At 27.3% G+C, this 72,089-nt stretch overlaps 4 protein-coding genes and 2 pseudogenes across 19 annotated transcripts in view; 2 read left to right on the top strand and 4 right to left on the bottom strand.

Annotated features, from left to right (window-relative positions):
- Positions 1–7,630, top strand: part of LOC111295985 (putative disease resistance protein At4g27220) — a 14,650-nt gene extending 7,020 nt beyond the window's left edge. For 2 of the 6 annotated variants that reach the window (XM_089768999.1, XM_089769000.1), the window contains 7 exons: positions 1,965–2,477; positions 4,257–5,111; positions 5,268–5,333; positions 5,960–6,019; positions 6,152–6,780; positions 6,888–7,125; positions 7,239–7,630. In XM_089768999.1, the coding sequence (XP_089625125.1) occupies positions 1,965–2,477; positions 4,257–5,111; positions 5,268–5,282 (1,383 nt within the window). In that variant the 3' untranslated portion in view covers positions 5,283–5,333; positions 5,960–6,019; positions 6,152–6,780; positions 6,888–7,125; positions 7,239–7,630. The other 4 variants (XM_089769002.1, XM_089769001.1, XM_089769003.1 and 1 more) reach the window with 4 other exon arrangements.
- Positions 7,631–8,310: 680 nt separating this feature from the next.
- On the bottom strand, positions 8,311–10,402 carry LOC149515575 (uncharacterized; annotated as a pseudogene). Its single transcript, XR_016326314.1, has 3 exons — positions 9,577–10,402; positions 9,374–9,490; positions 8,311–9,278 (listed from the first exon to the last, which is right to left on the bottom strand). The product of XR_016326314.1 is annotated as an uncharacterized LOC149515575 (transcript).
- On the bottom strand, positions 8,311–12,981 carry LOC149515574 (non-canonical heme oxygenase HOZ, chloroplastic-like). The gene is made up of 6 exons (XM_089769051.1): positions 12,776–12,981; positions 12,391–12,519; positions 12,223–12,273; positions 11,982–12,046; positions 11,570–11,880; positions 8,311–10,421 (listed from the first exon to the last, which is right to left on the bottom strand). Exons 1-3 carry the CDS (start codon positions 12,840–12,842, stop codon positions 12,242–12,244), a joined length of 228 nt encoding a protein of 75 aa, XP_089625177.1. The 5' UTR covers positions 12,843–12,981; the 3' UTR covers positions 8,311–10,421; positions 11,570–11,880; positions 11,982–12,046; positions 12,223–12,241.
- Positions 12,982–35,798: 22,817 nt separating this feature from the next.
- On the top strand, positions 35,799–51,263 carry LOC111296922 (uncharacterized). 8 transcript variants are annotated; one of them, XM_089768989.1, is made up of 12 exons: positions 35,799–36,076; positions 36,190–39,102; positions 39,941–40,453; positions 43,532–43,960; positions 45,521–46,033; positions 47,810–48,664; positions 48,821–48,886; positions 49,514–49,573; positions 49,706–49,778; positions 50,168–50,335; positions 50,443–50,680; positions 50,794–51,263. In XM_089768989.1, exons 2-8 carry the CDS (start codon positions 36,271–36,273, stop codon positions 49,520–49,522), a joined length of 5,217 nt encoding a protein of 1,738 aa, XP_089625115.1. In that variant the 5' UTR covers positions 35,799–36,076; positions 36,190–36,270; the 3' UTR covers positions 49,523–49,573; positions 49,706–49,778; positions 50,168–50,335; positions 50,443–50,680; positions 50,794–51,263. The 8 variants fall into 8 exon arrangements, with proteins under 8 accessions (XP_089625115.1, XP_089625116.1, XP_089625114.1 ...); XM_089768990.1 differs by having other exon boundaries at positions 35,859–39,102; positions 50,192–50,335; XM_089768988.1 differs by having other exon boundaries at positions 35,859–39,102.
- A 626-nt stretch (positions 51,264–51,889) lies between these two features.
- Positions 51,890–55,357, bottom strand: LOC111277052 (uncharacterized; annotated as a pseudogene). Its single transcript, XR_016326313.1, has 4 exons — positions 55,318–55,357; positions 53,130–53,943; positions 52,927–53,043; positions 51,890–52,831 (listed from the first exon to the last, which is right to left on the bottom strand). The product of XR_016326313.1 is annotated as an uncharacterized LOC111277052 (transcript).
- LOC111277817 (disease resistance protein At4g27190-like) lies at positions 51,890–57,118 on the bottom strand. Of its 2 annotated transcripts, XM_089769050.1 has the most exons (6): positions 56,652–57,118; positions 56,396–56,486; positions 55,836–56,119; positions 55,595–55,659; positions 55,123–55,493; positions 51,890–53,975 (listed from the first exon to the last, which is right to left on the bottom strand). In XM_089769050.1, the coding sequence occupies exon 1, from the start codon at positions 57,070–57,072 to the stop codon at positions 56,686–56,688; it is 387 nt and encodes a 128-aa protein (XP_089625176.1). In that variant the 5' UTR covers positions 57,073–57,118; the 3' UTR covers positions 51,890–53,975; positions 55,123–55,493; positions 55,595–55,659; positions 55,836–56,119; positions 56,396–56,486; positions 56,652–56,685. The 2 variants fall into 2 exon arrangements, with proteins under 2 accessions (XP_089625176.1, XP_089625174.1); XM_089769048.1 differs by having other exon boundaries at positions 56,396–57,118.
- Positions 57,119–72,089: the final 14,971 nt, after the last annotated feature.

Genomic DNA, 72,089 nt, shown 5'->3' with positions numbered 1-72,089 from the left:
TTTTTTTTTTTTAAATCGAGATCTGATTGAATGTGGTTTTAAAGCTTTCTATCATATCTTAAATATATATAAAATTATTTTTTATTATTAATTTAATTTTATATTTATATGTTTATTATATTAGTAAAATTATTATTTAATAGCTTAATTTAATAAATTTATGTCACTTTTATTTGATTTTTTTTCTTTTTTTGTCATTGACCTTTTTCTTATTTTTTTTTTTACTTTTTCAATCAAAAAAATTTTGTTAAAAGAAAAAGTTAATGGAGGTAGGGATGAGAAAACAAACATAATAAATTTTGATTTGTCTTGATGCAATAGGTACTTTATATTTTTAAAATTTGAGATTGAGTCAATGTTTTTTCTCTAAATCAGATAATGGTGAGACTCATCCTTATTATATAAAAAATATATATTTGATTATTTATTTATTATATTAATAAAATTATTATTTAATATTTTATTTTAATATATTATTATATTTATATATAATTAAGATGTAATTTATATTAAAATAAAATTTTCATAAACATTATATTAAGTTAAAATTATGAAATTAATTTTGAAAAATTCAAATTAAATGTGAGTTATACATATATATATATATATATATATATATATATATATATATATAACAGGTCAGAATTAAGTGTCAATTAATGATAATTTGGTGTTTGATTGAAATTAAAGTGGGGTTGAATTATTAAAATTTCGAGTTAGAGTCGGGTGTAATAAAATCACCCTGACTCAACCCTTTTATATCCTTAAAAGATGGTGTCCTTGCACCCTCGTTAATTCGACTCCTTTTTTTGCTTGGACCGTGTTTTTAGTTTTAGCTTTTTTTAAAAAAAATTATATTTTAATATTTTTTACTTATGTTTTGGAAGATAAATTGATAATAGAATTATTTACGTGGCAATCCTATTTAGATTTCTTTTTTACTCCTCCATTCCCTTTGTTTTTTTTTTTTTCCATCTTTTTAAATAAAATGAATTTTACAAGAAATGGGGTTAATACATGTTAAAATAATTTATATCCAATAAGGTTTCACTTACTAATTCAATAGGATTGGTTTTTTTTTTGTTTGAAAATCAAGGTCAAGTTGGTTGGAAAGGGTTAAGTTGTTTTAATTTGCCTCGTCCCATGGTATATATATATATATTATTTATTTAATTTCACTTATATATATTTATTATATTAATAAAATTATTATTTAATATATTTATTTAATAAAATATTATATTTATATATAATTAATTGTAATTCATATTGAAAAATAATATTTTCCTAAATGTTATACTAATGAATTGATTTTTGATCAAATTAGATCATATACAAGTCATACATATATATATTTCGGGTTGATTAGGTATAAAAAATAATAATAAGATATTAAATCAAAGTCACGACAAACATAACATGCTCCTACCTATCCATTACCATCTTTTAAGTGGAAATGTATGCTTGGCATCTTCATTTGAGTCATTCTTTTTTTTTTCTTTTTTCTTGGCCCTTTTCCTCTTTTTAGTTTTAGCTTCTTTTTTTTTTTTGTTTTTTAAATTATCTATTTTAATATTTTAAATTATATTTAAAAAGATAAATTAGAAAGTATGGATTATAACAAGTTATGTAAATAAAATAAATACATTATCCATAAATTAATTGATAAATTTTCATGAATCATTATTTTTATTAAAACATTATAAACAAAATTATATTAATTGATTTATTAAATTTTTTTAATTGTAAATAAAAAAATTTAGATCTACAAAAAAGTGTGGGTATATTACTAGTATAATTAAAGATGGCAGAGTTGTAGAAATATATAGTTTGTAGAAATATATAGTCAATGGCAATTATATATTATTTCTTTGTGTCATGTCAATGTCGGAAATCATTATTAATTTTTTTTAATATTTGAATATAAGTAATTGTTGATTGTCAAACTTTATTTTTATTTGCAGGTTGTGTTCCCAGTCTTAGAGGTGTTGCATCTAAGCTCAATCGCAGTTAAAAACCTATGGCATGAGCAACTTTCGGTAACTTCTATTGGTGTTCAAAATTTAACAAGTTTGTTTGTGAACTCCTGCCATAATTTGAAGAATCTATTTACTTGCTCTATGGTTGAAAGATTTGTGCAACTGAAAGCACTTGATGTTGGAAATTGTAATGAAATTGAAGAGATAATAATAGTGACGGAAGGATTAGTAGAAGAAGAAAGGATGAGGAAAATGGTGTTTCCTAAATTAGACTACTTGGGGCTTTGGGATCTTCCCAATCTCAAAAGATTTTGCTTCGAAAATTCAATTGAATTCCCTTCTCTAACATATCTGAATATAGAAGGATGTCCTATTTTGAACACGGTTCATTCTGATTCTACAAGTGTGAGAACACTTGTTAAAAATAAAGCAGGAAAGAGTAGCATCTCAATGGAGAACCTCTGCACGAACGTCTCAAGATACCTATTCAATGAAAAGGTATTTTTTTTTATTGCCTCTCTCCATTACTCCAATGTAAACTTAAAATTATTATTTTGTTCATTGTTTATAGAGTTTTAAACGTCATAAATATGATTAAATATTATTATATATTTTTTAATATATTAATTTATTAAAATTTTGGATTTTCATATCTATAAATTATTTAAACCTTTAAAACTTTAAACTCTAAATTTTAAATCTAATAATTTAGTTAGAAAAAAAATTCTCATATGATTAAAGATTTTTGTAAAGAGTGGTATTAAACGCATCTCGTTTTCTCTTCACATCTCAAATTTTTTTTTCCAAAATTTTAAACGAAATTACTAAATTACCCTTTTCACAAATTTTCGAATATATATATATATATATATTTAATAAGTTATATAATTTTTCAAAAATTCATTTTTGAGAGGCAATATTGAAAATTAAAAAAATTACAAAAAGAGAATTTTATTAAAAAATTTTATTAATTAGTGTAATAAAAAGTTATTATTAAAAAAATCATAAAATTTAGAATTTATAAAAAACTTAGTTTTGATTTTTTTTAAATCTAAAATTCATATTTTTTTAATAAATATTTTTTTAGTAGTTCAAATTAAACTGAACTTTTTGAAAAAAAATTTTCATTTACTTATTACGATAAATTTCTTTAATTAGCATATAAGATTTTGACAAAATTGTTTAATATTTAGTATTATTACTTGTATAACTTCTAAGAGATTCAGCTTTCAGGTGTGACTTGATAGTTCTTTTATCATCTTTTGTAACATCAAAATATAAAATATTTAATTAGAGTTTCATAAAATTTTATTTTTTCTTTACAGACAAAATGGTAAAATCAACTTATTTACTATGAATTTTAAAATTTATGATTTTCAATAATAACTTTTTTCATTACACTAACTAATAATAATTTTTAATAAATTTTTTTTGTAATTTTTCTTAAATTTTTACTATCCCACCTTTGAAAATGGAATTTTGAAAAGATATATGATTTTTCAAAAATTCATTTTTGGAAAGCTATATGATTTTTTTGAAAATTTTATTTTTAAAAAATTATATAATTTATCAAATACCAATATCTGTAAAAAAAGAATTAAATAATTTCATTTAAAAAATAAAAAAAATGGGAATATGAAGAGAAAAAACTGGGTGCATTTAATACCCATCAATCCTAAATCTTAAATAGTCTTGGATCAAAATTTTAAAAAATGGATTAATGTGTTCTGAAAAAAAGATAAAATAAAAAAGTATTTAATGGCAACATAATAAATATTAAAAAGAAAATATGTAAACTATTAATATATTTATAGGAATGAAATATTCTAATTTGTTTACAAAGATAAAATATGTGATTTTAAAGTATATATTCTGATTGACCTGTAATTTAGTTAGATAGCTACTTTTAAATTTCAATAGTTAGATTCTGATTATTTTTTTAAATGCATATTTTACTAGTCTTTTAGTAAAGTTATATGCATTAGAAAATTTTTTTAGTTCTAAATTTTTGTAAAAGTTGATGTGTATCAAAAGTTGGAAATTGATTGTATCTATTTTTTTTAACAAAAAAAAACGTTAATAACAATAATAATAATGATAATAATATAATCAAATCAGCTGGTAGTATATTTGAGTCAGTAAGAAATGATAAACTTTTTATATTAAAGATATACTTTTTAAAATCTCTCTTGATATTCCACCACGTAACAATCATTCTTTTTTATCCCTTTCAACAACACATCCTCCGTCCCATTAACACTTGCATGAATTGTGCAGTTGGCATTCCCAAATCTACAACAACTTGAGCTCGGATGGAATGATGGGATGAAAGAGATATTGCATGGCCAATTACTTGCATCGGACTACTTTTGCAAACTAAAAGTTCTCCGACTTAAACGGTATCCTCAACAATTAGCCGTATGCCCATCTTTCCTGTTCCAATTACTATCCTTACCCAATCTCGAAAGTCTTGAAATAGAAGATTGTTACTTTAAAGAGTTGGTATTCCAAAGTGAAGGAGTTGGTGATGAGGAAAAGCCTGCATCTGCATCGATGGTACTCTCTCGGTTAACTGAATTACGGCTTTCTTATCTTGATGAATTGATGCATCTATGGAAGGAAAAGGAAGGATTCCAAAATCTAAGGATTTTACATGTGGAACGGTGTCCCAAATTAGAAACTAATTTAGTTCCATCCTCAGTATGTTTCCAGAATCTGATGACTCTTGAAGCACATGAATGTAATGGGATCATAAAATTAGTTACACATTCAACAGCCAAAAGCCTAGTGCAGCTCAGAGAAATGAAGATAATTGGTTGTGGAAAGATAGAAGAAATAGTAGAAGGTAGCGATGGGGATCGTGATGAAGGGAATGATGAAATCATTTTCCCCAAACTCAACCTTTTGGAACTTAGTTGGCTATCAAATCTGGAAAGCTTCTGCTCATCAGGGAATCATACCTTTGGATTCCCATCCTTAGCAACACTAGTTGTGGATTCTTGCCCAAAGATGAAGATGTTCTGTCAGGGAGGGTTAAACGCTCCAATGTTGCACAAAGTAGATATTTGGCTAGGTGATTGGATTTGGGAAGGAAGCCTTAATCGCACCATACAAAAACTGTACAAGGAAAGGGTATGTTTTTTCAAATTTCCTTGACTATTATTGACAAAGAAAATTTGTGGTTGGGGGCGTTGACTATGACTCCATTGTAAATCAAAATTAATTCATCTTTTGGCCATCATGACCAATTAACATTAATTGTTGTTGGTGATTATTATATATATGTAGAATCCCGTTGGGTAAATGCAGAATTCTATAGACGATCAAGGCAATCCTTCAACTTCTAATACACAAGTAAGCTAAATTTCACTCTATGAATCGTGATATACCATTCGTAAATAATATAGCTTTTGTTTCTTTCAACTCAAATGCTTTACCTTTTCTTCATCAATTAAGTAGGTGTTTTATGCCTCCTACCTAGTTCATATTTCTCTTATCATTAGAATATTATGTAATTTTTAAACACTTTTCCCTTTTTTTTACATCAGGTTTCTATTTAATTTACTCCTTTTAGGATTTTCTAGAGCAACCGAAATAGATCATTGGATAATGTCACATTTTCTTTTCTTTTTTTTTTTTCTATGATACAATTTGGTCATATAATTTGATTTTTCTTTTTAAAGCAACTTTTGCTTTGCAGTAATGCTGTTCTTTGTGGTTAGAGAATGTTTAAATTTATAATAAAATAAATAAGGAGAGGGATTATAGTGATGATCTTCAATTGCCATGCATGGCAGAGTAGGAAATTGTTGAAAATGTGTATTTGAGACACCATGACTCTTGTTTCTTCATTCGAAATCAGAATAGCTTTGTTTTCGTTCATTATGATACTGATTATTCAAAGAGTAACAAAAGTAATTTTTCACTAATTTTCTTCTTCGCCTTCACTAATATTTTTTCATTGTGATTTCATAATCCAGTCAATATAGTGGAGAATGCTGAAGAGGATCTGCTCAATCCTTTAACTGCCAAGAAACATAGTAAGCCAAAATTCTTTCTATGCATCTAGAGACATTATAGCTTTTGTAGTACTCATCCAATGCAAATGATTTTTCTTTCCTTGAATAAGGTAAGTTCTTCATTTGAAGGTGTTTTCTTTATCTCAAGTGCAGAAGTGCAAGGGTTCTAATTGCTATTTCCTTCACGGCTGGCATTTATGTGCCTTGGCAGAGTGAAGTAAACAATGTATGTATTTTGAGACATCATTATTGATACTTCGTCATTTGAAATCAAATGGTTATAAGATTTCCTTTATTATAGTACTGGTGTTCTTTAAATGAACTAATGGTCCTTTTTCTCATTTCACAATCGGGTTGGGTGCCTTGGATTATATTAATTTCATTTGATCGTCAATTGTCATATTACTGAAGGCCGGTACTGCCAAGCTATTCTGTCTCTAAGGACAAGTTTACTAATGTTGCATTTGATCAACCTGTAAATGGTCGCAGCTTCTTTCTTTTAGTTTTTCTATGTTTCTATGATGACTAATTATAGCTTGCAATGTATTTGATGAACCTTGGAAGTAATAACATATGTACTATGTTTCTATTTTTAATGATTTGGATGTTGAGAAGTTATGGATGACAACAATTTTGAAGTCAGAGGATGAGGAGAAATTATCTGAAGTGGCAAAATGACAAGGGTTCTGGAGTTGGGGATCACATACTTATTTTGAACTAGAGGATAAGGAGACTTATTCAATGGTGAATTTCAAGGATTGCCACTCTCCCTTTTTGAGAAGGTACAAACTATTTCATGTTGAAACTTGAAAGAAAATTCAGATTTATTTTGCAGGCTCAAATTGATGTTTTTTGTTTGGGCTGGCTGATGGTTTGTGTTTGTTTACAGGTGATTTTCTGCTGCATTGAACCAATGGCAAATTCTTGAGTCCATTGGATGCCCCGAGATGTGCCGTGGCTACAACAGCTTGTGAATGGGCAGTTTATCCATCCTGACTGTAACATGTTCCATTCTACTCGACCCTCGTGCTGAGTTCCATGCGTCCTTGCTGAATTTTTTGTAGCCCTATTATGTTTTATTAGTGGCAGAGTTCGGAAGCATGATTTGATGCATCACGGTGCACAAGGTTAGTCGTTTTCTTTGGCCTTGGGCAATTTAAGTGCTTATATGTTAATTATCACCTGATTTTTCCCCCATGATCTGTGATTGACATTTTTTATCAATGTAAATTGTGAACAGAGCATTCAACTGTCAAGGATGTTGTTGGCACGGGGAAATTGGGCAGAACGAATGCCCCTCCCAGTTTTCTGATATGGTGAGTGCTAAGGCCACCTAATCCTACTGATTGAATGGAAGAATGGGAAAGAATCCAATCGGCATTGAATGTTTACAAAGTATTTGTCTCATGTCAAGTGAAGAAGCTGGTCCTTTTCAAACTTATTAAAGTCTTGCTAGTTTCATTTTATTAATTGAAAACATATACAAGCCGAACACTTGCAGGAAGGCTCAATGATTGAGAACTCATAGAAATGGAGCAGTTTTTTCTGATTTTCATTTTGGACATTTTCTGTCAGCTTTGACATAAACAGAACAACCAAAAAAAAAAAAAAAAAAAACAGTTTTAATGCCAATTTGACGTTGCAATGAACGTGGAATTTACTAGTAGGGAGTTTTAACATATTCAAATAAAAAAGAAAATCTTCTTTTGCAAACACTAGACATCTGAAAAATATATAGTATCCTGTAGCAATGGAGTATATGTTTTGAAAAAATTCACATTGTTGTCTTAAATCAGAGAGAAATATTTTTTACACGGTTTGCGCTTGTTAAAGGATTTAGAAGGAAAAAAACAGTTCATTTTGTTTTGTGTCAGCTTATGCAGTGGATAGATCATAGGTTTGAATCTCAGTGCAGATGATACTACCTCATCAATCTGACAAGCCTTGAAAGCCAGTAGCCCAACAAAAGACCAGAGTAAATGTGGCTAAAATAATGTATTAGAAAAGAGCTAAAATATATGCTACTATTGGTGAACTATTTAAAAGAAAAAGAGTAACTCAAACCCAATACCAACAAACATATATACTACTAAAGCTGTGGCAGAACTTATTGTCAATCTTGCCAGCATATCAAAACACAATGTGGCTAAAATAATATATTAGAAAAGAGCTGAATAGATAGGTTGGCAAAGGGCTAAACCACATATTCAATCAGGTTCTCCTCCAGCCATATCCAACTAGCCTCGAAAACACTTGATTTGCAAAATGCTCTATGCTAATTATTTATGATAAACTATTTAAAAAGATGACTATTGAAGTTCAACAACTTGCATGCAAATAACAAACAAAAAGTCATTAATTGAAAAAAAAAATGACATGTCTAAAGTTAGGAATATTAAGGGAGAGATAATTAAACTGACTCTCAACAATAAGACAAACATGCACCAGCAAAAGAATACCGGGCTGAAACTGATGTAGAAGCAGCTTCAGGCTTAACATCCTGATGTCAATGCATCTGCTTGTAATCTGCTATAACATCAGAAGCATACGTGCCATGCAATCTATCCATTTGGTTGCATTCTCTCCTCAAATGGTAAGTCTTAATCAGGTGTGCCTCTCCTCTTGGACGTGGCAGGTAGGAGTCCATTGAAGCACCATAATAATGACTATAATACGGATCCCTAGTGTAGGAATCCAAAGTAGAAACAGCAGCTACAGATGTATTTGCAGTTGCTGCAGAAACTGTTGATTGTATTTCTCGTGTAGCACCCAAATCGTAAGTATGATGCTCTCCCTCAGTTAAGTAAAGAGGGTCAGAGGGAATTATATCTCCCTGCATAAGCACAGATTCCCTGTACACTTTATCTGGTTGGCAAGGAGGCTGCTCTCTATAATCTCACCGGTAAGAGCCTAATCTAGCCGCAATATTATGCTGAAAAGTCAAGTTTCTTCTCTCTCCCTGAAGACCATAAGCCATATATTCATTCTCACTAAGGTATAAATCACAATGAATGTCCTCCCTCCTAGTAGATGCCAACTCTCCATGTGCAATTTGCTGATCCCTTTCATGAGATAAAACAGGATAACTTCTAGCACTAATATTGGCATGAGGGTCTCTAGCAGATGCTACTCTGTCTGAAGGGGGTCTTGCTTCCCTTGGTTTATCAAGAGCTTCCATATTTTCAGGGTGTACAAGGATTCGGGTCACTGCCCCTGATTGAGAGTGGACAGGCTGTGCAGTTGAATGAACTGCAACTGGTTGGAAAAGTTCTGTGAGCTTCTGAACTTGAAAGGGAAATTTCAGATGTCATTAATGCTAAAATATGAAAGGAAACTATGAACAACAAACTTCCAGAAAAGAAAACTATTCCTCACTTGTCTAGCAGTAAGTTGAGTTTCGAATTTGTTATTTTCATTATAATTTTTCGTGATTGCCTTTTTGAATATGCTCTCTGCCAAAGGAAAACAATCAGCATGGACACTGAACCTCACCTGATACTTAAGTCATGGTACACCAATCTCTTAAGGTAAGGAAGAAGAGTCGTAATTAATGCAAGATGGCTTTAACAAAATGGTACCTGAGCAGGGAAAGCCCCACTAAAAGCCTTTACCTCAAGTGTCATGCCACCAGAAGAGGATGCCTTACAAATTCCATACATAAGCTTGAGATCATAATCATAGAGAAAAAGCTTAAGCCTGGTCTGATACCCAACACAAGATCTTTTTTACCTGTTGGCACCCCCATTACACGGTATTGGAAACAATCTAGCTTGGTCTTTGCATTGCACATAACTATTAGACCATCAATTTTTTCTTTCTTTTTATTTTCTTATTTCTTTCCCTTACCATCGTGCTTTTCTTTATTCTTATTATTCTTCTCTGAATTACCGTGCTTTTCCTTCTGCTTATTTTGTTTTCTCTTTTTCTTATCTTCCCACTTTTCTTCATTCTTCTGGTTTTTATTTGAAAGAACAGCCTCCTTTCCCCTTCTTCGTTTCTTGGGACTGTCATTTGACTAACTATTTTCCTTGCTACCTGACGAACATGTATTTTCTTCATTCTTTTGGATCTGCTGGCTCTTCTCTGCATGCTCCGTACTGGTGCTAGCATCCTTTTGTTGGTTTTTTCCCTTGAATTTAGCTTCTTAGCATCATTTTCAGTAGCTGCACTGCCTTCAGATAAACTCTTGTTTTTACTCTTTTGCATTCTTCTCCGAACGTCAGAAGTACCGGTGGCTTTTCTTGTCTTCAAGATATTCTCGGCTTTTGACTTTGCAATATCAGATTTGGCCTTCAATAAATTTGGGCCTTTCTTTTCAGATGATTGTGATTTTGCCAAGTCTTCTACAGCATTGCCAGCTTCATTTTTGTTATTTTCTTGTTCATACTCTACTGAACCATAGTGTTAAACGCCAATTGTGTTCCTGGTCAAATAGCAGGCAAGCAGATAAGATTCTAAACCAGGACAGGAATGTGTGTGTGTGAGAGAGAGAGAGAAAGAGCAGTTTGGAAAAGTCTAAAGCCAGTCTAGTACATTGAGTAAACTTTAAGCAAGAAAAGAACAGGTGGAATAAACAATTTTTTATTTTTTAAAGTACAGTAAATTCTTCCCAATCAAATATGTAAATTTAATGTTTTAACATCCTAATTGAGGTAAATATGCCTATGGAAACTAGAATCATTCACACAAGAAACTTTGTGGTTGTTCCTGCCATGGAACTTGATTGATCAAATTGGCCCACCTCAGACACAAAAACATAGCATGTCCCCGAACATCCGCAGTAGATTCACGTATTAGAGTCCATACGGAATCAAACCAATTTTGAATGGCTATAACTTCTTAGTCATGCATTTCTAACAATCAAAATTAAGAACCATACAATGACAATTCCTAGTTGTTGGTACAAAAGCAAAGCAATATAAATATGTAAAGTTATACGATGGACTTGAAACAGGATGAAGAAAATATCACCTGAAAGAAGAGTGTTCTCTCATTTTTCCACTACTTTGAACATAGAAGGAACTTAAATGGAAAAAATTGAAGTATCTCATGTTTCCAAGTTATGTTTAGGATCCAATAATTCAAATTTTATCCAACTCTACATTAGAAACTATGATATCATTTCAAAGTATATACAGGAATCACCAACCAGTTTCACATCTCATAATTTCAACTCTAATGGAAACAACTTGAAATGAAAGTTTATCTGGAATTGTATCTGAGGTAATTGTATCTTTATTGCCATGTTTTTTGGAATTTTATGTTGGTTCATATTCTGGAGAAGTTAGATGCAAATGTAACACGAGATCCTGCAAAATCAAGTCAATAAGCAAGAGAAGGCTCTCCAATTTTGGATATGACGGCCAGTATACAATTGCTGTTCACATAATTCATAAGATCATTTTAATAGTTTTCTATTCAGACTAAGTTTCCTTAATAATGCTGAAGCTGAGCAACGGCAATCATAAAGACATGCAGTTCTTTTTATACAAACAAATTTCTTCATTTATTGCTTAGTGAAGGCAAAAATGTGGTTGAAACAGGGATTTAAGAAACTGGAAACTTTCTCACCTCTTAGAACTCTTTTAGCAGTGTGGTCAGCTGACTTGAGACCTGGCAGCTTGGAGCATATCAACTATGAGGGTTTTTTCACATGCCTAATACATACATAAAAACCCTGATTGTTCTTCTACATGAAGCCTTTACAAGCAAGAGGAGAACCCAGATGGAAAGATGATCCTGTCATTCCTACTTAAATTACTGAACCAAAGAAGATAATGTGCCTTGTCCTCCCCACTTGTTTCTGTGGCTTTTGCCAGGATGGTATAAATTTCATTTTCATTGAGAAAAAGAAATTAAGATGAGAATCTCAGAGCAGATGCCTATATAAAAAGTTAAACCAATAATTAACAACAGATGACAATTAAAATATCAAGGAAAGTTTCCTTAGAGACTAGAAAAGCTTTGATAAAAGATATCTTACTTTCTATCTTCTGCAGGTTTAGGAAAAGGAATTCGTAGCTTGAAAGTATTTCCTTGATAACCAGCCTGCAGGGAAAAGGGAAAAAATTCATATAGCTAGAATTTGAAAACAGTAAGAATTGATTCACAAGGCAATGGTGAAGGGAATTTTCAATGGTAGTTAATTTCCAAGTATAGGCAAAATTACTTTCCATTAGCCAATAACATAAGATTTAATATAAAAGGTTAGCAGTTATCAGAACCTTGACATTGAATCCAAGACTATCCAAATCCAGCATGTAAGCATAGTTCACCTGGAGAAAGACACAAATTAGCTAGGAAAAGGAAAAAAAATCAATAACAGGATATGTTAAACTCGCTGTCAATAAAAGGTCTTCAATGTGAAAAATTCAGAAAGAGGAAATCATCACATTGAATACTAGTGATAGAAGCTTGAGAAGAAACTGATCTACAAGTCATGTTTTGAGAAGACAACAGCCGGCAAGAGAATCGAGCTATTGTATCAACTTTTGAATCCCGGTACTCCTGTTTGGTGAACTCTAAAAATATTAAAAAAATACAAAATGACACAAGACAAAATAAAAAATAAAATAAGGAGAAGATGGTGAGAAATAGCACCACGTACAAATCCATAAGAGCTGCTGAAAATAATAAATGAAATGGGTGAAAGGCAGCAGCAAAAGCACCACTAGTGCCATGTCTTAAATGAGGTAGGCAACATTAATATTCTTCAAAAAGATTATAGGGTGGAAGAAATGTAGGATATGATACAGAAAAGTAAATCAGAGCACAAACCTCCTGACCCTAGCAAAGCTGTAGCAACACCTGATACATATCTCACAACCTTAGGTTCAACGCGCATAAATTGGAAGTCACCGAAGTCAACCTTCACGATGGAAGTATACGCTGAGTTCTCTATCTAAACAGATTAGTGACAACATTTATCTAAAGGGACATAACATGCAGGGGGAGGAGAGACACAAATACCCATAGCCAAATAAGCAGTTTGAACAACCGCTTGATCTTTTTTGGATACCTATATAATTGATCAATACATCATTTCAAATACTTCAGAACACCAAATAATCTAGGAACACCAAATATACATCAGCTGGTATCCCTTCGAAGTTTCTTTCAGAAGGCCTTCTTAGATCTTGCAAAGCATTCCTCCATTCAAACAAATTCTTATTTTTTCATAGCCTTCCCAACTGTTACAATGGCAATCGGCAATCTAGCACATTTTTTGGCCAATTCAATTGCCGTAGCATGAAAGTCGGGGCTTAGAACAATATCACCAGCCATCTTCTTAAACAGGCTCCACGCTTCTTCTTCTTCTAGTAAGTCAATTGCAAGGTTTTTCTGAGAATCCATCGAAGATAAAGCATTGAGCTCTCTAGACGTCAACAAGATCTTGCATCCTTGGGTTTCACCTCCATAAGGAATTCCTAGAGCCTCCATATCCAATTTCACCCAAGTATCATCTAACAAGAACCTTTTTGTATTTCTTTAGTCTTTTATTATATTTTAAAATTATTTTTCAAATTTTTTACTTTAAAAAAAAACAAAGTGTAAAAACATGTAAAAATTAGAAAAGAAATTAAAATCATGAAAAAGATTAAATTTTGTTCATAAATTAAAAAAATCTAAATTTAAGTTAAATTATTATTTTTGAAAAAATATAAAAATATTCAAAAATAAAATATCTTAATCTTTTAGTTTTTATTTCAAATTTTTTATATTTTTTATTTCAAAATCAACATTTTAACTAAGAAAATATTTTTTGATTTTTTCAAAAATAAAATTTTCACATAAAATATATTTTTTTTAAAATCCATATTTTATGTGAAAATTTTATTAAAAAAACAAATATTTTTCAATTTTTATGAAGACAAATATTTTTTCATTGTTTTATTTTCCAAATTTTTAATTCTTTAAATTAAAAAAATAAGAACAAATATTTATTGATTTTTTAAAAAATAAAATTTTAACATAAAACTTAGATTTTTTTAATTAATAAAAATTTTTAATCTCTTTCTTCATTTGCTTTTTTTTTATTTTGTAATTTGTTGCATTTAATTTTTTTTCTTCTTGATTTTTTTTTTGAAAACAAAAAATTTCAAAAATAATTTTAAAACATAATAAAAGATCGATAACTTATATCTATTTTGTATAAAAATTGAGGGTATATTTACATAATTAACCTTTTTTCAATTAAAATGACATATCATCAAACTAACCTGTTTTCAAATATCAATAGCTTATATCTACTTTTTCATTTTGCATGTTATCATCTATGTAAGATGCCTGCCTTGCAATACAAATAACAGTTAGTCTAGAATAGGAGTGTAATCGAGTCGAGTCGAGCCGAATAGTGAGAAGCTCGAGCTCGAGTTCGACTCACAACTTGGAGCTCGATATTCGGCTCGAGTTTTATTTTTTAAGCTCGAACTCGATTCGTGATCGAATCGAGCTACTCGAGCTCGCTCGATTAAGCTCGATTAATATGTAAAAATAAACTCGATTCGTATACTCGACAAGAGTTTGATTATTCATGCTTAAACTCAAACTCGAACTCGGACTCGAAATATTTTATTAATTAAAATAATAAAAATATATTTAAATATAAAAGCTCGATTAGGCTCATGAGCTATTCGAGTCGGATATAAAAATACTCAAATTCGGCTCAATCAATAAGTCGAGCTACTCGAGCTCGAGCTCGACTCGATAATAATCGAACCGAATTCGAGTTTTCTTCGAATCGAATCCGAGTAGCTTGCGAGTACTAATGTATCATTTACACCCCTAGTCTAGAGTCTAGACCTGTCAATTGGACTGGTTGGACTGAGTTTGGGTTGGGCCAATGCAGTTCGAGTCATTTTGGGACTTAAAAAAATAAGATGTATTATCATTTCAATTTTGGATTCGGGCCATTTTGAGTGCAAACCATTTCTGTTCTAATCATTTCAGATCAGGAATTTTAGGTTTTAACACCGGATTGGATTCAAGTCGTTCAGGTTCAATTTATTAATTTTTAGAATCAAATTAGATTATATTTAATTAGATTATTTAACTAAATTCGAGTCATATTTTATTGTAATCTTATTAAAAGATAAAAAAAAGTAAAAAAAATAATATTTCAAAATAAATATAAATATCGTAATTTGTATGCTTTAAATTGAAGTTAATTTTTATATAAATGAAACAATATGTGATTTTATTAGATTTAACAGATTTAAATACAATATCATAATATTATATTAAAATGATATGAAAAAATCATATGAATTTTTAAAAAAATATATTTCATATTTAATCATGTCAACACAAATTTTAAAAAACACAAAATATAAAGAGTATGTTTAATTAAACCATATCATACGAGTACATTAGACACAAAAAACATGTTTGTCGAATATAACATGTTTAATAAGTTTTTATATTTATTTTAATTTAATATAAATATATAAAAAGTATTTTAAACTTTTAATTGTAATACACACAATTATATATTTAATATAATCATATAAAATTTTTAAATATTTATTTATAATAAACATTTAATAGGTGATTTTTTTATATTAATATAACTATAATATAATTAATCATTTTAGTATAATTGTAACTTATTATTTAATAACTTATTATTTTGAATTTTAGTATAATTGTAACTCATTATATAATTTATTTTAAATTGCATGATTAAAATTTAATAATATAATTATAACATAAACATAATATATATATACACAAATTAATGACTTGTTTAATATATTTTATTCTAAATTACATGATAGTTGATTTTACGTAAAATTATAAGAGATTGTATAATTTATTTTAAATGATACATAGATATGTATGTATACACATGATAATTAAAAATATATAAGTTATTTTAAATCAAATTATAAAATATAAGAAGTTTTATAAGTAACATAACATATATAATTTATACTAGTTTGATATTAAAAATATATACTAATTTGATATTTTCTATAATTTTAATGAGTTATCATTTGTGTTATATATTTTTTTGTTTGTATTATATTTATTATTTTATTAGATTAATATTCTTAAATAAATTATACTTAATTTAATGTTAGCCTTTTAGTTATTTCAAGTTAATTTTTTGATCTTTTCAATTTTGAGCTATTCCAAATTTAAGCCAATTTGAATTCATGTTGATTTGGATTTTGATTAATATGGGTTTGATTTGTTTTTAGTTTTGAGCTGAGTCAGATTTGAGTGGATTTGATAAGTTTTTCAATTTTAAGTTAGAATTAATAGATCTAAATTAATTTCATTTAATGAAATTAAGCTTAATTATATAATTTAGAAAGTTTATGTTTATTTACAATAAAATAAAAAATTATAAACTTACTTGCATGGAATTAAAGATTGAGGGTATATAAAAGATTAAGTGCATATTTAGGTATTAAGTCAAAAAAAAAAAAAGATGCTGCTTTGGTTATTGCTCGTTAATCCATAAAAGGGACATTTTTGGCATAACATAAATTGCATGTGATGCACCTGCCCATTATAACTCGAATCCTAACGGGACATTGAAGCGGGGATCTATTTGTAATATGGCAGCGTCAGAACTTTGGAGATGATGTAAATTTTTCATACTAATGGGGTGACGATATATTAATGTTAAATGTCAAGGACTTTGGTGTAATTAACCAAAAATACTTTTCCAACAGGAACCATGTGCCACAGTCTGTAAGCACAATGTTCGAGACGCAGGCCGCGCGATAGTGAGTGGCGGGCAGTGCTTTTGAATTATTTAATAGTCTTTGGCTTTTCTTGCTCTATTGCAGACGACACACATTATTTGGTTTTGATTCTCTGTTCTCTCAACTACCATTGCTCTAACTCATTCTACTGCTCAATTCCTAGGGGCACTTGCTCCATCCTATATAAAAAGTCACATTTAATCTTTTTCGATAACATTTTCTTTCTTGACTTCTAACTTTTTAATATTTTAAATAATTAAATTATATAAAATATATTTAAAAACTACTTCATTCAAAGTTTTTAGATTATGCCTTTTAATATTTTTATCAAGTATAAATATAAAATAACTAGATTATTATCCGTTCCGTATATGAATTAATTTTATTTATTTAAATATATATGATAGACATAAATTGGCTTTCTTTCCAAAATTATATCAAAGTCTTCAAATTTTATAATATATATAACATTTACATATCCAACTAATATATTATAAGAAAATTAAATTTTTTGAAAAAAATAAAAAATTCAAAATATATAATAGATAATATTATTTATAAAGAAGAAAATGATAAAATAAATAAAAGTTTTTATTGAGTAAAATTAAATTTCAACCATTATCATATGTAGTAATATTTATATATTTATAAGTTTATATCAAATAAAGATAAATTATTTGTATTTGAAAGAAACTATAAATTGCCTTTCCTATCTCCTTTTGCTTAGTTCTTCTTCATACAAAAAATCTTAATAAAGAGATAATTTAAAAATTGATCAACAACTTAAAATTGATATATAATTTTCAATTTAGCAACTCTATCTTTTTATTTTTAATCATTTTCTTTTGCACATTAATTGTAAAAAAATCTATATTTTTTATTTTTAGATTTAACATACTTTTGAGTGGAAACTAATTACTTGGTTAATATGTCTTTTATTATTACATTATTTATAAAGATTTGTGTCAATTTAATTTTATGTAAAAAATTTATAAAAAGTATTTGAAATGATAATTAAATAAGCGTAATTTATATAAATTTGTCAAAGGTTTGGATAATTGAATAATTGTTAAATAATACTATTTGATAAACTCATATTTTAATATGTATCAATATCATATAAATATCTGATTAATTACACAATAAGTTTTCCGACGATTGTAATTGACAAATGTATATAAAAGATGCAATGGAAATATAATCTAACATTAAAATATCAAATGCTTTAAGCTTTACTCTTTAATTATTTTTAAAATCATGAGTAAAGCATGCAGGCCACACTCGTATCGTGCATGTCGATGGATCAACATAAAGACAGATTTAGCAAATGTTGGCCCAAAGTAAGCACGAGCTTTGAGCACTCCCCAAAATCTTTTTAGATTCACTTCAAGTCTTGAAAAGCTTATGTTGAATCGATTACAATTTTTTAAGATTTTTAGTCACTTGCATCGGTGTTTAGTCAAGACTTAATTGAATGATTTAGAATGAGATGCAATTGTTATTATTATTGTAATTTATAACCATTGAAATGAACTAACGAAATAAAAATATCATATCTTCATTATATATGATAAGAAATCAAAATTTTATATTTTTAAAAAATAAGTCAAAATGTGAGAAGTTAACACGAATAGAGGCAGTATAATTTTTTTACAAAATTAATTTTGAAAATTTTTGGGATAAAATTTTTTTTAAGAAATTATAAAAAAAATAACGATAAAAAGTAAATATATTTTACATCCGAACAATTAATTTTGTGATTGATGCATATTTTTTTATACATAATTAACAAAATTTGAATCTTTCACTTTTTACATAAAACAAGATTTTTTAAATAAATATATTCATATTTTATGTAATGAATTAATTTTAAAAAATAAATGAAATAAAACCGATTAAGAGGAATTCTATATCTAATGGAAAGACCAATACTACATGAAGGGTATTTTTATGTTAATAAAAACTTTTGAGATAAAGCCAACTGCATATTACTTTGAGCCATACCGTACACTAATAAAAAGATGAGAAATACATAAACATTAAGCAGCCGATTTTGAGTTTAAAAAGTGAGGTCACTTGGCTGTTTATGGCCTCAAAGGCGGTGACTAGAGAGAGCAATTGCCTCTAGCATTCCCCTCGTGGATTTCAAATACAGCTTTATTATTTGTTTTGCTTCATATCATTAATTTCGTCATAATTTTAAAAAAAATAAGAAATATATATTAAATGATATTGGATTAATTTGATGAGCTTGCAGATAAATTTTTATAAGTTTATAGATTTGTAAATTCATAAATTTCAATCCAAATTTCAAAATTACAAGTTTCAATTAAATTTAAGGTTTATTTTTTGTTAAATTTTGATTAAATAAAATTTTATTTATTAAATTTTTTATATAATCATGAATGATAAAAATGTTTCTTCATCAATTTAAAAAATTTATAAATATTCAAATCCAAAAATGTTTACAATCTTATGAATTTATAAATTTGAAAAACCCATGAATTTATGAATTTGTTAAAAGTTAATAGTTGTTAGATTTAAAAAAAAAAAAAATAGGTGCATAGAAAGTTTTTAAATGTAAATAGAAACTCCTAATTCCAATTCCAATAGAAAATTGATGTAATTTGTGAGGGTGTATCTGTCATATCATAACTAAAACGTTGGAGGACGATGCGTATTTTTTTATATAAAGATTGGACTGTTGTTTGCCAATTAATTTTTTATGCGAAGTTGCAGGGCAATTTCGACTCTTTCCACCCTGTGGCTACCATCCTCAGTTACCCAACAAAGGCCCCAATTGTGAGTCCAAAACATGCTTTTGTCTATTCCTTTAACTCTGGCCAATTAAAAATACTTCACACTGCCTCTTTTTGATATGTTTCACGTGATCGTCAATGAGTTTATCAAAAGCTGCTTCTTTCCATTTCACGTGAAGCGTCTACTGAGTGGGGACAGAATTGAATTGAAGTTTGTAAACTATAATGCAAGAATGTGAATAGAATCAAGGGAATCATAAGAATCATAGGAGGAATTGTTTACTCCATATTAATTGTATCTAATAAAGATGACTGATAATGACATTCTTTTGGGAAAAACAAGTGCCACCAGGCACACCGGTAGTAAATGCACTCTAAATCTTTTGATCTAAAATATTATTAGATTACACAATATGAAAATATAAAATAATATGATTTAGATTTTAATTATAAAGAAAATTATCATTAAAAATATTAAATTAAAATTTGTTATAATAAAATTTTTTATTCTTTCAAAAATATTTATATATATTTTTATATTAAAAATAAATATATTTAATGATAATTATTAAATTACTTATTTATTTATGTATTTATTAATATAATGACTATATAATTTATTTATTATTTTAAATAATTAAATAAATAATTAAAAAATTTAAATAAAAAAGATTAAAAAAATTTAAAAAAGGTAAAATAGAGAGAAAAATACAATGAAGGGAAGCTTTTTTTCGCTGGACCTTTAAAGTCCAGTCACCAACCATTCTTGCAGTGCAATGAAACATACAACCGTTGCTGCAGTGCAATAAAAATATACAACTATTTTTGCAGTGCAATGAAAATATACAACCATTTATACAACCATTCCTGCGGTGCAATAAAATTATACAGCCATTTTTCCAGTGCAATGAAAATATACAACCATTCCTGCAGTGCAGTAAAAATATATCTACTGCATTGCAACTTTGTTATTCAAATGTTACATAGGCGTCGATTGACAGAAATGCAGATGCTTTTGAATCCAAATGCACCATTAGTGATGGCGGAGACCTTAGCGACAGGAATGCGCTGATTGCAAATTCAAGTCACGTTTAGTTGCTTTTGTGATATTTAGGTTGAGTGCATATCTAGGTACTAACTCAAAAAGGCATGTTGCTTTTGTTATTACTTGTTAACCCTTAAAGGGTATTTTTGGCATAACATAAAAAATTGAATGTGACGCACATGCCTATTTTAACTCCAATTTTAACGGAAGCTTGATGTGGGGATCTATTTACCATTTTTCATTGTTAAAACTTTGAAGATGATGTAAATTTATCATATGATGGAATGATGTTGGGTTAGTGCTAAATGATAAGGAATTTGGTGCAATTGATTAAAAATACTTTTCCGACAGAAACCATGTGCCACCCTTGCAAACGCATAATTCGAGACCCAGGGACCAGCTGGCTGTGCTTTTCATACTCTTTTGCAGACAACAAACAATTATTTGGTTGTGATTCTCTGTTCTCTCAACAACCATTCTTCTAACTCGTTTCCTCAACCTTTATTAGTTGAGGAATGTTAGGGGCACTCGCCCCAAGCTTCACCTTTCAAACTCGAACCTACACGAAGCCACCTCACTTAACTTTCAAAGCTAAAATCCGGTAACTTGATATCACAAGTTTCCGAACTTAACAAATGAAAATCTGATTGTGAGAAGATTTTTGTAACTTTTCAAACGGAAGCCATAGATCAAACTTCATCTGTCATTTGTCAATAAAAGAAAATAGCAATATTTCATGCTATTTTACTTTTTAGGCTTTTGTGGTGGTTCTTGATTTGTTCTATTTTTTATGCTTTTTATTTGTAAAAAAAAATGCATTTGACTAAAATCAATCAATATTTTTAACATTATAAAATCTGTAAGTTATTTAGCAAATAAAGTGATGATTATACCTTTTATAATTACTTACATTATAAATTGGTATACATTTTAATTACATGTCTATTTTAATCAATTATATTTTACATTTTACACTATTCTTTGACTTGAATGTAATTTTTGAAGAAGCAAAAAAGTAAAAACCAAAAAAAAAAAAAAAATCAAACCCAACTTTAATTTTTTAGTTCTACTCTTAATATATTTATACAGTTTTTATTTATTTATATATTTATATAGCTTCGTGTATGAATTTGCTTACAATGTAACACTTTTAGATCTACATCTACTTAAACTGTAAAATTGATATATAATTTTCAATTTAGCAACTTTATCTTTTTGTTTTTAATCATTTTCTTTTGCACATTAATTGCAAAAAAATCTATATTTTTTATTTTTAAATTTATCATGTTTTTAAGTGAAAAATAATTATTTAGTTAATATGTCTTTTACTATTCTTTTATTTACATAGATTTGTGTCAAATTAATTTCACATAAAAAATTTATAAAATGTATTTGAAATGATAATTAAATAAGCGTAATTTATATAAATTTGTGAAAGGTTTGGATAATTGAATAATTGTTAAATAATACTATTTGATAAATCAATATTTTAATAAATATCAATATCATATAAATATCTGATTAAGTACACAATAAGCTTCCTGACGATTGTAATTGACAAATGTATATAAAAATATCTTTATAATTTATTTTTTTATTTAAAAGATTGTTGACCTAAAATAATTTAATTATTTATTAATTTTATAAATGTTAAATAATTTAAATTTTTTGTTATATATTATTTTTAATTTAATATTTTTAATTATTATTTTATTATTTTATTATAATTTATCTCATTGTTATTTTTATTTTTATATTAAATATATATTTTATTATTAATTTTAATCATATCATTATAATAATTAATCTTATATTTATATTTATTTTTTATTTTTACCATTTAATCAAATAGACCTCACGACAACAAACAGATATTGATTCCAATTGTCATACATAAGATGGTTTAACGAAGGATGAAAGGAGAGCCAAGATGCTTAAGACGGAGACGGACCAAGTTAAGTCATTTTTTAAAAGATTTAATATATAAATATACGCTCAAATTTTTGTACAAATTATAGAAAATAGATGTAAACTCCTAACCTTTTATTGTATGTAAATATGTTTACAATTTTTTTATTTTGTTGAAAATAAACTCATTAACTTTTAAAATTATGTAATTAAGTCTAAACTTGTTAAATGAGACTAATAGTTATTTGTACACAACTAGCATTACACGTGAATGATAACTTGCAAAATGATATCTAGGTGAATTAATGACATGTCATTTCAATTGAAAAAAGTTTAATTATGTAAATATACTCTCAACATTTTATATAAGATGAATATAAACTCTTGACTTTTTAATGCATTTTAAAATTAATTTTCAAATTTTTTTGTTTTGAAGAAAAAACCAAAAAGTAAAAAATTTTAAAAATAAGAAAACAAAAAAGAAGAAAAGAAAATCATGAAAGAGATTAAATTTTTTTTTCATAAATTTTAAGCTAAAATTTTATTTTTGAAAATTTAAAAATATAAAAAATTTATTATTTGTTATTTTTTGTTTCGAATTTTTTTATTTTTTTATTTCACAATAAAAAATTTTGGGTAGAAAATATTTGTTGATTTTTTTTTCAAAAATAAAATTTAACACAAAATAGATTTTTTAATACAAATCTATATTTTATGTGAAAATTTTGTTTTTGATAAAAAGTATTCTTTACCTTTTATGAAACAAATATTTTTTTCAATTTTTTTATTTTCTGATTTTGTAATTTTTTAAATTTCAAAAAATAAGAAAAAAAATTTTTTGATTTTCTTTTCAAAAAGAAAATTTTAATATAAAACTTGGATTTTTATAATTTGTGAAAAAAATTTAATATCTTTCTCAATTTTCTTTTGTTTGTTTTTATTTTTTCTGATTTTTGTTAAAATTTTGACACATTTTTAATGTTCTTCTTTTTCATTTCATTCAAACATAAAAATTTTCAAAAATGATTTTAAAATATAAATAAAGATTGAGAGCTTGTATTTATTTTGTACAGAAAATTGATGACATATTTGCATAATTAAGCTTTCTTCAATCAAAATGACATGTAATCAGCCCATTTACATATCATTTTACATCTTATCATCCAAGTAGTATGTTATGTAATATAAAAGGTAGTTAGTCTAGATTTATTGATTAGCCAAGTTAAATTGGGTTTGAGTTTGATTAATTTAATTCAAGTTATTTTGGATCTTAAAAAAATGGATCAATTTTATGTTGAGTCATTTTGGTTTTGAATTATTTTTTGGTTCAAGTCATTTCAAGTTCAGATTATTTATGGTTTGAGTCATCTTATTTTGTATAAAAAAAATTATCTTATTATAAATAATAAAACAATTGTGTCATGTCCATTATAAAAGATAAAGCAAATAGGTCTTATCTCATTAAAAATATTAAATAGGTCAGCAAATAAGTCTCCAAAGAAAAACCATCAGCTACCCTCTAAGACCTCAAATTGAAACCCATCCCACAAACACAGAAAATGAAAAAAAAAAACTTTTAAATTAATTGAGACCCACAACCCTTAAAAAAAAAAATCAAATTAACACAACCCTAAAATGAACAAAAAAAAAAAACAAAAACTTAAAAAAATTAGGCAAAACTTTTGGCCAACCCTAAAAACAAAAAAATAAAATAATTATGAAAAAATATTTAGGAAATTTTGTGTGAAAAATATTTTTTTAAGATATTTGTAAAAATAAATATCATTCTACTTAAACATTTTGAATCAAAAGAAAAATGAAAAAAATTAAAAGATTTATTTTCTAAAAAATGCTAAGAAAAAAGTTGAAAATTAATTTTTTTAAAATAAAATTTTGGAAATATTTAGGAAAAAATTGAAATATCAATTTTTCCTAAATTCTTTTGGAAAAAAATAAAATGAACTTTAAAAAATCCTAAGCAAAGGTTAAAATATTAAATTTTTTCTTAGAATAAAATTTTGAAAATATTTAGAAAAAAATTGAAATATCAAATTTTTTTCTAAATTCTTTAAAAATAAAAATGAAATAAAATAAACAAAATCAACTAAGAGAAATTGAAATATCAATTTTTTCTTATAATAAATTTAAAAAAAGTTTAGGAAAAAGTTAAAATTTCAATTTTTCTTGCAAAATGAGAAATATAAAAGTTTTGTTTTGAATCTTCTAATGGAATTACTAGAAAATTGCAATAATAATTTTGATGTAAATTTCTCGGTGAGGAATCATTTTCTAAATACTACTAAAATATTAGAATATTTAAAATTTTTTTTCAATATTAAAGATTCAAATAAAAAACATTTTTGAATCTGACGATAAAGCCTTTTTAAAAGTGACAATAGATATCATGAATATTTCTAAGTTTCTGAGGTGAGGAACCTTAGAAATATTATCAAATTTTCGCTAAAGTATTAGGGTAATTTATGGATAATTTTCAATAGTAAATTCTTTTGAAAATATTCTTAAGAAATTTTGCTCAACTTAAAGTTTAACATAAAATCAATTGATGCTGTCTTCAAATAAGCATTATGGGGTGTTATAACTTTTTTCATACATAATCATATTCTAGAACCCAACTGTGGTTAGTAAACTGAAAGCTTTTTTTGTAAATCTTAATTAATTTTAAGATTTATCAAATGATAAGATTGGTGGCCAATCGGACCTAAACAAAAAAGATTGATAACGACACTTGATTTTTTACATCTAGTTATCAAGTACCCAAATCGATACATTATGATAGTTTGGTGAGTACATGAGGAATTTCGAGAGTCATGCTAGTAATTGATTTTTATTATTCCACCTTGAGCTTTTCTTTGAAAAATTCTTTTCAATTTTTTTTTTTAAAAAATCCTTTTCGATTTTTCTTCTAGATTTTGATATTTGAATTTCTTTTATTTATTGATTTTAGTTTTATCATTTAATATTATGTCATTCATCTTGCATGTGCATAATATGAGCCCTATACCCAAGTTCCATCCTTTTAGGAAAAAGTAGAGTATCTATGTTTTTGTGAGTTTCTAACGTCTCCACAGTGATTAATGAAATACTTTCACTTAAATTAAATCTTTTCTATTTGTAAACCTATCATAACTAAAGATCGAAGTAGCTGACTAGTTTAGTATGGACGATAGTGAAGAGAAATTTGAAAACCTTTTAGCTGATATTAGACTTTAAACCTTGTATATAATGCATCTTAGGAAGCAAACCTTAGGTATAGCTGTGCCAATAATTTTTATGGAATTTACCCAAATTTAGGAACCTTAGGTATAATTTGTATTTAGGAGTAATAATGATACGAGAAAAACTAAAGTTAAAAAAAAAAAGAAATAAAATTCCTTTTAATAAATTTTCTTTTGACATATTATTCTATTCGTTTCTTGTTTATACAAGATTTGCATCTTCAAATTTTTTTCAAAAATAAAAAAATAAAATATCCTTGAATTCTATTTGTATTATGTGCTTGTGTTTTTTTTTTAATTCTTATTTCTTCCTAAAAAAATAAAAAAGAAAAGAAAAAAATTTTTATCATCTATTGCATTTCATGTTATCTTTTTCTAAATGGTAGATTAATCAATCATACACAAATAATAAAGTTGTGTATACACTTCATTTCATGTAAATTTTAATAGTAGTGTTGATTTCATTAAATTTGTATATTACATCTATAACATTTCATGGAAACATATCTTCTCACGCATATATCATACTAGTGTATTTTATATAAGTATGTTTCATCAGTCATATACATCCATCTCATTATTTATAAAGTATGGCATTGTATTCCATCCATATGGATTCACGAAAGACATAATTCTATAAAAGCATGCATTGTACAAAAATGCATTTCATGTGAACTCATTTCACCACTTTGCAACTGAACATTGCATTTCTTATATACACATTTACAGGTGATGAGATTTTTATCATTTGAGCCTTATACATAGGAAAATCCATTTGTATTAAGCATCTTTGTATTTCACCACATTCTAGAGATTAGACAAACTCGACACTTTTTAAAATAATCCAAATATTGGTAATTTGATGTGTCAAGACTATGCTATAGTCTCAAATATGCTAAAACCAAAACCAATCAAAATTTATCAAATGATCTCAAACACACAGAAGTTCAATTCTCGCCCTACCATATTTCACGTCTTGAGGCCAATTGACTAGAAAAACAAAATCATTCATTATCCTAAAGATAACTTGATTTGTGCCATAACTATATTTTTTGAAGAATGATATGCATAATTTAATAGCCTAAACGAGTTCATCAGGGATAACATGCTAAAATGGAGGCATCTTCTATGAAACGTATTTTGGCAAAGTGGATCAATGTGCAAGTTGTGAAAAAAAGAGAAAAAAAAGTGGATTATGACATCATGCACTTAAGGAATTCAAATAAATTCAAATAAAAACTTGGAAAAACAAAAGCCCAATGTGAGAAAATGAAATAAAAAGTCAAGAAAAACACCATTCAAAAGAAAAAGCCTTTTTTTTAATCCATTCTCCAAACAATAATCATTTTTTTAATTTATGTGATTGTGTTTAAGAAGACAAGTGACTATTTTTCATTATCTTTTCACGAATATAAAAATTATCCACTTGCTATCTATTTGAGCCTGATGAATTCTTTTTAAATAAACATTACTTAAGGATCACCCTCTATATTAGGGGTAAAAAAAGGGCACCTTTAAAAATCATGTACAGTGAAATCCTATTTCAAGTATAAAAAAAATCCTATATGTCAAGGAATAAATGTCTAATAAAATAAGTTTTTCAGAAGTTTTGAACTCACACAATCAGAAAAGGATATATGCAAAGAAAAGTAAAAAGAAGTAAAAAAAAAATACAAGTAAAAACAAAGGAAAAAAAAGAGATGAATAATGCACTAGAATGGCAATAGAAATGACAAAATCCCCTAAAATCGAAAATGATCATCGGTTTGATTATCTTTAAATACATACTTTAGGCCTATCTATCTTTTTTTTTTTTTTTTCAAAACCTCAAACCTTGGCCTATGTTACAAGCAATGAAAAATCCATTTTGGTCAAGCATAAATACTTAAACTAAAGAGCATGTTCTTGGAGAAGTCATCATGACTAACAAAGCTTTTGCCTCTCTCTTTTTGTGAAAATTATCCTTTTAAATTATCAATCCAGTTTGGATGAATTTTGGATTCTTAAATGCATGATGAAACAATTAACAAAAAAACAAGATGTAGTTTTAGTGTGAAAACCCTCCAAAAAGAGTAGTCTAGAACAAAATTAAAAGACTTTGAAGCTGTTTCTAAGGCCAAGCAAAACAATAAAAGCCTATATGAAACAACTCAAACTTGTAAAAAATTCAAGAATATCGATGCCTTAAAAGTTTGAAACCCATTAAAATGATTGATTTTGAAAATTTAAAGATTTATTTCCCATTCTTAAATGACTTTTAAAAATTTTGAACCCATTACAGCTAATCTTGACATTGATCAAAATGCCACATTTTGAGGCTAAAAAAAAGTGTCAAACATATTTGGTTTTGAAAAGATTCATGCTTTTAGAAAAATTTATGTTTCAAAGCCTATATGAAAATGAATCCATCTCTTTTGTTTTTCAATGTTGAAGCCCTCTTGAATGAATTAAAATATCGACATGCTGAACCATTTAATCTATTTGAAAAAAAAAATTGTAATCTTTTTCATTTCTAATAGGGAACGTCAATTTTTTTTCAACTCCTAAAATCACATTTGTTTGGATATTTTATTGTCTTTGGTCAAGGAATTTAATTATGTGAGGTAATTTTATTGATACTTTTGAAAATTTCTGGATAATCAATTAAGAATTTTTGTGAAAAATGAGGAAACCATGCTTAGTTAAAAGGAAATTATCAAATCATCAGAACATTTAGACCAATTCAAATTCAAGAAAGAAAAATGTCTTTCATTGAAGAATTAATATTGTTTAAAAAAATATTTTTTATAGTAAGAATATGGTGGTTGTCTTCTTAATTTTGAAATCAAGTCCAAATACATGTTGCATATTGTATCTTGAAGGTGGAAATTAAAAGGAAAACGTGTTGAAAAAAAAAGGAAATTTAAGAAAGTTTGTTTGAAAAGCAAAAAAAGCATAAATTGGTAAAGAAACAACTAATAGATGAAGGAATAAGATAATGGCAAGTTGAAATCCTATTGGAGAGAAGTCAAAGACTTTATTTGATAAGCAAAAACAAATAAGTAAAATTAAGAAAGAAAGATTTTGAAAAAAAAGGTATATTTTGCATTTGCATATTTTGACACACATTTGCATCACCGTTTTAAACATTGATATTTACATTCATAAGAGGCATTTGTATTATGAAAAGAAATTTGCTAGTAAAAAATTATACAATTGCACTTTTGTTAGGTATATTTGTGCCATGAAAAAGAAATTCATATTTGTATCATTGTAAAGTCATCTACATAAAAAAAACATTGGCATGGACATCATTAAAAAGTCACTTTCATTTGCATTAAGTGTTTGTATCATGAAAAAGTTTCATCATGACATGGATTCTTGCATTTGCATGAAGAAATTTGCATCTTCATCATTTATTGAGAATAGACATTTGTGTCATTATTGCATTTGTCGACTTTGTAAATATTGAGAAAAAGAAAAGAGATGAGAAACATTTTTAGTTGTGAAAAAATAAAAAACAAAAGTCTTTCACAAAAGAGTTTAAAAAAAAACCAAAAAAAAGATAAGGAAGTTTATCATAAGAAAAAGAAAAAAAATAAGAAAAGAAGAAAATAGTTTGACAAGAGGCAAAAATGAAAAAATAAAGTTTGAAAAGTCGAAAAAGAATCTGGGGAAGGTTGTTGAAAAATGACTAAAAAATATGAGATATGATAACAAGTTGAGTTTTTAAAAAGATAATGTCAAGAAATTTTGAAAGAGATGCAATTTAAACCTAATGTAGTTGGTAACGCTAAAATTTAAGCTTAATTTAGCTGGCACTTATAAGATTTTAAGCTTAGTCTAGCTAACATCGATAAAATTTAAGTTTAGTTTAGTTGACACTAATGAGATTTTAAACTTAGTTTAGCTTGCACCAATGAAATTTAAACCATATTTAGCTGGCATTGATAAAATTTAAACCTAATTTAGCTAGCATTGATGAAATTTTTAAGCCTAGTTTAGTTGGCACTAATAAAATTTCAAGGCTAGTTTAGCTGACGCCCAGATTTTAAGTCAAGTTTAGCTGACATTGATAAAATATAAGTCTAATTTAGCTAGTATTAATGAAATTTTAAGCTCAATTTAGATGGCACCTATGACATTTAAATCCAACTTAGTTGGCACTGATGAGATTTTAAGTCTAGTTTAGCTGATACCAATAAAATTTAAGTCTAATTTATCTAGTACTGATGAGATTTAAGCCCAATTTAGCTATCATTGATAAGATTTAAGCTTAATTTAGCAGGCATCGATAAGATTTTAAGCGCAATCTAATTGGCACTAGATGAGATTTTTAAAGTTTCAATACTTCTATTTAAGATGAGCCCTCTTTAAATGATATTTTAGAATTGTAAAACCTCTGTTTAGATAAAGATTTATAGATATCGAAACTTTTAAGACTTTCGGGAATAATCTCAAGTTGATAAGAATGATTCATAAGTCTTTTGGGCAGAATATTTTAAATTTTAAAATTGTCTTGTCTCTATTTAGAGGAACTTTTTCAAATTTTTGAGAAGTTAACGAACTTATGTTTAGAAAGAGAAAAAAAAAGGGTTTAAATGTGTTTAAGATTGCATCATTAATACCTATTCATGAGTGCAACTATATGTATTTAAAAATCTGATCATGTTTAGTGTTTTTTTCTTTCGTATATGTTTACTTGGATAAAATTATGGTCTTTTTGTTTTATCTTATTCCTGAATCTCAATAATATGCAAAGAGAGGTAACTATAAGTACTAAATTTATCTAAGAAACTAAATGTTATGTCAAAATAAATTTGAATCAATTCTTGATTTTATTCAAGTTTGGTCGAATACTTTAGTTAGATTCATTAAGTTATTTTCGCATTGGGTCATTTTAAATTTTATTGAACTTTTAAATTTTTATTTATTTTTTAATTTCATCTTTTTATTATTATTATTATTATTTGCTTTTTTATTCACCAAAAGTCCTTGATGCATTTACTACACCACATGCCAACTACCAGCCTCCCACCACCTATTGCCACCTAATTTTGTTTCATCGAATATGTTGACTAAAAGTCATCGGTTGAATCTCAAAAGTTATCCTCAATCTCATATTTTTTAGGATTTGAGCACCTAAAAAGTTCTATAAATACAGCCTATAAACACAGACACAAAAAGAAAATAGAACAATTCTAAATAATTTTTTGGTATGCCTTTTTTGTTTTTTTGGTTCACCACCAGCCACCCTTACAAACCTTAAATCGAAACCCATCCCATAACCACATAAATAAATAAAAAAAAAAACTAAACTAATTGAGACCCACAAACCTTTAAAAAACCAAAAAAAATAAAATCAACACATCCCCGAAGGGAACTAGCAAAAAAAAAAAAAAAGAACAAACAACAAAGATTTTTAAAAAATTTAGCTGAAACTTTTAGTCAAGATCTAGGCTTTTGGGGGCTTTTTGTAAAACCACACTCAGATTTGTCATCAAGAAGCAAATAGGAGTATTTTTGGAGCTTTGGGCTTTTTTAAGGGATCGGCAATGATGGCCTATAATAGTGATCAATGGCGTGTTTCTGAGTTTTGAGAGTGGTTGATTGTTTCAGGATTACAGAGAGAATAAAAGTGTTTGGGAGAGAGATAGTGAAAAAGAAAAATGAAATCAGAATTTTTTTACTTTTATTAAAAAAACAAAACAACTTTGTTTCAAGCAAAGGATCTTAGTGCCGACTTGTGACCCAACCTAAAATTCGCCCAATCAACCTGAAAACCTATCCCCATTAAACCAAACCAGGCTAGATCGACTTGAATCACACCAAACTGCTCCATATCACTTTGAATCGCTCAAAACCGCTACAGACTGTTGAATTGCGGTGAACAAGTTGAACCATCCCTAAACCTTTGACCAGCGCTAACCAATGGCATTTTTGGTATTTTTTTATAAAATTTTATTTTTTTCATTTTTCTTACTATTTTTTATGTTTTTATTATTTTATTATTGTTTATTATTTTTTTTATTCTATTTTGAGTGAACCTTAATATGAAAAAAAAATAGTTGTGAAAAAATATTTAGGAAAATTTGAGTGAAAAAATATTTTTTTTAAAGATATTTGTAAAAATAAATATCTTTCTATTTGAATACTTTTAGAACAAAAGAAAATTCAAAAATGAAAAGTTTTATTTTCTAAAGTATCTAAGGAAAAAGTTAAACTATTAATTCTTTCTTAAAATAAAATTTTGGAAATATTTAGAAAAAAATTGAAGTATCAATTTTTCCTAAATTCTTTAAGAACAAAAATAAAATAAGATAAATAAAAATAAAAGAAACTTTAAAAAATGCTAAGGAAAAGTTAAAATATCAATTTTTTGTTAGAATAAAAATTTGAAAATATTAGGGTAATTTAAGGATAGTTTCCAATATTAAAATTTATAATATATAAAAAATTTTATATTTAATTAACTTGTCATAAAAAATAAATTATTTTAAAAAAAAGAAAAAAAATCTTCTTTTTATATTATCTTTATTCATAATAATATTTATACACATAATTTATATCAAATAAAAATAAATTACATATCTTTTTTAAAAATATATATTATTGAATAAAAAATTAAATAATAAAAAGTTATAATGATATTTTCATTTTTATAATCATGTTCAAATTGGGTACAAAATATAAAAAAAATGTTACTTGAAGCATATCAACTATGAGGGTTTTCACATCTTTAAGATATACATAAAGACTTGCATAAAAAACCAGATTGAACAAGAAAAAAAATGCATATAACACAATCAAAGATTCCAAAGTGTTCTCTCGAGCTATTGTTGTTCTACATGAAGTCTTAACCACTCAGATAAGAACCCATATGAAAAGACAATCCCGTTATTCCTACATAAATTACTAAACCAAATAAGATAATGTTCCTTGTCCTCCCCATTTATTTCAGTGGCTTTTGCCAGAATGGTATAAATTTCATTTTCATTGAGAAAAAGAAATTAAGATGAGAATCTCAGAGCAGATGCCTTACATAAAAGTAAAACCAATGATTAACAACAGATGACAAGTAAAATATCAAGAAAAGTTTCTTTAAAGACTAGAAAATCTTTGATAAAAGATGATATCATTTTCCATCTTCTGCACCTCTAGGAATAGGAATTCAAAGCTTGAAAGTATATCCTTGATAACCAGCCTGCAACGAAAAAAGGAAAAAAAATTCATATATCAAGAATTTGAATACAGTAAAAATTGATTCACAAGGCAGCGGCAAAAGGAAATTTCGATATTAGTTGATTTTCAAGTATTGGCACAAAATTTGATATTAATCATGTCAACATAAATTTTGATAAAAATAAGATACAAAAATAAATTTAATTAAATAGTCCAATATGAGTACAGGTGCATGAAAAATATCTTGGTCAAGTTTAACAATTTAATAAGTGTTTATATTTAATTTAATATAAATATATTAATAATATTTTAAACTTTTAATTATAATTCATAATTACAAATTTAATATAATTATATAAATTTTTTAAATATTTATTTATGATATATATTTAATATGTAATTTTTTTATATTAATAGTGTAACTACAATATAGATAATCATTTTAGTATAATTATAGCTCATTATTCAATAGTTTATTATTTTGAATTTTAATATAGTTGTAATTTATTATATAATTTATTCTAAATTACACGATTAAAATTTAATAATATAATTACAACATAAATGTAACATATTTATATGTATACATACAAATCAATAGCTTGTTAGATATTTTATTCTGAATCACATGATAATTGATACTACTACTATTATAACTATAAGAGATAATATAATTTATTTTAAATGATACATTGATATGCTGGTATACTCATGGTAATTAAAAATATATAATTTATTTTAAATTATATTATAAATTATAAGAAATTTTCTAAGTAACATAACATATGTAATTATACTAGTTTGATATTAAAAATATATATTAATTTGATTTTTCAATAATTTAATGAATTATAATTTATGTTATAGTTATTGTTTTTATTTATTTATATTTATTACTTTTATTAAATTAATATTATTAATTAAAATTATACTTAATTTAGTATCAGCCTCTTAGTTATTTCATATTAGTTTTTTGGATCATTTTAATTTTGAGCTATTTCAACTTCGATTCATCTCTAATTCACGTTGACTTGGGTTTGGGTTAATTTGTATTCGAATTACTTTTAACTTTGGATTGGGTTAAGTTTGGGTGAGTTGAGCAAAATTTTTAGATTCAAACTAGAATTTATATATCTAAATTATCTTATTTAACAAAATTAAATTTAATTATGTAATTTAAATAGTTTATGGGTTTATTTATAACAAAATAAAAGATTATAAATTTATTTGAATGTAATAAAAGATGGCAGGTATAAATTATTTTGTATAAAAAGTTAAGTGCATACCTGAATATTAAGTCAAAAAGAATATAAGTAAAAAAAAGGCATGTTGGTTTAGTTATTACCTGTTATCACATAGAAAGAGGGGTATTTTTGGTATAACCTAAATTACATGTGGTGCACCTCATCGTTTTAACAACAATTCTAACGGAACCTTTGATTTGGATCTATTTGTCATGTCATTTTTAGAACTTTAAAGATGATGTAAATTTATCATACTAATGAATTGATGTTGAATTAGTGCTCAAGGACTTCAATGTAATTTACTAAAAAATACTTGTCATACAGAAATCATGCGCCACACCCAGGGGCGAGCGATGGAGACCAGCCGGCCATGCTTTTCAATTATTTAATAAACTTGGCTTTTCATTCTCTTTTGCGGGCCACACACAATTATTTAGTTTTGATTTTCTATTCTCTCAACTACCATTCTTCTAACTCATTCTACTACTCAAATCCTCAAGCTTTATTGTTTTAACTTCATTTCCACCGTTTTCATTTATGATTATTTGACTAAGATAACTTCATTTTTCGGTTTTGATTATTGCTTTTTTGTTCTTTTGTGTTTTGTCAGGGAGCGTTCTTTCGTTTGTTTTACGATCACTGAACGCAGCGTTGGGCTAAAGGCGACATCCTTTTCATTATTTAAAAATCGATAAAAGATAGTTATATTTTTTATTAAAATAATAATTAATTTTTATTTAAAACAAAATTAAAAAAAAAAAGAAAAAAAAGAACAGTTTGTATATTTTAGTTTTAAAGAAAAAAAAATAAAGCAAACGTACTTTTGGATACACTTCCAGCGGTGGGAAGGAAAAATCCCATTAAACCCCCTTTCTTTTAGTGGGATTTTTGAATTGTGAGTTTCTTTTATGTAATTTTTTTTTTTGTTTAAATGCTTTGTTCAGTGAGATTAGACAAAAATAATTGTTAATCCCACCGAAATGAGGTTATGATGGATTTCAAAATCAGCTTTATTGTTTGTTTTGCTTCATATCATTACTATTGTCACAATTCAAAAAAGTTTCAAAATATATATATTTGGAATAATATTTAGATCTATTTGATGAGCTTGCAGATAAATTTTTAAAATTTTATAGATTTGTAAATTCATAAATTTCAATCTAAATTGTTAAATTTTAAGTTTCAACTAAACTTAGGGTTTGCTCTTTACTAAAGTTTGATTAAATTAAAATTTAATCTATTAATTGTTTTATAAAATTTTGAATAATGAAAATGCTTTTTGGTAAATTTAAAAAATTTACAAATATTCAAATTCATAAACTTTTTACAAATATATGAATTTATAATTTTGTAAATCCGTGAAATTTAAAAATGATGCACGAAAGAAATAAACAATAATTTGCTAAAAGTTATTGCTTTTGAATATTTTTATAATAAAAAAATTGAATTCATTGAGTATTTTTGAATGTAAATAGAAGTTCTTAACTTCGATTCTAATAAAAATTTGATGTGATTTGTGAGGATGTATTTATAATGTCATTGCTAAAACTTTTGAGGATGATAGTGTTTTTTCTTATATAAGACGAGCATAATTTATAAAAAATAAAATAAAACGAAGATTTTATGTTTTCCTAATAGCTTTTTAAGCACTAGGTAAACAAGTTGAAAGCTGTATATTTATCATACCCGATGGATTGATGTTGAATTAGTGTTCAACGACAAGGACTTTGGTGTAATTTACTAAAAATTAAATTCCCATATCTCTACTTGCCTTGGCTTCCCATTCACTTTTGCAGAAAACACGGAAGTCCAAGTTTTGATTCTCTGTTCTGTCAACAACCATTCCTAAAACTCTTTGTACTGCTAAATCCTCAAGTTTTATTCACCAAAAAAAAAGAATTCCTCAAAAATTTCCTGTAGGTTCTCTGCTCTTATGGCATCATTACTCAAAGTGAGGATAGGAAGAAGCTGTAGCCGACCAATCTTTTGATATCTAAGAAAAGGACAGAGGTATGTTTGTTTAAATCCATTTCCACTGTTTGCATCTCTGATTATTTAATTTATTATTATTATTATTGTTGGGTTTTGAATATTGCTGTTTTTGTTGTTTTGGGTTTTGTCAGTGAGCCTTCTTCCCTGTTGTTTTATTGTTTGTTTTCCTTCATATCATCAATTTCCTATCAATTCAAAAAAAAAAGAAAAATATGGAGGCTTGTATTTCCATTGTTGTGTCCATTCTTAGCTCTGTTGCTGGGAAAGCGGCGCAATACGCAGTTGATCCCATTGCACGTCAAGTTAGTTACTTGTTCAAGCATGAGAGCAAGATTCAAAACCTCAGCGATCAACTTCAAAAACTGAAGGATGCAAGAGAAAGAGTGCAAGCGGATGTTAATGCAGCTAAGAGACAGGGAGAGGAGATATTTAGCGATGTGCATGAGTGGTTGACTAAGGTCAATGGGAAGATCTGTGAGGAGGCTGCTGCGCAATTGGATGAGGATGAAGAGAATGCAAAGCCGAGCTGTTTCGTTTGGTTGTGTCCTAATTTTTATTCTCGTTACCAACTCAGTAGAAAAGCTGAGGAGGAGGCCAACACCATTGCTGAACTCTTGAAAGATAAAGACCAGTTTGATAGAGTATCCTTCCGACCTGCTCTAGAAGGGATAGCTATTAGACCTGACGAAGAGTACGAGGCCTTTGAGTCAAGAACGAGTGCTTTCGATGCGGTCATGGAGGCGCTTAAAGATGCTAATTTGAGCATAATTGGTGTTTACGGGATGGGAGGTGTGGGTAAAACCACCCTAGTCAAACAAGTCGCTAGACAAGCCAAAGATGAAAATTTGTTTGATGAGGTGGTCATGGCAGCCGTAACCCAGAGTTTTGACATCAAGAAAATTCAAGATCTGATTGCAGATGAATTGGACCTGAAGTTTGAAAAGCAGAGTGACCCCGGGAAAGCAGGCGAACTACGTAACAGACTAAAGAAAAACAAGAAGGTTCTTGTTATTTTGGATGATATTTGGGTGAAATTGGATATGAAGGCTCTAGGAATTCCTTACGGAGGTGAACATCAAGGATGCAAGATCTTGTTGACGTCTAGAGAGCTCAATGCTTTATCTTCGATGGATTCGCAGAAAAACCTTTTAATTGACTTATTAGAAGAAAAAGAAGCGGAGAGCCTGTTTAAGAAGATGGCTGGTGATATTGGTCTAAGCCCTGACTTTCGTGCCATGGCAATTGAAGTGGCCAAAAAATGTGCTAGATTGCCGATTGCCATTGTAACAGTTGGGAAGGCTATGAAAGATAAGAATTTGTTTGAATGGAGGAATGCTTTGCAAGATCTAAGAAGGCCCTCTAAAAGAAACTTCGAAGGGATACTAGCAGATGTATATTCAGCTATAGATTTGAGTTACAACTTTTTAAAAGTTAGGGAATATCGACTAACTTTCCTACTCTGTAGCATAATGGGTCATGATGCTGCCATCGAGGACTTGTTGAAATATGGCATGGGTTTGGGTTTATTTGATGGAGTTAACACAATCGAAGAAACACGAAATAGAGTATACACATTGGTTAGCAACCTCAAAAGCTCTTCTTTGTTATTTGATGGTTCTACCTTTGAGCGCTTTGATATGCATGACGTTATTCGTGATGTTGCTATATCGATCGCTTCAAGGGACCACCATTGGCTTGCTAGGGATGATGTATTCAAAGAGTTGTCAAATGAGGCAACAATGAGAAATTGCGAACTCATCAGCTTGCAGTCTGCAAAAGTTTGTGAGCTTCTTGATCGTGATCAGTTGGGATGTCCAAATCTTACCTTTTTCTCTTTGGGTAGTGAGGATTCTTCTTTAAAAATTTCAAGCAACTTCTTTAGGGGAATGCAAAGACTCAAAGTCCTAGATTTTGCCAAAATATATTTTCCATCCTTGCCTTTGTCATTTTGTTTCCTAAAAAATCTTCATACTTTATGTTTTTCAGCATGCATGTTAAAAGATACAGTCATCATTGGAGAGTTAAAGAATTTAGAAATCCTTAGCCTCCGTAAATCTAAAATTGCTGTTCTACCCGGGGAAATAGGACAATTGATCAAGCTAAAATTGCTAGATTTGAGTGATTGTTACAGTCTCAAAGTAATATCACCAAATGTCTTGTCTCGGTTATCCAGATTAGAAGAATTATACCTATATAATAGCTTTGATAGATGGGAGGTTGAGGGACATGAGAAGCCAAGAACCAATGCTAGCCTTGTTGAGTTGCAGCATTTGTCTCATTTGACAACTTTGGAAGTACATATTCGTAATCTGCAAGCTGTGCCAAAGGAATTGTTTTCTGAAAAGTTTGAAAGATACAAAATATCCATTGGAGAGAAGTGGTTGTGGTTTTATAAGTCAAAAACCTCGAGAGACTTGAAACTCAAGTTGAATAAAAGTACTAATTTGGACGATAGTGGGGTTAAAACATTGTTGAGAAAAACCGAAGCTCTAGATCTGGATGCAGTGAAAGATGTCAGGGACATGCTTTATGATCCAAATACTGAAGGTTTCCCACATTTAAAACATCTTGATGTCAGCAATGATTCAGAGGTTAAATATCTCATTAACTCCATGGAGTTGGCTTCTTGTAAAGCATTTCCTCTTTTGGAGACATTGTTTCTTCGTGAACTGAAAAATTTGGAGGCCATATGTTATGGTCAACTCCAAGCTGAATGTTTTGGTCGACTAAGAATCATAAAAGTTGAACGTTGTAATATATTGAAGAATATGTTCTCGTTAGCCTTAGCCAGAAAGCTCGGCCAACTTCAAGAAATTGAGGTATCTAACTGCGTGAATTTCACAGAATTAATTGTAGAAAAGAGAGAGGAAGAGATTGCTGATGATGACATTTTAGAATTCAGTCAATTACGCTTCTTAAGGTTAAAATATCTACCAAGTTTCATTGGCTTGTTTAACTCAGAAAAAATGCTTTCGTCCTCTCAACAAGGAAGAGTTCAATCAATTGAAGGAAGTTCAACTGCCACATCACTTTTTGACCAAAAGGTATTTATGTCAATATATTTATTCTTTTCATTAAATTCTCACTCCAACATATTTCCTTTCGATCTCGTTTCTGTTCCTTTTTCTTAAACTGCTTTCTCTATTTAATACGTGAATGTCGTAAGTAGGATAAAAAGCAAATTTATTATTATAGGTGAGCGTTCAATTTTGTCATTATACTTTGGTTTTTTTGAATTTTGTCACTATAATTTCAATTTTAGTGATTTTTGAATAAAAAATAATGAAAATAAAATATTCATAAAATATTCCATTAATATATTTAAAATTAGTATTTAATAAAACATAAAATAAGTTCTTTAAACTCAAACTTGGTTCAGAAGGATTAAATTATTTTATTAATAAATATTATATTTTGTTAAATTTTAATTTTGAATATGTTTACAATAATAAAATATTAATAATAAAATTATGTTATTTTAATAAAATAATAATTAAATGAGTGGATTGAGTCAGCCTTGTATCGGAAGCGAGACTTGATAGGTCCGATCCAAATACACGTTATTACTCCATTTCACTTTCATGACTTTGGGTGTGATATAATGAACTAGAATTGATATTATATATATAGATCGTCAACTATTCTTTATTTTTGGGGTTAGGAGTCGATAACTCGTACTCAAAATTTAATGACTTCATTGACTTGATGTGGTCGCTAATTCAAGCAAATATTTAATTTTTGTTTAATGATTTTCTTGAAAATCGTAGTCAATGACAATCATATATTATTTTTTTGTGTCATATCAATATTGAAAATCATTATTAATTTTTTTTAATATTTGAATTATAAGGAATAATAATCAAACATTATTTTTATTTGCAGGTCTTGTTCCCAGGCTTAAAGTATTTGCGGTTACAATCAATCAAAGTTGAAAAACTATGGCATGATCAGCTTTTAGTAACATCTTTTGGTGTTCAAAATTTAACAAACTTGGCAGTGCATGCCTGTCCTAATTTGAAGAACCTATTTACTTCCTCTATGGTGGAAAGCTTTGTGCAATTGAAAACACTTGTTGTTGGAAATTGTAATGAAATTGAAGAGGTAATAACAGTGACGGAAGGATTACTAGAAGAAGAAAGGATGAGGAAAATGACGTTTTCTAAACTAGACTACTTGATGCTCTCGAATCTTCCCAATCTCAAAAGATTTTGCTTTGGAAATCCAATTGAATTCCCCTCTCTAAGGGAACTAAAGATATCAAGATGTCCAAGTTTAAACACATTTCATTCCGATTCTGCAAGTTTGGGCATAATTGCTGGAAATGAAGCAGGAAAGAGAAGCATCTCAATGGTGAACCCTCACACTATTCTGTCAAAACATCTATTCAATGAAAAGGTATTTTTTAATGCTTTTCTCTATTTTTTGAACATAAACTTAAAATTTTTATTTCTTACATTGTTGGTAGAGTTTTTAAATTTTACAAGTATAATTAAAATATTATCATATATTTTTTATTATATTAATTTTTCAAAAATATATACTATGTTCTAGATTGTAATTTCCCATTTAACTTAACCTGAAAGTAAAGTGATGAACTATATATACATGAACATATTGCAAGACTAAAATATCTCCTTGAAGGTGATTTTTTCCCATCTTTTATGTTATTTTCTTCAAGTCTTATAATTCTCCTTTTCATATAATTTTTTTTCTCACAAACATGATAACACTTTATAGTCTTTCAAAAAGATATTCCATCGTTGTAGAATTAAAACTTTAAAATTAAAAGTCTTAATTATTTGAATTATAGAGAAGATGGCCGCAGCTAAAGATGTCAAGGATCAAGTTGTATATAATTTTTTAAGCTTTAGCTTGGTTAAGGCCGATTAAATTATTTTATTAATAAATATTATATTTTTATTAAATTTATATGTTTAAAATATTAATAATAATATAAAAGTTTATTATTTTAATTAAAAAAATTAGTTAAATGAGTGGTTTTTTTTCTAATAAAATAAATGAGTGGGTTGTCAGCCTCTTATTAGCTTTAAAAAGAGAACTTGATAGGTTCAATCAATAAATGTCTCTAATAATAAAACTTTAAAACTCTTACTTTCACAAGTTACGACTTGGGTGATATAATGAAATTATTGATATTATATATTACTATAGATCTAAAATTGCACTTTGTTTTTCCTTTTTTTTTGGGGGGGGGGGGGGTTAGGAGTTAATAACTCATGCTTAAAATTTAATCACTGACTTTATTTGATTGTAACTTCAAGCAAATATTTGACATTTTCTAATTATCTCTTGGAACATTATAATCATTGTATGAAGTTAATTATTTCAACCAAAAGGCTTTCAAGAATCCAGTCTATAAATATTTTAGATTTTGGATGAGGATAGGGGTGTCCATGTGCCACCCTAATCTTCCTCCCAAATGTACATTTTTTTCATTTTTTTTATTTGGTTTTAGTTTTTATTAAATAAATTTTGTAAGAAAAAATAATGAATGTAAAAATTACAAAACAATTTGTATCTAATGGGTTTTGATTCATTTCAATTCAATATAGATGTGTTATTTTAAAAAATTTGAAACAAATCGAGATTTTTTCTTAAATCGAAGTTTGTTCGAAAGTGATTTTAAAGTGTTCTGACTTGATATATATATATATATATATATTTATTTATTTATATTTTATTATTAATTTAATGTTATATTTATATATTTATTATATTAATAAAATTATTATTTAATATCTTAATTTAATAAATTTACAACACTTTTATTTATTTATTTTTCTTTTTTTGTCATTTACCTTTTTAAAATTTTTTAATAAAAAAATTTCACAAAAAAAAATTAATAGAGGTAGGGATAACAAAACAAACCCAATGGATTTCGATTTCTTTTGATCCAATAAGTACATTACTTTTTAAATTTGAGATTGTGTCGATATTTTTTCTCTAAATCAAAAAAGGGTAAGAAACAGATTTGGGATGTTCCATCTCATCTTTAATATATATAAAAATATATTTTTTGTTATTTATTTAATTTTATATTTATATATTTATATTAATAAAATTATTATTTAATATTTTATTTTAATAAACTATTATATTTATACATAATTAATAAATAATTTATATTAAAAAATAAAATGTTTACGAACATTATACTAAGTTAAAAGTATTGTATTAATTTTGATTATTTGAATCAGATATGTGTTATACATATATGTGATAAGTTGAGATCAGGTATCAATTAAAGATAACTCGATGTTTGGAGAAAATCGAATTGGAGTTAAATTATTAAAAATTCAAGTTAGAGTCAGGGTGGGTATAAACCCACCCTGCCTCAACCTCTTTTCTTTCCTTAAAAGATGGTGTCCATGCATCCCAATTAATTTGATTTTTTTTTGCTTGGGCTGTTAGTTTTTTAGTTTTAACTCTTTTTTTTGTTTTTAATTTTTAATTTTAATATTTTTTATCTATGCTTTGGAAGATAAATTGATAATAGAATTGTTTACATAGCAATCCTATTTAGATTTTTTTCTACCCTTCCATTCTTTTTGTTTTTTTTTTTTTTGTCATTTTTAAATAAAATGAATTTTGTAAGAAATTGGGTCAATAGAAGTTAAAATAATTCATATCCGATAAGTTTCAACTAACCAATTCAATATGGACGGTTTTTCTTTTTTGAACATCAAGGTTAGGTTAGAGGTAGATTTAAGGTGTTTTGTTTTGTCTCGACCCATGGTATATATATAAGAATATATATTTTATTATTTATATTAATTTTATTTATATATTTATTATATTAATAAAGTTATTATTTAATACATTTATTTAATAAAATACTATATTTATATATAATTTTACATATATATGTCAGGTCAAATCAAATATAAAAATAATAATTCGATATTAAGTCAAAGTCAAGACAAGCATAACATACTCCTATCTGTCCATTGTCATCTCTAAGTGGAAGTGCTACTTAGCATATTCATTTGGGTCATTTTTTTTTTCTTTTTTTGCTTGACTTTTTTCCTTTTCTAAGTTTTAGTTTTTTTTTTTTTTTTTTAAATTATCTATTTTAATATTTTTAACTATATTTGAAAAGATAAATTTGAAAATATGAACTTGTGTTTGATTTGTTAACAAGTTATGTAAATAAAATAAAGATATTATCTACAAATTAATTAATAAATTTTCATGAATCATTGTTTTGATTAAAAAATTACAATCATTGATTTATTAAATTTATTTAATTGTAAATAAAAAAATTTTGATTTGCAAGAAAATGTGGGTATATTTTTAATATAATTAAAGATGACAGATTTGTAGAAATATATAGTCAATGGCAATCATATATTATTTATTTTTGTCATATCAATGTTGGAAATTATTATTAATTCTTTCTAATGTTTGAATAATAAGGATCTGTTGATTGTTAAACATTTTTTTTATTTACAGATTGTGTTCCCAGGCTTAGAGGAGTTGGAAGTGTGTGAATGTGATAATTTGAAGAATCTATTTACTTCCTCTATGGTTGAAAGCTTTGTGCAACTGAAAACACTTGTTGTTGGGAATTGTAATGAAATTGAAGAGTTAATAATAGTTACGGAAGGATTAGTTGAAGAAGAAAGGATGAGGAAAATGGTGTTTCCTAAACTAGACTACTTGGAGCTCAGGAATCTTTCCAATCTCAAAAGATTTTGTTGTGGAAATTCAATTGAATTCCCCTCTCTAAGGGAATTAAAGATAGTAGTATGTCCTGTTTTGAACACATTCCATTTTGATTCTACAAGTATGGACACGATTGTTGGAAATGAAGTAAGAAAAGGCAGCATCTCAATGGAGAACCTCCGTACGGATGTCCTAAAATACTTATTCAATGAAAAGGTATTTTTTTAATGCCTCTCTACATTTTTCGTGCATAAACTTAAATTTTTTATTTCATATATTATTGTTAGAGTTTTTAAATTTTACAAGTTTGGTTAAAATATTATCATATGCTTTTTTATTATATTAATTTTTTAAAAATATATCCTAATGAGTTATTTAGCAATCCTTTAATTTCGTTGGTGGAATTTAAAAATATCATCAGTGGTGTTTTAGATTGTCATTTCCCAATTTAACTTAACTTGAAAACAAAGTGATAAAATATATATGTTAACATATTGCAAGACTAGAATATCTCCCTGAAGGTGATTTTTTCCATCTTTTATGTTATTGTCTTCAAGTCTTATAATTCTACTTTTCATATAGTTTTTTTTTCTCACAAACATTATAACATTTTATAGTCTGTGAAAAAGATATTCCATCATTGTAGAATTAGAACTTTAAAATTAAAAGTCTTAATTATTTGAATTATTGAAGAGATGGTCGGAGCTAAAGATGTTAAGGGTCAGGTATGCCTATAATTTTTGAAGCTCCAACTTGGTTAAGACAGATTAAATTATTTTATTAATAAATATTATATTTTTGTTAAATTTTGTATATATTTAAAATATTAATGATAATATGAAAGTTTATTATTTTAATAATAAAATAATAGTTAAATAAGTGGTTTTTTTGCCAATAAAATAAATGAGTGGATTATCAATCTCTTATTAGCTTTAAAAGAGAACTTGATAAGCTCAATTGATAAACGCTTCTAATTATAAAACTTTAAAACTCCTACCTACTTTTACGAGTTACAATTGATATAATGAAATTGTTGATATTATATATTACTATACATCTAAAATTGCACTTTGTTTTTTTTTTTTTTTTTTTGGTTTAGGAGTTAATAACTCATATACTCAAAATTTAATGGCTTCATTGACTTTATTTGATTGAAACTTCAAGCAATTATTTTATTTGTTTTCTAATTATCTCCTAAAAGATTATAATCGTTGTATGAAATTAATTATTTCAACCAAAAGACTTTCAAGAATCCATTCTATAAATATTCTAGATTTTGAAAAAAAAAGAGAGTGTCCATGTGCCACCCCAACCTTCCTTTAAAATGTAACCTTTTTTTTTCATTTTTTAAATTATTTTTATTTGGTTTTTATATTTGATTTTATTTTTGCTAAATAAATTTTGTAAGAAAAAATAATGAAAGTAAGAATTATAATTTGTATCTGATGGATTTTAATTCGTTTCGATTCGTTTCAATCCAATATAGATGTATTGTTCTAAAAAATTTGAGTACAAATCGAGGTTTTTTTATTTTAAATCGAGATCTAGTTGAATGTGATTTTAAAGCGTTCTATCATATCTTAAATATATATAAAATTATTTTTTATTATTAATTTAATTTTATATTTATATGTTTATTATATTATAGAAATATATAGTCAATGACAATTATATATTATTTCTTTGTGTCATGTCAATGTCGGAAATCATTATTAATTTTTTTTAATATTTGAATATAAGTAATTGTTGATTGTCAAACTTTATTTTTATTTGCAGGTTGTGTTCCCAGTCTTAGACGTGTTGCATCTAAGCTCAATCGCAGTTAAAAACCTATGGCATGAGCAACTTTCAGTAACTTCTATTGGTGTTCAAAATTTAACAAGTTTGTTTGTGAACTACTGCCATAATTTGAAGAATCTATTTACTTCCTCTATGGTTGAAAGATTTGTGCAACTGAAAGCACTTGATGTTGGAAAATGTAATGACATTGAAGAGATAATAATAGTGACGGAAGGATTAGTAGAAGAAGAAAGGATGAGGAAAATGGTGTTTCCTAAATTAGAGTACTTGGGGCTTTGGGATCTTCCCAATCTCAAAAGATTTTGCTTCGGAAATGCAATTGAATTCCCTTCTCTAACATATCTGAATATAGAAGGATGTCCTATTTTGAACGCGGTCCATTCTTATTCTACAAGTGTGAGAACACTTGTTGAAAATAAAGAAGGAAAGAGTAGCATTTCAATGGAGAACCTCTGCACGAATGTCCCAAAATACCTATTCAATGAAAAGGTATTTTTTTTTAATGCCTCTCTCCATTACTCCAATGTAAACTTAAAATTATTATTTTGTTCATTGTTTATAGAGTTTTAAACGTCATAAATATGATTAAATATTATTATATGTTTTTTAATATATTAATTTATTAAAATTTTGGATTTTCATATCTATAAATTATTTAAACCTTTAAAACTTTAAACTCTAAATTTTAAATCTAATAATTTAGTTAGAAAAAAAATTCTCATATGATTAAAGATTTTTGTAAAGAGTGGTATTAAATGCATCTCGTTTTCTCTTCACATCTCAATTTTTTTTTTCCAAATTTTTAAACGAAATTATTAAATTGCCCTTTTCACAAATTTTCGAATATATAATATATTTAATAAGTTATATAATTTTTCAAAGATTCATTTTTGAGAGGCAATATTGAAAATTAAAAAAATTACAAAAAGAGAATTTTATTAAAAATTTTTATTAATTAGTGTAATAAAAAAGTTATTATTAAAAAAATCATAAAATTTAGAATTTATAAAAAACTTAGTTTTGATTTTTTTAATTTTTTTTTCTAAATTTAAAATTCATATTTTTTTAATAAATATTTTTTTAGTAGTTCAAACTAAACTGAACTTTTTGAAAAAGTTTTTTCATTTACTTATTACGATAAATTTCTTTAATTAGCATATAAGATTTTGACAAAATTATTTAATATTTAGTATTATTACTTGTATAACTTATAAGAGATTCAACTTTCAGATGTGACTTGATAGTTTTTTTATCATCTTTTGTAACATCAAAATATAAAACATTTAATTAGAGTTTCATAAAATTTTATTTTTTCTTTATAGACAAAATGGTAAAATCAACTTATTTATTATGAATTTTAAAATTTATGATTTTCAATAATAACTTTTTTCATTACACTAACTAATAATAATTTTTAATAATTTTTTTTGTAATTTTTCTTAAATTTTTACTATCCCACCTTTGAAAATGGAATTTTGAAAAGATATATGATTTTTCAAAAATTCATTTTTGGAAAGCTATATGATTTTTTTGAAAATTTTATTTTTAAAAAATTATATAATTTATCAAATACCAATATCTGTAAAAAAAATTAAATAATTTCATTTAAAAAATAAAAAAATGGGAATATGAAGAGAAAAAACTGGGTGCATTTAATACCCATCAATCCTAAATCTTAAATAGTCTTGGATCAAAATTTTAAAAAATGGATTAATGTGTTCTGAAAAAAAGTTAAAATATAAAAGTATTTAATGGCAACATAATAAATATTAAAAATAAAATATGTAAACTATTAATATATTTATAGGAATGAAATATTCTAATTTGTTTACAAAGATAAAATATGTGATTTTAAAGTATATATTCTGATTGACCTGTAATTTAGTTAGATAGGTACTTTTAAATTTCAATAGTTAGATTCTGATTTTTTTTAAATGCATATTTTACTAGTCTTTTAGTAAAGTTACATGGATTAGAAAATTTTTTAGTTCTAAATTTTTGTAAAAGTTAACGTGTATCAAAAGTTGAAAATTGATTGTATCTATTTTTTTTAACAAAAAAAAAACGTTAATAATAATAGTAATGATAATAATATAATGAAATCAGCTGGTAGTATATTTGAGTCAGTAAGAAATGATAAACTTTTTATATTAAAGATATACTTTTTAAAATCTCTCTTGATATTCCACCACGTAACAATCATTCTTTTTTATCCCTTTCAACAACACATCCTCCGTCCCATTAACACTTGCATGAATTGTGCAGTTGGCATTCCCAAATCTACAACAACTTGAGCTCGGATGGAATGATGGGATGAAAGAGATATTGCATGGCCAACAACTTGCATCGGACTACTTTTGCAAACTAAAAGTTCTCCGACTTAAACGGTATCCTCAACAATTAGCCGTATGCCCATCTTTCCTGTTCCAATTACTAACCTTACCCAATCTCGAAAGGCTTGAAATAGAAGATTGTTACTTTAAAGAGTTGGTATTCCAAAGTGAAGGAGTTGGTGATGAGGAAAAGCCTGCATCTGCATCGATGGTACTCTCTCGGTTAACTGAATTACGGCTTTCTTATCTTGATGAATTGATGCATCTATGGAAGGAAAAGGAAGGATTCCAAAATCTAAGGATTTTACATGTGGAACGGTGTCCCAAATTAGAAAGTAATTTAGTTCCATCCTCAGTATGTTTCCAGAATCTGATGACTCTTGAAGCACATGAATGTAATGGGATCATAAAATTAGTTGCACATTCAACAGCCAAAAGCCTAGTGCAGCTCAGAGAAATGAAGATAATTGGTTGTGGAAAGATAGAAGAAATAGTAGAAGGTAGCGATGGGGATCGTGATGAAGAGAATGATGAAATCATTTTCCCCAAACTCAACCTTTTGGAACTTAGTTGGCTATCAAATCTGGAAAGCTTCTGCTCATCAGGGAATCATACCTTTGGATTCCCATCCTTAGCAACAGTAGTTGTGGATTCTTGCCCAAAGATGAAGATGTTCTGTCAGGGAGGGTTAAACGCTCCAATGTTGCACAAAGTAGATATTTGGCTAGGTGATTGGATTTGGGAAGGAAGCCTTAATCGCACCATACAAAAACTGTACAAGGAAAGGGTATGTTTTTTCAAATTTCCTTGACTATTATTGACAAAGAAAATTTGTGGTTGGGGGCGTTGACTATGACTCCATTGTAAATCAAAATTAATTCATCTTTTGGCCATCATGACCAATTAACATTAATTGTTGTTGGTGATTATTATATATATGTAGAATCCCGTTGGGGAAATGCAGAATTCTATAGACGATCAAGGCAATCCTTCAACTTCTAATACACAAGTAAGCTAAATTTCACTCTATGAATCGTGATATACCATTCGTAAATAATATAGCTTTTGTTTCTTTCAACTCAAATGCTTTACCTTTTCTTCATCAATTAAGTAAGTGTTTGATGCCTCCTACCTAGTTCATATTTCTCTTATCATTAGAATATTATGTAATTTTTAAACAGTTTTCCCTTTTTTTTACATCAGGTTTCTATTTAATTTACTCCTTTTAGGATTTTCTAGAGCAACCGAAATAGATCATTGGATAATGTCACATTTTCTTTTCTTTTTTTTTTTTTCTATGATACAATTTGGTCATATAATTTGATTTTTCTTTTTAAAGCAACTTTTGCTTTGCAGTAATGCTGTTCTTTGTGGTTAGAGAATGTTTAAATTTATAATAAAATAAATAAGGAGAGGGATTATATTGATGATCTTCAATTGCCATGCATGGCAGAGTAGGAAATTGGTGAAAATGTGTATTTGAGACACCATGACTCTTGTTTCTTCATTCAAAATCAGAATAGCTTTGTTTTCGTTCATTATGATACTGATTATTCAAAGAGTAACAAAAGTAATTTTTCACTAATTTTCTTCTTCGCCTTCACTAATATTTTTTCATTGTGATTTCATAATCCAGTCAATATAGTGGAGAATGCTGAAGAGGATCTGCTCAATCCTTTAACTGCCAAGAAACATAGTAAGCCAAAATTCTTTCTATGCATCTAGAGACATTATAGCTTTTGTAGTACTCATCCAATGCAAATGATTTTTCTTTCCTTGAATAAGGTAAGTTCTTCATTTGAAGGTGTTTTCTTTATCTCAAGTGCAGAAGTGCAAGGGTTCTAATTGCTATTTCCTTCACGGCTGGCATTTATGTGCCTTGGCAGAGTGAAGTAAACAATGTATGTATTTTGAGACATCATTATTGATACTTCGTCATTTGAAATCAAATGGTTATAAGATTTCCTTTATTATAGTACTGGTGTTCTTTAAATGAACTAATGGTCCTTTTTCTCATTTCACAATCGGGTTGGGTGCCTTTGATTATATTAATTTCATTTGATCGTCAATTGTCATATTACTGAAGGGCGGTACTGCCAAGCTATTCTGTCTCTAAGGACAAGTTTACTAATGTTGCATTTGATCAACCTGTAAATGGTCGCAGCTTCTTTCTTTTAGTTTTTCTATGTTTCTATGATGACTAATTATAGCTTGCAATGTATTTGATCAACCTTGGAAGTAATAACATATGTACTATGTTTCTATTTTTAATGATTTGGATGTTGAGAAGTTATGGATGACAACAATTTTGAAGTCAGAGGATGAGGAGAAATATTCTGAAGTGGCAAAATGACAAGGGTTCTGGAGTTGGGGATCACATACTTATTTTGAACTAGAGGATAAGGAGACTTATTCAATGGTGAATTTCAAGGATTTGCCACTCTCCCTTTTTGAGAAGGTACAAACTATTTCATGTTGAAACTTGAAAGAAAATTCAGATTTATTTTGCAGGCTCAAATTGATGTTTTTTGTTTGGGCTGGCTGATGGTTTGTGTTTGTTTACAGGTGATTTTCTGCTGCATTGAACCAATGGCAAATTCTTGAGTCCATTGGATGCCCCAAGATGTGCCGTGGCTACAACAGCTTGTGAATGGGCAGTTTATCCATCCTGACTGTAACATGTTCCATTCTACTCGACCCTCGTGCTGAGTTCCATGCGTCCTTGCTGAATTTTTTGTAGCCCTATTATGTTTTATTAGTGGCAGAGTTCGGAAGCATGATTTGATGCACCATGGTGCACAAGGTTAGTCGTTTTCTTTGGCCTTGGGCAATTTAAGTGCTTATATGTTAATTATCACCTGATTTTTCCCCCATGATCTGTGATTGACATTTTTTATCAATGTAAATTGTGAACAGAGCATTCAACTGTCAAGGATGTTGTTGGTACGGGGAAATTGGGCAGAACGAATGCCCCTCCCAGTTTTCTGATATGGTGAGTGCTAAGGCCACCTAATCCTACTGATTGAATGGAAGAATGGGAAAGAATCCAATCGGCATTGAATGTTTACAAAGTATTTGTCTCATGTCAAGTGAAGAAGCTGGTCCTTTTCAAACTTATTAAAGTCTTGCTAGTTTCATTTTATTAATTGAAAACATATACAAGCCGAACACTTGCAGGAAGGCTCAATGATTGAGAACTCATAGAAATGGAGCAGTTTTTTCTGATTTTCATTTTGGACATTTTCTGTCAGCATTGACATAAACAGAACAACCAAAAAAAAAAAAAAAAACAGTTTTAATTTCAATTTGATGTTGTAATGAACGTGGAATTTACTAGTAGGGAGTTTTAACATATTCAAATAAAAAAGAAAATCTTCTTTTGCAAACACTAGACATCTGAAAAATATATAGTATCCTGTAGCAATGGAGTATATGTTTTGAAAAAATTCACATTGTTGTCTTAAATCAGAGAGAAATATTGTTTACACGGTTTGCGCTTGTTAAAGGATTTAGAAGGAAAAAAACCTGTTCATTTTGTTTTGTATCAGCTTATGCAGTGGATAGATCATAGGTTTGAATCTCAGTGCAGATGATACTACCTCATCAATCTGACAAGCCTTGAAAGCCAGTAGCCCAACAAAAGACCAGAGTAAATGTGGCTAAAATAATGTATTAGAAAAGAGCTAAAATATATGCTACTATTGGTGAACTATTTAAAAGAAAAAGAGTAACTCAAACCCAATACCAACAAACATATATACTACTAAAGCTGTGGCAGAACTTATTGTCAATCTTGCCAGCATATCAAAACACAATGTGGCTAAAATAATATATTTGAAAAGAGCTGAATAGATAGGTTGGCAAAGGGCTAAACCACATATTCAATCAGGTTCTCCTCCAGCCATATCCAACTAGCCTCGAAAACACTTGATTTGCAAAATGCTCTATGCTAATTATTTATGATAAACTATTTAAAAAGATGACTATTGAAGTTCAACAACTTGCATGCAAATAACAAACAAAAAGTCATTACTTGAAAAAAAAAAAGACATGTCTAAAGTTAGGAATATTAAGGGAGAGATAATTAAACTGACTCTCAACAATAAGACAAATATGCACCAGCAAAAGAATAACGGGCTGAAACTGATGTAGAAGCAGCTTCAGGCTTAACATCCTGATGTCAATGCATCTGCTTGTAATCTGCTATAACATCAGAAGCATACGTGCCATGCAATCTATCCATTTGGTTGCATTCTCTCCTCAAATGGTAAGTCTTAATCAGGTGTGCCTCTCCTCTTGGACGTGGCAGGTAGGAGTCCCTTGAAGCATCATAATAATGACTATAATACGGATCCCTAGTGTAGGAATCCAAAGTAGAAACAGCAGCTACAGATGTATTTGCAGTTGCTGCAGAAACTGTTGATTGTATTTCTCGTGTAGCACCCAAATCGTAAGTATGATATTCTCCCTCAGTTAAGTAAAGAGGGTCAGAGCGAATTATATCTCCCTGCATAAGCACAGATTCCCTGTACACTTTATCTGGTTGGCAAGGAGGCTGCTCTCTATAATCTCACCGGTAAGAGCCTAATCTAGCCGCAATATTATGCTGAAAAGTCAAGTTTCTTCTCCCTCCCTGAAGACCATAAGCCATATATTCATTCTCACTAAGGTATAAATCACAATGAATGTCCTCCCTCCTAGTAGATGCCAACTCTCCATGTGCAATTTGCTGATCCCTTTCATGAGATAAAACAGGATAACTTCTAGCACTAATATTGGCATGAGAGTCTCTAGCAGATGCTACTCGGTCTGAAGGGGGCCTTGCTTCCCTTGGTTTATCAAGAGCTTCCCTATTTTCAGGGTGTACAAGGATTCGGGTCACTGCCCCTGATTGAGAGTGGACAGGCTGTGCAGTTGAATGAACTGCAACTGGTTGGAAAAGTTCTGTGAGCTTCTGAACTTGAAAGGGAAATTTCAGATGTCATTAAGGCTAAAATATGAAAGGAAACTATGAACAACAAACTTCCAGAAAAGAAAACTATTCCTCACTTGTCTAGCAGTAAGTTGAGTTTCGAATTTGTTATTTTCACTATAATTTTTCATGATTGCCTTTTTGAATATGCTCTCTGCCAAAGGAAAACAATCAGCATGGACACTGAACCGCACCTGATACTTAAGTCATGGTACACCAATCTCTTAAAGTAAGGAAGAAGAGTCGTAATTAATGCAAGATGGCTTTAACAAAATGTTACCTGAGCGGGGAAAGCCCCACCAAAAGCCTTTACCTCAAGTGTCATGCCACCAGAAGAGGATGCCTTATAAATTCCATACATAAGCTTGAGATCATAACCATAGAGAAAAAGCTTAAGCCCTGGTCTGATACCCAACACGAGATCTTTTTTACCTGTTGGCACCCCCATTACACGGTATCGGAAACAATCTAGCTTGGTCTTTGCATTGCACATAAATATTAGACCATCAATTTTTTCTTTCTTTTTATTTTCTTATTTCTTTCCCTTACCATCGTGCTTTTCTTTATTCTTATTATTCTTCTCTGAATTACCGTGCTTTTCCTTCTGCTCATTTTGTTTTCTCTTTTTCTTATCTTCCCACTTTTCTTCATTCTTCTGGTTTTTATTTGAAAGAACAGGCTCCTTTCCCCTTCTTCGTTTCTTGGGACTGTCATTTGACTTACTATTTTCCTTGCTACCTGACGAACATGTATTTTTTTCATTCTTTTGGATCTGCTGGCTCTTCTCTACATGCTCCGTACTGGTGGTAGCATCCTTTTGTTGGTTTTTTCCCTTGAATTTAGCTTCTTAGCATCATTTTCAGTAGCTGCACTGCCTTCAGATAAACTCTTGTTTTTACTCTTTTGCTTTCTCCTCCGAACGTCAGAAGTACCAGTGGCTTTTCTTGTCTTCAAGAAATTCTCGGCTTTTGACTTTGCAATATCAGATTTGGCCTTCAATAAATTTGGGCCTTTCTTTTCTGATGATTGTGATTTTGCCAAGTCTTCTACAGCATTGCCAGCTTCATTTTTGTTATTTTCTTGTTCATACTCTACTGAACCATAGTGTTAAACGCTAATTGTGTTCCTGGTCAAATAGCAGGCAAGCAGATAAGATTCTAAACCAGGACAGGAATGTGTGTGTGTGTGAGAGAGAGAGAAAGAGCAGTTTGGAAAAGTCTAAAGCCAGTCTAGTACATCGAGTAAACTTTAAGCAAGAAAAGAACAGGTGGAATAAACAATTTTTTTTCTTTAAAGTACAGTAAATTCTTCCCAATCAAATATGTAAATTTAATGTTTTAACATCCTAATTGAGGTAAATATGCCTATGGAAACTAGAATCATTCACACAAGAAACTTTGAGGTTGTTCTTGCCATGGAACTTGATTGATCAAATTGGCCCACCTCAGACACAAAAACATAGCATGTCCCCGAACATCCACAGTAGATTCACGTATTAGAGTCCATATGGAATCACACCAATTTTGAATGGCTATAACTTCTTAGTCATGCATTTCTAACAATCAAAATTAAGAACCATATAATGACAATTCCTAGTTGTTGATACAAAAGCAAAGCAATATAAATATGTAAAGTTATACGATGGACTTGAAACAGGATGAAGAAAATATCACCTGAAAGAAGAGTGTTCTCTCATTTTTCCACTACTTTGAACATAGAAGGAACTTAAATGGAAAAAATTGAAGTATCTCATGTTTCCAAGTTATGTTTAGGATCCAATAATTCAAATTTTATCCAACTCTACATTATAAACTGTGATATCATTTCAAAGTATATACAGGAATCACCAACCAGTTTCACATCTCATAATTTCAACTCTAATGGAAACAACTTGAAATGAAAGTTGATCTGGAATTGTATCTGAGGTAATTGTATCTTTATTGCCATGTTTTTTGGAATTCTATGTTGGTTCATATTCTGGAGAAGTTAGATGCAAATGTAACACGAGATCCTGCAAAATCAAGTCAATAAGCAAGAGAACGCTCTCCAATTTTGGATATGACGGCCAGTATACAATTGCTGTTCACATAATTCATAAGATCATTTTAATAGTTTTCTATTCAGACTAAGTTTCCTTAATAATGCTGAAGCTGAGCAACGGCAATCATAAAGACATGCAGTTCATTTTATACAAACAAATTTCTTCATTTATTGCTTAGTGAAGGCAAAAATGTGGTTGAAACAGGGATTTAAGAAACTGGAAACTTTCTCACCTCTTAGAACTCTTTTAGCAGTGTGGTCAGCTGACTTGAGACCTGGCAGCTTGGAGCATATCAACTATGAGGGTTTTTTCACATGCCTAATACATACATAAAAACCCTGATTGAACAAGAATAAAACGCATATAACACAGTCAAACATTGCAAATTGTTCCCGTGAGCTATTGTTCTTCTACATGAAGCCTTTACAAGCAAGAGGAGAACCCAGATGGAAAGATGATCCTGTCATTCCTACTTAAATTACTGAACCAAAGAAGATAATGTGCCGTGTCCTCCCCACTTGTTTCTGTGGCTTTTGCCAGGATGGTATAAATTTCATTTTCATTGAGAAAAAGAAATTAAGATGAGAATCTCAGAGCAGATGCCTATATAAAAAGTTAAACCAACAATTAACAACAGATGACAATTAAAATATCAAGGAAAGTTTCCTCAGAGACTAGAAAATCTTTGATAAAAGATATCTTACTTTCTATCTTCTGCAGGTTTAGGAAAATGAATTCGTAGCTTGAAAGTATTTCCTTGATAACCAGCCTGCAGGGAAAAGGGAAAAAATTCATATAGCTAGAATCTGAAAACAGTAAGAATTGATTCACAAGGCAATGGTGAAGGGAATTTTCAATGGTAGTTAATTTCCAAGTATAGGCAAAATTACTTTCCATTAGCCAATAACATAAGATTCAATGTAAAAGGTTAGAAGTTATCAGAACCTTGACATTGAATCCAAGACTATCCAAATCCAGCATGTAAGCATAGTTCACCTGGAGAAAGACACAAATTAGCTAGGAAAAGGAAAAAAAATCAACAATAGGATATGTTAAACTCGCTGTCAATAAAAGGTCTTCAATGTGAAAAATTCAGAAAGAGGAAATCATCACATTGAATACTAGTGATAGAAGCTTGAGAAGAAATGGATCTACAAGTCAATGTTTTGAGAAGACAACAGCCGGCAAGAGAATCGAGCTATTGAATCAACTTTTGAATCCCGGTACTCCTGTTTGGTGAACTCTAAAAATATTAAAAAAGTACAAAATGACACAAGACAAAATAAAAAATAAAATAAAATAAGGAGAAGATGGTGAGAAATAGCACCACGTACAAATCCATAAGAGCTGCTGAAAATAATAAATGAAATGGGTGAAAGGCAGCAGCAGCAAAAGCACCACTAGTGCCATGTCTTAAATGAGGTAGGCAACATTAATATTCTTCAAAAGATTATAGGGTGGAAGAAATGTAAGATATGATACAGAAAAGTAATCAGAGCACAAACCTCCTGACCCTAGCAAAGCTGTAGCAACACCTGATACATATCTCACAACCTTAGGTTCAACGCGCATAAATTGGAAGTCACCGAAGTCAACCTTCACAATGGAAGTATACGCTGAGTTCTCTATCTAAACAGATTAGTGACAACATTTATCTAAAGGGACATAACATGCAGGGGGAGGAGAGACACAAATACCCAAATGCATTGGGTGTTTAGCCAAATAAGCAGTTTGAACAGCCGCTTGATCTTTTTTGGATACCTATATAATTGATCAATACATCATTTCAAATACTTCAGAACACCAAATAATCTAGGAACACCAAATATACACCAGCTGGTATCCCTTCGAAGTTTCTTTCAGAAGGCCTTCTTAGATCTTGCAAAGCATTCCTCCATTCAAACAAATTCTTATTTTTCATAGCCTTCCCAACTGTTACAATGGCAATCGGCAATCTAGCACATTTTTTGGCCACTTCAATTGCCGTAGCATGAAAGTCGGGGCTTAGAACAATATCACCAGCCATCTTCTTAAACAGGCTCCACGCTTCTTCTTCTTCTAGTAAGTCGATTGCAAGGTTTTTCTGTGAATCCATCGAAGATAAAGCATTGAGCTCTCTAGACGTCAACAAGATCTTGCATCCTTGGTTTTCACCTCCGTAAGGAATTCCTAGAGCCTCCATATCCAATTTCACCCAAATATCATCCAAAATAACAAGAACCTTTTTGTATTTCTTTAGTCTTTTATTATATTTTAAAATTATTTTTCAAATTTTTTATTTTAAAAAAAACCAAAGAGTAAAAACATGTAAAAATTAGAAAAGAAAATAAAATCATGAAAAAGATTAAATTTTGTTCATAAATTAAAAAAATGTAAATTTAAGTTAAAATTTTATTTTTGAAAAAATATAAAAATATTCAAAAATAAAAATCTTAATCTTTTAGTTTTTATTTCAAATTTTTTATATTTTTTATTTCAAAATCAACAATTTAACTAAGAAAATATTTTTTGATTTTTTCAAAAATAAAATTTTCACATAAAATATAATTTTTTTTAAAATCCATATTTTATGTGAAATTTTTATTAAAAAAAAAATATTTTTCAATTTTTATGAAGACAAATATTTTTTCATTGTTTTATTTTCCAAATTTTTAATTCTTTAAATTAAAAAAAATAAGAACAAATATTTATTGATTTTTTTAAAAATAAAATTTTAACATAAAACTTAGATTTTTTTAATTAATAAAAATTTTTAATCTCTTTCTTGATTTCCTTTTTTTTATTTTGTAATTTGTTGCATTTAATTTTTTTTTTTGAAAACAAAAAATTTCAAAAATAATTTTAAAACATAATAAAAGATCGATAACTTATATCTATTTTGTATAAAAATTGAGGGTATATTTACATAATTAACCTTTTTTCAATTAAAATGACATATCATCAAATTAACCTGTTTTCAAATATCAATAGCTTATATCTACTTTTTCATTTTGCATGTTATCATCTATGTAAGATGCCGGCTTTGCAATACAAATGACAGTTAGTCTAGAGTCTAGACCTGTCAATTGGACTGGTTGGACTGAGTTTGGGTTGGGCCAATCCAGTTCGAGTCATTGTGGGACTTAAAAAAATAAGATGTATTATCATTTCAATTTTGGATTCGGGCCATTTTGAGTGCAAACCATTTCTGTTCTAATCATTTCAGTTCAGGAATTTTAGGTTTTAACACCGGATTGGATTCAAGTCGTTCAGGTTCAATTTATTAATTTTTAGAATCAAATTAGATTATATTTAATTGGATTATTTAACTAAGTTCGAGCCATATTTTATTGTAATCTTATTAAAAGATAAAAAAAGTAAAAAAAAATATTTCAAAATAAATATAAATATTGTAATTTGTATGCTTTAAATTGAAGTTAATTTTTATATAAATGAAATAATATGTGATTTTATTAGATTTAACATATTTAAATACAATATCATAATATTATATTAAAATGATATGAAAAAATCGTATGAGTTTTTTTAAAAAATGTATTTCATATTTAATTATGTCAACACAAATTTTAACAAACACAAAATATAAAGAGTATGTTTAATTAAACCATATCATATGAGTACATTAGACACAAAAAACATGTTTGTCAAATATAACATGTTTAATAAGTTTTTATATTTATTTTAATTTAATATAAATATATAAAAAGTATTTTAAACTTTTAATTGTAATACACACAATTATATATTTAATATAATCATATAAAATTTTTAAATATTTATTTATAATAAACATTTAATAGGTGATTTTTTTATATTAATATAACTATAATATAATTAATCATTTTAGTATAATTGTAACTTATTATTTAATAGCTTATTATTTTGAATTTTAGTATAATTGTAACTCATTATATAATTTATTTTAAATTGCATGATTAAAATTTAATAATATAATTATAACATAAACATAATATATATATACACAAATTAATGACTTGTTTAATATATTTTATTTTAAATTACATGATAGTTGATTTTACGTAAAATTATAAGTGATTGTATAATTTATTTTAAATGATACCTAGATATGTATGTATACACATGATAATTAAAAATATATAAGTTATTTTAAATCATATTATAAAATATAAGAAGTTTTATAAGTAACATAACATATATAATTTATACTAGTTTGATATTAAAAATATATACTAATTTGATATTTTCTATAATTTTAATGAGTTATCATTTGTGTTATATATTTTTTTGTTTGTATTATATTTATTATTTTATTAGATTAATATTCTTAAATAAATTATACTTAATTTAATGTTAGCCTTTTAGTTATTTCAAGTTAATTTTTTGATCTTTTCAATTTTGAGCTATTCCAAATTTAAGCCAATTTGAATTCATGTTGATTTGGATTTTGATTAATATGGGTTTGATTTGTTTTTAGTTTTGAGCTGAGTCAGATTTGAGTGGATTTGATAAGTTTTTCAATTTTAAGTTAGAATTAATAGATCTAAATTAATTTCATTTAATGAAATTAAGCTTAATTATATAATTTAGAAAGTTTATGTTTATTTACAATAAAATAAAAAATTATAAACTTACTTGCATGGAATTAAAGATTGAGGGTATATAAAAGATTAAGTGCATATTTAGGTATTAAGTCAAAAAAAAAAAAAGATGCTGCTTTGGTTATTGCTCGTTAATCCATAAAAGGGACATTTTTGGCATAACATAAATTGCATGTGATGCACCTGCCCATTATAACTCGAATCCTAACGGGACATTGAAGCGGGGATCTATTTGTAATATGGCAGCGTCAGAACTTTGGAGATGATGTAAATTTTTCATACTAATGGGGTGACGATATATTAATGTTAAATGTCAAGGACTTTGGTGTAATTAACCAAAAATACTTTTCCAACAGGAACCATGTGCCACAGTCTGTAAGCACAATGTTCGAGACGCAGGCCGCGCGATAGTGAGTGGCGGGCAGTGCTTTTGAATTATTTAATAGTCTTTGGCTTTTCTTGCTCTATTGCAGACGACACACATTATTTGGTTTTGATTCTCTGTTCTCTCAACTACCATTGCTCTAACTCATTCTACTGCTCAATTCCTAGGGGCACTTGCTCCATCCTATATAAAAAGTCACATTTAATCTTTTTCGATAACATTTTCTTTCTTGACTTCTAACTTTTTAATATTTTAAATAATTAAATTATATAAAATATATTTAAAAACTACTTCATTCAAAGTTTTTAGATTATGCCTTTTAATATTTTTATCAAGTATAAATATAAAATAACTAGATTATTATCCGTTCCGTATATGAATTAATTTTATTTATTTAAATATATATGATAGACATAAATTGGCTTTCTTTCCAAAATTATATCAAAGTCTTCAAATTTTATAATATATATAACATTTACATATCCAACTAATATATTATAAGAAAATTAAATTTTTTGAAAAAAATAAAAAATTCAAAATATATAATAGATAATATTATTTATAAAGAAGAAAATGATAAAATAAATAAAAGTTTTTATTGAGTAAAATTAAATTTCAACCATTATCATATGTAGTAATATTTATATATTTATAAGTTTATATCAAATAAAGATAAATTATTTGTATTTGAAAGAAACTATAAATTGCCTTTCCTATCTCCTTTTGCTTAGTTCTTCTTCATACAAAAAATCTTAATAAAGAGATAATTTAAAAATTGATCAACAACTTAAAATTGATATATAATTTTCAATTTAGCAACTCTATCTTTTTATTTTTAATCATTTTCTTTTGCACATTAATTGTAAAAAAATCTATATTTTTTATTTTTAGATTTAACATACTTTTGAGTGGAAACTAATTACTTGGTTAATATGTCTTTTATTATTACATTATTTATAAAGATTTGTGTCAATTTAATTTTATGTAAAAAATTTATAAAAAGTATTTGAAATGATAATTAAATAAGCGTAATTTATATAAATTTGTCAAAGGTTTGGATAATTGAATAATTGTTAAATAATACTATTTGATAAACTCATATTTTAATATGTATCAATATCATATAAATATCTGATTAATTACACAATAAGTTTTCCGACGATTGTAATTGACAAATGTATATAAAAGATGCAATGGAAATATAATCTAACATTAAAATATCAAATGCTTTAAGCTTTACTCTTTAATTATTTTTAAAATCATGAGTAAAGCATGCAGGCCACACTCGTATCGTGCATGTCGATGGATCAACATAAAGACAGATTTAGCAAATGTTGGCCCAAAGTAAGCACGAGCTTTGAGCACTCCCCAAAATCTTTTTAGATTCACTTCAAGTCTTGAAAAGCTTATGTTGAATCGATTACAATTTTTTAAGATTTTTAGTCACTTGCATCGGTGTTTAGTCAAGACTTAATTGAATGATTTAGAATGAGATGCAATTGTTATTATTATTGTAATTTATAACCATTGAAATGAACTAACGAAATAAAAATATCATATCTTCATTATATATGATAAGAAATCAAAATTTTATATTTTTAAAAAATAAGTCAAAATGTGAGAAGTTAACACGAATAGAGGCAGTATAATTTTTTTACAAAATTAATTTTGAAAATTTTTGGGATAAAATTTTTTTTAAGAAATTATAAAAAAAATAACGATAAAAAGTAAATATATTTTACATCCGAACAATTAATTTTGTGATTGATGCATATTTTTTTATACATAATTAACAAAATTTGAATCTTTCACTTTTTACATAAAACAAGATTTTTTAAATAAATATATTCATATTTTATGTAATGAATTAATTTTAAAAAATAAATGAAATAAAACCGATTAAGAGGAATTCTATATCTAATGGAAAGACCAATACTACATGAAGGGTATTTTTATGTTAATAAAAACTTTTGAGATAAAGCCAACTGCATATTACTTTGAGCCATACCGTACACTAATAAAAAGATGAGAAATACATAAACATTAAGCAGCCGATTTTGAGTTTAAAAAGTGAGGTCACTTGGCTGTTTATGGCCTCAAAGGCGGTGACTAGAGAGAGCAATTGCCTCTAGCATTCCCCTCGTGGATTTCAAATACAGCTTTATTATTTGTTTTGCTTCATATCATTAATTTCGTCATAATTTTAAAAAAAATAAGAAATATATATTAAATGATATTGGATTAATTTGATGAGCTTGCAGATAAATTTTTATAAGTTTATAGATTTGTAAATTCATAAATTTCAATCCAAATTTCAAAATTACAAGTTTCAATTAAATTTAAGGTTTATTTTTTGTTAAATTTTGATTAAATAAAATTTTATTTATTAAATTTTTTATATAATCATGAATGATAAAAATGTTTCTTCATCAATTTAAAAAATTTATAAATATTCAAATCCAAAAATGTTTACAATCTTATGAATTTATAAATTTGAAAAACCCATGAATTTATGAATTTGTTAAAAGTTAATAGTTGTTAGATTTAAAAAAAAAAAAAATAGGTGCATAGAAAGTTTTTAAATGTAAATAGAAACTCCTAATTCCAATTCCAATAGAAAATTGATGTAATTTGTGAGGGTGTATCTGTCATATCATAACTAAAACGTTGGAGGACGATGCGTATTTTTTTATATAAAGATTGGACTGTTGTTTGCCAATTAATTTTTTATGCGAAGTTGCAGGGCAATTTCGACTCTTTCCACCCTGTGGCTACCATCCTCAGTTACCCAACAAAGGCCCCAATTGTGAGTCCAAAACATGCTTTTGTCTATTCCTTTAACTCTGGCCAATTAAAAATACTTCACACTGCCTCTTTTTGATATGTTTCACGTGATCGTCAATGAGTTTATCAAAAGCTGCTTCTTTCCATTTCACGTGAAGCGTCTACTGAGTGGGGACAGAATTGAATTGAAGTTTGTAAACTATAATGCAAGAATGTGAATAGAATCAAGGGAATCATAAGAATCATAGGAGGAATTGTTTACTCCATATTAATTGTATCTAATAAAGATGACTGATAATGACATTCTTTTGGGAAAAACAAGTGCCACCAGGCACACCGGTAGTAAATGCACTCTAAATCTTTTGATCTAAAATATTATTAGATTACACAATATGAAAATATAAAATAATATGATTTAGATTTTAATTATAAAGAAAATTATCATTAAAAATATTAAATTAAAATTTGTTATAATAAAATTTTTTATTCTTTCAAAAATATTTATATATATTTTTATATTAAAAATAAATATATTTAATGATAATTATTAAATTACTTATTTATTTATGTATTTATTAATATAATGACTATATAATTTATTTATTATTTTAAATAATTAAATAAATAATTAAAAAATTTAAATAAAAAAGATTAAAAAAATTTAAAAAAGGTAAAATAGAGAGAAAAATACAATGAAGGGAAGCTTTTTTTCGCTGGACCTTTAAAGTCCAGTCACCAACCATTCTTGCAGTGCAATGAAACATACAACCGTTGCTGCAGTGCAATAAAAATATACAACTATTTTTGCAGTGCAATGAAAATATACAACCATTTATACAACCATTCCTGCGGTGCAATAAAATTATACAGCCATTTTTCCAGTGCAATGAAAATATACAACCATTCCTGCAGTGCAGTAAAAATATATCTACTGCATTGCAACTTTGTTATTCAAATGTTACATAGGCGTCGATTGACAGAAATGCAGATGCTTTTGAATCCAAATGCACCATTAGTGATGGCGGAGACCTTAGCGACAGGAATGCGCTGATTGCAAATTCAAGTCACGTTTAGTTGCTTTTGTGATATTTAGGTTGAGTGCATATCTAGGTACTAACTCAAAAAGGCATGTTGCTTTTGTTATTACTTGTTAACCCTTAAAGGGTATTTTTGGCATAACATAAAAAATTGAATGTGACGCACATGCCTATTTTAACTCCAATTTTAACGGAAGCTTGATGTGGGGATCTATTTACCATTTTTCATTGTTAAAACTTTGAAGATGATGTAAATTTATCATATGATGGAATGATGTTGGGTTAGTGCTAAATGATAAGGAATTTGGTGCAATTGATTAAAAATACTTTTCCGACAGAAACCATGTGCCACCCTTGCAAACGCATAATTCGAGACCCAGGGACCAGCTGGCTGTGCTTTTCATACTCTTTTGCAGACAACAAACAATTATTTGGTTGTGATTCTCTGTTCTCTCAACAACCATTCTTCTAACTCGTTTCCTCAACCTTTATTAGTTGAGGAATGTTAGGGGCACTCGCCCCAAGCTTCACCTTTCAAACTCGAACCTACACGAAGCCACCTCACTTAACTTTCAAAGCTAAAATCCGGTAACTTGATATCACAAGTTTCCGAACTTAACAAATGAAAATCTGATTGTGAGAAGATTTTTGTAACTTTTCAAACGGAAGCCATAGATCAAACTTCATCTGTCATTTGTCAATAAAAGAAAATAGCAATATTTCATGCTATTTTACTTTTTAGGCTTTTGTGGTGGTTCTTGATTTGTTCTATTTTTTATGCTTTTTATTTGTAAAAAAAAATGCATTTGACTAAAATCAATCAATATTTTTAACATTATAAAATCTGTAAGTTATTTAGCAAATAAAGTGATGATTATACCTTTTATAATTACTTACATTATAAATTGGTATACATTTTAATTACATGTCTATTTTAATCAATTATATTTTACATTTTACACTATTCTTTGACTTGAATGTAATTTTTGAAGAAGCAAAAAAGTAAAAACCAAAAAAAAAAAAAAAATCAAACCCAACTTTAATTTTTTAGTTCTACTCTTAATATATTTATACAGTTTTTATTTATTTATATATTTATATAGCTTCGTGTATGAATTTGCTTACAATGTAACACTTTTAGATCTACATCTACTTAAACTGTAAAATTGATATATAATTTTCAATTTAGCAACTTTATCTTTTTGTTTTTAATCATTTTCTTTTGCACATTAATTGCAAAAAAATCTATATTTTTTATTTTTAAATTTATCATGTTTTTAAGTGAAAAATAATTATTTAGTTAATATGTCTTTTACTATTCTTTTATTTACATAGATTTGTGTCAAATTAATTTCACATAAAAAATTTATAAAATGTATTTGAAATGATAATTAAATAAGCGTAATTTATATAAATTTGTGAAAGGTTTGGATAATTGAATAATTGTTAAATAATACTATTTGATAAATCAATATTTTAATAAATATCAATATCATATAAATATCTGATTAAGTACACAATAAGCTTCCTGACGATTGTAATTGACAAATGTATATAAAAATATCTTTATAATTTATTTTTTTATTTAAAAGATTGTTGACCTAAAATAATTTAATTATTTATTAATTTTATAAATGTTAAATAATTTAAATTTTTTGTTATATATTATTTTTAATTTAATATTTTTAATTATTATTTTATTATTTTATTATAATTTATCTCATTGTTATTTTTATTTTTATATTAAATATATATTTTATTATTAATTTTAATCATATCATTATAATAATTAATCTTATATTTATATTTATTTTTTATTTTTACCATTTAATCAAATAGACCTCACGACAACAAACAGATATTGATTCCAATTGTCATACATAAGATGGTTTAACGAAGGATGAAAGGAGAGCCAAGATGCTTAAGACGGAGACGGACCAAGTTAAGTCATTTTTTAAAAGATTTAATATATAAATATACGCTCAAATTTTTGTACAAATTATAGAAAATAGATGTAAACTCCTAACCTTTTATTGTATGTAAATATGTTTACAATTTTTTTATTTTGTTGAAAATAAACTCATTAACTTTTAAAATTATGTAATTAAGTCTAAACTTGTTAAATGAGACTAATAGTTATTTGTACACAACTAGCATTACACGTGAATGATAACTTGCAAAATGATATCTAGGTGAATTAATGACATGTCATTTCAATTGAAAAAAGTTTAATTATGTAAATATACTCTCAACATTTTATATAAGATGAATATAAACTCTTGACTTTTTAATGCATTTTAAAATTAATTTTCAAATTTTTTTGTTTTGAAGAAAAAACCAAAAAGTAAAAAATTTTAAAAATAAGAAAACAAAAAAGAAGAAAAGAAAATCATGAAAGAGATTAAATTTTTTTTTCATAAATTTAAAAAACTAAATTTTAAGCTAAAATTTTATTTTTGAAAATTTAAAAATATAAAAAATTTATTATTTGTTATTTTTTGTTTTGAATTTTTTTATTTTTTTATTTCACAATAAAAAATTTGGGGTAGAAAATATTTGTTGATTTTTTTTCAAAAATAAAATTTAACACAAAATAGATTTTTTAATACAAATCTATATTTTATGTGAAAATTTTGTTTTTGATAAAAAGTATTCTTTACCTTTTATGAAACAAATATTTTTTTCAATTTTTTTATTTTCTGATTTTGTAATTTTTTAATTTTCAAAAAATAAGAAAAAATTTTTTTTGATTTTTTTTCAAAAATAAAATTTTAATATAAAACTTAGATTTTTATAATTTGTGAAAAAAATTTAATATCTTTCTCAATTTTCTTTTGTTTGTTTTTATTTTTTCTGATTTTTGTTAAAATTTTGACACATTTTTAATGTTCTTCTTTTTCATTTTATGCAAACATAAAAATTTTCAAAAATGATTTTAAAATATAAATAAAGATTGAGAGCTTATATTTATTTTGTACAGAAAATTGATGACATATTTGCATAATTAAGCTTTTTTCAATCAAAATGACATGTAATCAGCCCATTTACATATCATTTTACATATTATCATCCAAGTAGTATGTTATGTAATATAAAAGGTAGTTAGTCTAGATTTATTGATTAGCCAAGTTAAATTGGGTTTGAGTTTGATTAATTTAATTCAAGTTATTTTGGATCTTAAAAAAATGGATCAATTTTATGTTGAGTCATTTTGGTTTTGAATTATTTTTTGGTTCAAGTCATTTCAAGTTCAGATTATTTATGGTTTGAGTCATCTTATTTTGTATAAAAAAAATTATCTTATTATAAATAATAAAACAATTGTGTCATGTCCATTATAAAAGATAAAGCAAATAGGTCTTATCTCATTAAAAATATTAAATAGGTCAGCAAATAAGTCTCCAAAGAAAAACCATCAGCTACCCTCACAGACCTCAAATTGAAACCCATCCCACAAACACAGAAAATGAAAAAAAAGAGTTTTAAATTAATTGAGACCCACAACCCTTAAAAAAAAAAATCAAATTAACACAAACCTAAAACGAACAAAAAAAAAAACAAAAACTTAAAAAAATTAGGCAAAACTTTTGGCCAAGATCTAGGCTTCTAATCTTTTTTTTTTTTTTTGTAAAACTATGCTCAGATCTGGCATTAGGAGTCAAAGAAGGGTGTTTCTAGAGTTTTTAGGCTTTTTCGGCTATCAACAATGATTTTTGGCAATGAGGATCAAATGACAACAATGGCAGTCGATTGCAAGTTTTTGAGTTTAGAAAGAAAAATGAACTTTTTTTTTTTTACTTTTATGGTAAAAAAAAAAAACAAAACAATGTCAAAAGATCCATATGTTGACCCACAACTTGACCCGAATTTTACGCAACTAACCTGAAAACTTGTCCCCATGAACTGAATCGAGCTAGACTGGCTTGAACCGCCTTGAGCCGTTCTAAATTGTTTTGAACCACTTTGAATTGCTCTAGACCACTTTGAATTAATCTAGACCAGCTGAATAGTGCTGAACTAGTTGAACAACCCCTGAACCTTTGACCAACACTGACCAAAGACATTTTTTATTTTTTTTATAAATTTATTTCATTTTTTATATATTGTTATTTTTAATTATTGTTTTTTTTATTTTTTATTTTATTTTGAGTGAACTTTAATATGAAAAATAAAATAATTATGAAAAAATATTTAGGAAATTTTGTGTTAAAAATATTTTTTTAAGATATTTGTAAAAATAAATATCATTCCACTTAAACATTTTGAATCAAAAGAAAAATGAAAAAAATTAAAAGATTTATTTTCTAAAAAATGCTAAGAAAAAAGTTGAAATATTAATTTTTTTAAAATAAAATTTTGGAAATATTTAGGAAAAAATTGAAATATCAATTTTTCCTAAATTCTTTAGGAAAAAAATAAAATGAACTTTAAAAAATCCTAAGCAAAGGTTAAAATATTAAATTTTTTCTTAGAATAAAATTTTGAAAATATTTAGAAAAAAATTGAAATATCAATTTTTTTTCTAAATTCTTTAAAAATAAAAATGAAATAAAATAAACAAAATCAACTAAGAGAAATTGAAATATCAATTTTTTCTCATAATAAATTTAAAAAAAGTTTAGGAAAAAGTTAAAATTTCAATTTTTCTTGCAAAATGAGAAATATAAAAGTTTTGTTTTGAATCTTCTAATGGAATTACTAGAAAATTGCAATAATAATTTTGATGTAAATTTCTCGGTGAGGAATCATTTTCTAAATACTACTAAAATATTAGAATATTTAAAAAAAAATTTCAATATTAAAGATTCAAATAAAAAACATTTTTGAATCTGACGATAAAGCCTTTTTAAAAGTGACAATAGATATCATGAATATTTCTAAGTTTCTGAGGTGAGGAACCTTAGAAATATTATCAAATTTTCGCTAAAGTATTAGGGTAATTTATGGATAATTTTCAATAGTAAATTCTTTTGAAAATATTCTTAAGAAATTTTGCTCAACTTAAGGTTTAACATGAAATCAATTGATGCTGTCTTCAAATAAGCATTATGGGGTGTTATAACTTTTTTCATACATAATCATACTCTAGAACCCAATTGTGGTTAGTAAACTGAAAGCTTTTTTTGTAAATCTTAATTAATTTTAAGATTTATCAAATGATAAGATTGGTGGCCAATCGTACCTAAATAAAAAAGATTGATAACGACACTTGATTTTTTACATCTAGTTATCAAGTACCCAAACCGATACATTACGATAGTTTGGTGAGTACATGAGGAATTTCGAGAGTCATGCTAGTAATTGATTTTTATTATTCCACCTTGAGCTTTTCTTTGAAAAATTCTTTTCAATTTTTTTTTTAAAAAAATCCTTTTCGATTTTTCTTCTAGATTTTGATATTTGAATTTCTTTTATTTATTGATTTTAGTTTTATCATTTAATATTATGTCATTCATCTTGCATGTGCATAATATGAGCCCTATACCCAAGTTCCATCCTTTTAGGAAAAAGTAGAGTATCTATGTTTTTGTGAGTTTCTAACGTCTCCACAGTGATTAATGAAATACTTTCACTTAAATTAAATCTTTTCTATTTGTAAACCTATCATAACTAAAGATCGAAGTAGTTGATTAGTTTAGTATGGACGATAGTGAAGAGAAATTTGAAAACCTTTTAGCTGATATTAGACTTTAAACCTTGTATATAATGCATCTTAGGAAGCAAACCTTAGGTATAGCTGTGCCAATAATTTTTGTGGAATTTACCCAAATTTAGGAACCTTAGGTATAATTTGTATTTAGGAGTAATAATGATACGAGAAAAACTAAAGTTAAAAAAAAAAAGAAATAAAATTCCTTTTAATAAATTTTCTTTTGACATATTATTCTATTCGTTTCTTGTTTATACAAGATTTGCATCTTCAAATTTTTTTCAAAAATAAAAAAATAAAATATCCTTGAATTCTATTTGTATTATGTGCTTGTGTTTTTTTTCAATTCTTATTTCTTCCTAAAAAAATAAAAAAGAAAAGAAAAAAATTTTTATCATCTATTGCATTTCATATTATCTTTTTCTGAATGGTAGATTAATCAATCATACACAAATAATAAAGTTGTGTATACATTTCATTTCATGTAAATTTTAATAGTAGTGTTGATTTCATTAAATTTGTATATTACATCTATAGCATTTCATGGAAACATATCTTCTCACGCATATATCATACTAGTGTATTTTATATAAGTATGTTTCATCAGTCATATATGTCCATCCATTATTTATAAAGTATGGCATTGTATTCCATCCATATGGATTCACGAAAGACATAATTCTATAAAAGCATGCATTGTACAAAAATGCATTTCATGTGAACTCATTTCACCACTTTGCAACTGAACATTGCATTTCTTATATACACATTTACAGGTGATGAGATTTTTATCATTTGAGCCTTATACATAGGAAAATCCATTTGTATTAAGCATCTTTGTATTTCACCACATTCTAGAGATTAGACAAACTCGACACTTTTTAAAATAATCCAAATATTGGTAATTTGATGTGTCAAGACTATGCTATAGTCTCAAATATGCTAAAACCAAAACCAATCAAAATTTATCAAATGATCTCAAACACACAGAAGTTCAATTCTCGCCCTACCATATTTCACGTCTTGGGGCCAATTGACTAGAAAAACAAAATCATTCATTATCCTAAAGATAACTTGATTTGTGCCATAACTATATTTTTTGAAGAATGATATGCATAATTTAATACCCTAAACGAGTTCATCAGGGATAACATGCTAAAATGGAGGCATCTTCTATGAAACGTATTTTGGCAAAGTGGATCAATGTGCAAGTTGTGAAAAAAAGAGAAAAAAAGTGGATTATGACATTATGCACTTAAGGAATTCAAATAAATTCAAACAAAAACTTGGAAAAACAAAAGCCCAATGTGAGAAAATGAAATAAAAAGTCAAGAAAGACACCATTCAAAAGAAAAAGCCTTTTTTTAATCCATTCTCCAAACAATAATCATTTTTTTAATTTATGTGATTGTGTTTAAGAAGACAAGTGACTATTTTTCATTATCTTTTCACGAATATAAAAATTATCCACTTGCTATCTATTTGAGTCTGATGAATTCTTTTTAAATAAACATTACTTAAGGATCACCCTCTATATTAGGGGTAAAAAAAGGGCACCTTTAAAAATCATGTACAGTGAAATCCTATTTCAAGTATAAAAAAAATCCTATATGTCGAGGAACAAATGTCTAATAAAATAAGTTTTTCAGAAGTTTTGAACTCACACAATTAAAAAAGGATATATGCAAAGAAAAGTAAAAAGAAGTAAAAAAAAAAATACAAGTAAAAACAAAGGAAAAAAAAGAGACGAATAATGCACTAGAATGGCAATAGAAATGACAAAATCCCCTAAAATCAAAAATGATCATCGGTTTGATTATCTTTAAATACATACTTTAGGCCTATCTATCTTTTTTTTTTTTCAGAACCTCAAACCTTGGCCTATGTTACAAGCAGTGAAAAATCCATTTTGGTCAAGCATAAATACTTAAACTAAAGAGCATGTTCTTGGAGAAGTCATCATGACTAACAAAGCTTTTGCCTCTCTCTTTTTGTGAAAATTATCCTTTTAAGTTATCAATCCAGTTTGGATGAATTTTGGATTCTTAAATGCATGATGAAACAATTAACAAAAAAAAAAGATGCAGTTTTAGTGTGAAAACCCTCCAAAAAGAGTAGTCTAGAACAAATTTGAAAGACTTTGAAGCTGTTTCTAAGGCCAAGCAAAACAATAAAAGCCTATATGAAACAACTCAAAGTTGTAAAAAATTCAAGAATATCGATGCCTTAAAAGTTTGAAACGCATTAAAAGAATTGATTTTGAAAATTTAAAAATTTATTTCCCATTCTTAAATGACTTTTCAAAATTTTGAACCCATTACAGCTAATCTTGACATTGATCAAAATGCCACATTTTGAGGCTAAAAAAAAGTGTCGAGCATATTTGGTTTTGAAAAGATTCATGCTTTTAGAAAAATTTATGTTTCAAAGCCTATATGAAAATGAATCCATCTCTTTTGTTTTTCAATGTTGAAGCCCTCTTGAATGAATTGAAATATCGACATGCTGAACCATTTAATCTATTTGAAAAAAAAATTGTAATCTTTTTCATTTCTAATAGGGAACGTCAATTTTTTTTCAACTCCTAAAATCACATTTGTTTGGATATTTTATTGTCTTTGGTCAAGGAATTTAATTATGTGAGGTAATTTTATTGATACTTTTGAAAATTTCTGGATAATCAATTAAGAATTTTTGTGAAAAATGAGGAAACCATGCTTAGTTAAAAGGAAATTATCAAATCATGAGAACATTTAGACCAAT

This window comes from Durio zibethinus, chromosome 12 (genome assembly GCF_047325235.1).
Source record: "Durio zibethinus cultivar Kanyao isolate XHJ-2024 chromosome 12, ASM4732523v1, whole genome shotgun sequence".
NCBI lineage: Eukaryota > Viridiplantae > Streptophyta > Magnoliopsida > Malvales > Malvaceae > Durio > Durio zibethinus.
This window is presented reverse-complemented; position numbering and strand designations above follow the sequence as displayed.

What these genes read in the sequence shown, in the direction of transcription:
- LOC111296922 (XM_089768989.1), top strand. Translation starts at nt 36,271, where the DNA reads ATGGAGGCTTGTATTTCCATTGTTGTGTCCATTCTTAGCTCTGTTGCT. An exon ending in AACATCTATTCAATGAAAAG is followed by an intron (nt 40,454 to 43,531) that starts GTATTTTTTAAT and finishes TTTTATTTACAG; the next exon opens with ATTGTGTTCCCAGGCTTAGA. An exon ending in AATACCTATTCAATGAAAAG is followed by an intron (nt 46,034 to 47,809) that starts GTATTTTTTTTT and finishes TGAATTGTGCAG; the next exon opens with TTGGCATTCCCAAATCTACA.
- LOC111277817 (XM_089769048.1), bottom strand. Translation starts at nt 57,072, where the DNA reads ATGGAGGCTCTAGGAATTCCTTACGGAGGTGAAAACCAAGGATGCAAG.
- LOC149515574 (XM_089769051.1), bottom strand. Translation starts at nt 12,842, where the DNA reads ATGCGCGTTGAACCTAAGGTTGTGAGATATGTATCAGGTGTTGCTACA. An exon ending in AGCTTTGCTAGGGTCAGGAG is followed by an intron (nt 12,520 to 12,775) that starts GTTTGTGCTCTG and finishes TAATATTTTTAG; the next exon opens with AGTTCACCAAACAGGAGTAC. An exon ending in TTCTATCACTAGTATTCAAT is followed by an intron (nt 12,274 to 12,390) that starts GTGATGATTTCC and finishes GTCTTTCTCCAG; the next exon opens with GTGAACTATGCTTACATGCT.